This window comes from Haemorhous mexicanus, chromosome Z, assembly GCF_027477595.1.
Source record: "Haemorhous mexicanus isolate bHaeMex1 chromosome Z, bHaeMex1.pri, whole genome shotgun sequence".
NCBI lineage: Eukaryota > Metazoa > Chordata > Aves > Passeriformes > Fringillidae > Haemorhous > Haemorhous mexicanus.
In genome coordinates this window covers 20,040,660-20,112,748 of record NC_082381.1, presented here as the reverse complement: position 1 = coordinate 20,112,748, position 72,089 = coordinate 20,040,660, and the positions used below count along the sequence as shown (strand labels likewise).

At 40.2% G+C, this 72,089-nt stretch overlaps 1 protein-coding gene and 2 long non-coding RNA genes across 6 annotated transcripts; 1 reads left to right on the top strand and 2 right to left on the bottom strand.

The window, feature by feature from the left end:
- The first annotated feature begins 23,321 nt into the window (after nt 1-23,321).
- On the top strand, nt 23,322-43,381 carry NREP (neuronal regeneration related protein). 4 transcript variants are annotated; one of them, XM_059874024.1, is made up of 6 exons: nt 23,322-23,404; nt 23,509-23,556; nt 25,049-25,111; nt 29,136-29,251; nt 38,269-38,346; nt 41,700-43,381. In XM_059874024.1, the coding sequence occupies exons 4-6, from the start codon at nt 29,147-29,149 to the stop codon at nt 41,820-41,822; spliced, it is 306 nt and encodes a 101-aa protein (XP_059730007.1). In that variant the 5' UTR covers nt 23,322-23,404; nt 23,509-23,556; nt 25,049-25,111; nt 29,136-29,146; the 3' UTR covers nt 41,823-43,381. The 4 variants fall into 4 exon arrangements, with proteins under 4 accessions (XP_059730007.1, XP_059730009.1, XP_059730006.1 ...); XM_059874026.1 differs by lacking the exon at nt 29,136-29,251 and having other exon boundaries at nt 23,343-23,404; XM_059874023.1 differs by lacking the exon at nt 23,322-23,404 and having other exon boundaries at nt 23,411-23,556.
- A 425-nt stretch (nt 43,382-43,806) lies between these two features.
- LOC132322327 (uncharacterized) lies at nt 43,807-68,315 on the bottom strand. The gene is made up of 3 exons (XR_009485092.1): nt 68,004-68,315; nt 50,378-50,495; nt 43,807-47,354 (listed from the first exon to the last, which is right to left on the bottom strand). It is a non-coding gene; the product is annotated as an uncharacterized LOC132322327 (long non-coding RNA).
- LOC132322275 (uncharacterized) lies at nt 52,397-60,182 on the bottom strand. The gene is made up of 2 exons (XR_009485071.1): nt 59,935-60,182; nt 52,397-53,633 (listed from the first exon to the last, which is right to left on the bottom strand). It is a non-coding gene; the product is annotated as an uncharacterized LOC132322275 (long non-coding RNA).
- Nucleotides 68,316-72,089: the final 3,774 nt, after the last annotated feature.

Genomic DNA, 72,089 nt, shown 5'->3' with positions numbered 1-72,089 from the left:
TCATCTCCTCGTGGTTCTCTCAGGGTGTGCAGATCTGTCTGTGGAACTTCATTTCTTGCTGCAGAGGTGAAAGACGCTGCTGCTTCCAGGCCAGAGAGGGAGGTCTCCATCAAGCTGCTTCCTTATGCTAGTCTAGCCCTTTTTGTCCTTTTTTATGATTCAAGTTATGAATCCAGTTGTTTCTTTTGCACAAGCAAATCAGGTGTAAAAGCTTGGCAGCAAACACTGTTGTGTTGCATTCATTTCCATCTACTGTGACCCCCCTAACAAAAAGGTCAGTGAAATATGGCTTGTGTCCTTTCTGGAAATCAAATACACAGAAGTTTCCGTAGCAGAGGGAGAACAGACTGGAAAAGAAGAATGCTGCTTGACCAGCCTTTGATACCCTCCTTTCCTAGGCCGTCTGTTCTCTGCGTGTCCCTACACTCCCATATTCCAGATTCCCTACATGTTCAATCTCAGCTTTGATACCAGTGCCTTTCACTAATACTAGACAACATACAGTCAGACCTGAGTGCTGGTGAAATGCCATTATTGGGGTGCAGGGTACTGAGGGCACACTGCAGAACAGCACTTCTCTGAGTTACATTTCTCCCCTCTGCATCCAGCTCTGTGGTTTTTGCTACAAGGAAGAGACAGACCTGTGCAAGTGGCTCCAGAGGAGGGACACAGAGGTCATCAGAGGTCTGAAACAACTCTGCCATGAACACGGGCTGAGACAGTGGGTCGTTCAACCTGAGAAGGGAATGCTCTGGAAAGACATTAATGTGCCCTTTGGAAACATTGAGGGGCATGTAAGAAAGAGGGAAGATGTTTTACCAGGGTGTCTAGGGATAGGACAAGGGGTGATGGTTTTAATCAAAAAGAGGGTAGACTTATTTTAGATATAAGAAGTTCTTTACTGGGAGGTTGATGAGGCACTGGCAGAGGCTGCCCAGAGAAGCTGTGGATGGATGCCCCATTCCTGGAAAGTGTATAGCAAGGCTGAATTGGCTATTAAGCTTCCTGCTCTGGATGAAGGTGTCCCTGCCCATGAAAAGGGGATTAGACCAGATAAACTTTAGAGGTCTCTTCCAACACAAACTGTTCTGTTACTCTATGGCAGAAATACATGAAATAAACTAATGTATAAATGACATTCTTTGTGCCTTCAGAGCAGTTCAATAACAAAAAGTACATTTTAATTTCTTAGGATTCTCTTTGCATCATATTAGGGCAAAGAATTCACTGCACTATTTTTTTTTTTTTTAATGCAAATCTGAAGGTGGTTTCATTCTATTGATATTGTTCATTTTGGGAACACTAAGATCCTGTTGGTTTCATCTCTGGCTGATTCTGCTAACACAATAGAGAAAAAGGTCTCTATTATTTTAATTTCCTCCCATTAGAGTTATTTTAGATCTTGAAATTATAAATCTGTCTGAATTTTAATACACATCATTCTGTGGTCAATTGTTAAGGAGATTTAAATCTGACAGAGACACTCAAATCCCTTCCTAGAGAGAAAGGCTAGAAAATAAAATATTTCACTTTCTAAAGCAAAGCCAGTTTGTGGTTAATTACTTGGTCTATAATAACACAACTGATTAGATCTTGCTACTCAGGTACATGTTTTTATCATTTTTGGTTTTAAGGATACTTAATTTTCCCCCATGAAAAACTAGCTTAATGAACCATCTTTCTCAGGGAATGTTTTCAATTTCTCTGTGAACATTGAAAATAAAATGGTACCCCATAACAATCCACAACAGTAAACATAATTACCCAGGAAAAACTGGGAGTACTTATGATTCCCTTTCTGAAGCCCAGTCAGATCCACCAGCCATCACTTAATATTTTACTCTGTTTTAATGTTTTGCTCATGGTTCAGTGAATCTTTCCTTTGCCAGGTCTCCCTTCCTTCCATGAATACTGTGCTGAAAGGCCAAACTGCTACTAATGCTGCAGACACAAATCCATATAAACACAAAAAGACCTGTCACAGCAGATTTGAATAGCAATTTAAAAAAAAAAAAACCTACAAAAAGTTCATTATGTAAGGACCAAATTCCACATTTTAGATGCAACCTTCATGCTCCTAAGTCAGAGTGAGATAAATTATCAGATTCTGTGTAGCAGCATGATTTTGTCTCCCAGTCTGATAGCAGAGAGAGATTACTGTACATCAAAGTGCATTGTATAACAAGGCTGCCACTGATTTGGAATGAGGACAAACTGCCATGCTTTATTAATGAATGCTGCTGAAACTTAAATAGAAGTTTAAAAGCCAGATTCTACCCTGAGTGCTTAGTTTACCCTCACAAGCAACCAACCAGAAGGGTTTCTCAACCTATGGGTTCAAAGGAGGAACATTTAAAGTTCAGCTCAATATTTTTCTCCAAGGAATATTGCAGTGGAAGCATGAGGAGATAAAAGAATGAGAAGGCCTATTTTGGCTTTCCCAAAGACCATGGTGTTCCTGGGGGGGCTGGAGGCCTTTAGGCAGGCATTTTCTTGTGTATGTCTTTCATGTACTTTATTTAATACAATTAGGGCTGAGACAGAATTTGGCTAGCAGGTGAGAATGCCACACCCACCAGTTCCAGTGTGTGACATCTGTGGTGTTGCAGCACACTCTGGAACTCTGTTTGCCACAGCTCCTGGCAGCCCTCTGACTGGGTACAGGCACTACAGCTGCATTCATATAAACTTTACCATAAAAATTCAAACATGCTACAGGGGCAGCTGCAGCTAAACACTGAACGAAACTGGCTTCTGCTTTCAGCTGCACAGCCCTGTCTCTCTTTCCCAGGATTTGTCAGGCTGCTCCTGGAACCCAAGAATCTGACTCCAAGATTTGCTCTGTGGAAGTTTTGCAGGTCTCCACCTTAGGGCAGAAGCAGATACTATTTCTGTTACTAGCTAGTTACAACCTAGTGGCATCCACACCAAGCACGGTTGTGCTACTTCAGCTGGCAAAAGCAGGACATGTTGAGTTTTTACAGTTTTCACGGCTGAGTTTACAACTGAGAATTGTTTTGCCAGGCTAAGCACAACAGAGGCATAGATGAGAAACTGTAAAAAGCTGAATAAAGTAAGAAATCATTCTCCAAAAACTGCTTTAAATACTTAGTGTTCATGCTCAGGATTGTCAGTAAAAATACACAGGTGGGCCAAATCCTTATCCCACCAAAAAAAATTTCCTAGTATGCTAATAGAAAAGCACCTGTGACTTTTATCAAGACAACTTTATCAATATTTACTCGATAAAGCTGTACACCAGAGAAATTTTCAAGGCATGCAACACTCCTTTCTTCCTTCATGAAGTCACTCAGCATAGCAGCTATTTTAGTGATTCTTTCTAGACAGGGTCTGGCGAGATGAAAGCAGCAGTAAATGCATCAAGAAGAATAATAACAGCAAATGTACAACTGCATGCCAGAAAATCTGCACAGACAAACAAGATGCTAGCTTGAAAATTCTTTGCAAACATTACAAAGCTTTTTCCACTAAGGCAAGCAACATGAAAAAAAAAAAAAAAAAGGTTCTGCAGAAGGAAAAGTTAATGACCTTTTTATAAGCAGAAGCATTGAAGCAGAGTGGTTGTTCATTTTGGTGTTTTTTTAAAAAAAATTTCTAAAGCTTTGAAAACATTGAGGTTTTTTGGGAATTATGGCAGGGAACTGAAGAAAGATAAAAGTTCTACTGTGTTGCTGTAAGCCTCTGCAGTGTGTTTGACTTCCCTGATTTATAATAAAAAAATTTTAAAACGATCTTGTGTTTCCTTTTACAATATGCAAACTATTTGTCTTTTTGCGTCTGTTCAGCAAATGTAATTTCCTCATTAAGGAGTGCAGTGATTGCAATTCCTGCAACCTTACTGTGCAATCAAATGTATAATAGTGGTGGCTTTATTATTCATGGAGATCAGCAGTTATTACAATTCACATTTCATGTCATATGAAACAACAATATATTTATTACCTGATGTTTAACACAAATACTCTCTAGCACTCCTTCATCAGTCCAGTTGGGAATTATGTGCTCCCAGTATTCTGAAGCAAATGCTTCAATCCAGTTTGGATCCAGCAGTTCCAGTGCAGAGTGATACCAGGATTGGAGCACAGGCAGCATCAGCCATGGGCAGCTCTCCTGCTTGTCTCGCAGCCTCAAGAGAGAAGTGGCTGACAGTAGATTTTGGACATCTGGACATCATTTCTGTTTAGAAAAACAATAAACTTTCTGGAGCATCTCTCTGTGTAACAGACATCATTCTTCCGGTATTTGAATTGTGCCTCTTCATCTGCACTTTTCGCCAAAGAGTATCCTGAATAGTTGTCTGCCTCAGAAACAGAACTGATGCTAAGCATTAAACACAAAAATCATATTCAAGCAGTGAGTTTCATCCTTTATTGAACGCAGATGGTAATTTTCCTAGGGGCAATACTAACACTGAGATAAAATCCTCACTCATATACAATCTCTTCTACATTATATCTATTATTGGGATTCATCAGCAGTCTGGCCTCCTGATGGAAAATATTAAGCTCTTACAAGTAATGCTTCAGCTTAGGCACTTGATGTCTCAGGAAGATATTTTGTTCTCCCAAGAGCATTTAAACAAAGGAAACTCAAGGGGTTTAAGCAGGAGCCTAGCAACAGTACCCTCATGTATGCTACTGCTCTCATTAAGCTTGTCTTGGGCTTAATTGCTAACCCAAATAACACTGGGTTTTAGACAATTAAAGCATTCTCAAAGAGCTACAAGTAATTAATTTGGCTGCAGGAGAGTGACTTGTATCATGTGGACACTTTAAAGACTTTTGAAGAGCAGTAAGTATGTAAGAGATGTTCCTAAGACCAAACAGTTACAATTATTAGTACAGGACCATAAACAGAGGGTCAAAGTCCCACCCTCACTGACACCTAGGCTGGAATAGTCCTGATGTGGCATCCAAGTAATAGGGATGATCTGGGTAGGGCAGGTTGATATAAAATAAATATTCAGCTATGTGCTGGGCATTTTGTCCAGAGGGATCCTGTGAGAGACAGGAATAAAATCCTTACTGAAATCCAGAATGATGTCATCAACTGCCTTCTCTTCATCAGCTATATGGGTAACCTTGGTATGAAAAGAAATAAGGTTGGATAAGCAGGAATTTCCTGTCATGAAGCTGTGCTGGCTGTGACCAGTGACTGTGCTGTTCTTCAGGTGTTTTTTAATACCTCCCCAAATAATTCTCCATAATTTTGCAAGGCATTGAAGTGAGACTGACAGGCCTGTATTTTCCAGGGTCCTCCTTCTCGTCCTTCTTGAAAAGTGGGACATTGTTTGCCAGACTATAGTTGAGACTGTAGTTATACTTTTCCACTCTAAAATACAATATGTAGGTGTTTTGCTTACCATTTCCTCCCATTTATGGGATGAATGAAAGTGCTACAAGAATATCCCTTTTTGGAATGATCAGATGCTCCAATTTGAATTGCGCTGAGCCAAGAAAATGGAAGGGTATAATGTAACTCTGATGATGTTGGGCTGGGATACTGGAATGCAACATATGAACATCATATTATCTGTGACCATGAGTTTGAGATGGCTGCAAAATGGGCAGTGGACATATGATCACCAAATAATGTTTTTGTTAAAAACTGTCCCTTTCAATCTTTCCTCTCAACCGACTCAATCTGTTTCAGAAAGTGCAAACTGCATCCCCTTGTCCCGTACAGACAAAATACGGAGTCAACAGTGGGAGCTGCTGGTAATGTTTCCACATGGAGGGTATTTTCTCCTGGATTCAGCAACTCTCTGTCTAGACAAGGTGGTACTGAGAAAAAGCTGAATAAGTATCTCTACCAACAATGTCTAGCTGTCTTTTCTTCAACGAGAGATGCTCTCTTTCTGAGCAGTTCTGGCAACAAATCATCCCCACAACACAGAAGCAAGGTGTTGGCACCACAAACACCTGTAAAACTCATCTCTGGCTTTTCTCAAAGAGGCTAAGAGCCTGTTTGCCACCAGGCCTTGTCCTTGAATTGAGTCTGAACAGCTCTGTATTTCTTTGTCACTTAGTGCCAGCTGGAAGGTCGGTGCCTGTCTTCCAGAAGAACATCTAAGAGTTTTGTTGAAATGGTTTTGGGAGTATCTGCTTGCATCATGCACAGGAAAAAGGGAAGGATCCCTGTTTAGATGCTCTTCCGCTGTGAAATATGGATTTATCAGCGTGAATGAAAAATGCTGAAAATATGCATTCCTTTGATTGCATGAATGAAGTGGCTTCTCTCGGTCTCCCCAGGCTCAGTTGCTCCACTGTCCCTGTGGTGGAGCTTTCATTCAACTCTCCAAGGGGTCTCCCATGACAGGGAGGTGCACAGTGCTGGGGTGCTTTACTCTCTTTCCCCCAGGATCCAACCAGCAGATCTGAATCACAGCTAAGGCTTTCCTCAGGTCCTTTCTAAGACCTGCTGACCTGGCTCAGACTCAGACACATCACTCTTCTCTGCAGGAAATGTGAAATGGCTTTCTGCCCCCAAGAAATGCCTTCGTTCTGCAGTAGCCTGCGGGTGGTGCTGGCCCCTTACTCAGCTAAATCAGAAATCAGTCTGAAGTTCTTTCATGCAAGTCTATAAATGTGTGTGCCCTGAGTGAGGAACACATTTTAACACCCCATCCCAGGAAAGGCCTCCAGAACTAAGAATTCTCATGTAAAATGTGGTAATTTCTGAGGTGCTTTTACTCTTTTACTCGCTTCTTTCCTCTTGCCTCTCTTCCTTTCACCCCGCCTTCTGCACACCTGGCTGCTAAAACCAGACACACATAAGCACAGATATGTTTAATGCTGTCTAGACAAGCAGCCTATTAGGCTGGGCTGGGGCAGCTGTTGCCATAGCAATGAACAAATATGGTTTTGTAGCTGAAAATGAGGTGGCAGGAGATTCATACTTTCTTTGCAATATAGTGGCGATGTCACAGTGAAATTGCAGCGCGAGGAAACAACTCTGTGTTAACTCTTAGCAAAAGAGTAATAAATAGGAAGTGATATGCTGGTTATGGACTAGACTCTTCACTATGAAGGTGAAAAATTGAGTTTTGAAATAGCCTCAAAACTGCTCCTAAATGCAACGAAGGTCACTAAACATTTGCAGTATTCCAGTTTTTGTTTGGTATAAAGCATAACTTTCTATCTTACAGTGCTTTAACATTTGAAGTTCATGCTGAAGTTTTAGCTTAACAGGTGGAAGTTTTCCAGTGTTAGAGGGGCCCAGAAAATTCTTTGTAGTTTTTGCAACATTTCTCACTGAAGCAGTGTTGCCAGGGAATTGCTGAGGCAGGCTCAGGGAGAAACCACAAGATTATTTTCACTGCTACAAAGATTCAAAGGAAAAAACTTTTCTCTTTTTACCTGTATTGCATAATACAGAGTCAAAACCACCTCTCACTTCATTTACTGGGCATAGTAGCATTAGGTCAAAGGTTGGACATGGTGATCTTAGAGGTCTTTTCCAACCTTAATGGTTCTGTGATTACCTGATTAAGGTAATAAGAAGTTCATCAGAGCCAACCATTAACCCAGCACTCTAAGTCCACTGTTAAACCATATCTCTAATTACCACATCTACACATGTTCTTGAACACTTCCAGAGACTTTGCTCCTTTCCAGTTCCCTGGGGCCGCTCTGGTTGGCCAGGACTGCTGGAGAATAATGGAAAATGGCTCAAAGAGCACTTCCACGAGCTCCCTTAGTACATTTGGCATGTTGAAGTGGAGCAGCAGGTCACCGACAGTCTCCTCCTGGATCACGGGGCTCTCTTGTTTCCCAAGAGAACAAGGGCCAGCACTGACATGTACTCCTGAGCTGCTTGAACAGTCTTTCATCTGCCTCTTCATCCTGGTTGGGTGGTCTTTAACAGACTCCTGGGATATCTGCCTTGTTGGCCTTTTCCCTAATCCTCACCCATAAAAATTCAGCCTTAATCATTGCAATCATAAAGCTCTTGGCAGTCAAAACACTCAGGGCTTCCCCGCTGCCTCTCTTCCTTGCCTGTCCCCTCTGAAGGGTTTGCAGCCAGCCACTGCAGCCCTCTGGTCACCTGAGCTACCCCAACACAGATCTCCTTCTGCACAGCTTTCTCAGTTTCCATTTGAGGGCTGCCAGGAGGAAGGGGAGCTGTCCTTGGAGCAGCAGCACATCACGGCAGCTCTCACTGCCCAGCTGCACCTGCCGTGGTGGTGCCTGGGACACAGCTCTGCTGCAGCCCCCATGGCTCACACCCCGTCCTGCTCCACACATGGTGGCATGGGGCCCACCAAAAACCCTTTTTGGCTGTAGAGGAAGCCAAGAATTATGCCCACTTGGCCCGTTAAAAAAGTGGTTTTATTTTCTTCTGATGCTCCTGAAATATGTTTAATGGAAAAGTATTGCAACAGAATTGTGCTTGGAGGTAATAAAGCAAGGAAGAGGCATTTCAGATGGTATTATGGCATGATTATGAGTCCTTTTTGCCTTATCCCTTTTGCATAGTTTTTATATCAGACTATTAGATACAGCTAAGCTGTATCTAATATATATGTTATTGTACACATATATTACATTAACATATGTAATGTACATCTTAATGTATACATTAATATATGAGTTAATGTACACAAACCTGTGAGCTGTGAGATGTGGAGAAAGTATTTTCCTAATAGAATAACTTGAAACAAATATTAAATTACAACACTTATTCTTAGTCCCAAATTTTTCATCCATATAATGTAACTTTTCTCCATTTCAAAGATAGGTAGATGATGGCTCAAAGATTTCTGTGAGCAAAAATACTCACAGAAGCACAGATGTCTTAAACTTTTCTGCTTGGTCTATGCTTGACTTCAATGCTGTTTGTTTACTTCTAAAGGAAGTGAATAAGCTGACCATTTCTAGAAGGCTCACTTCAAAAGGGAATCACAGGAGTCATAAATCACCTGAAAATTCCAGGAAACAGACTGACAAATAGATTGGGCCAGACCATTTATTCATAATTTTCTTGAAAAATATTTTATAGCTAAAAGATTATAAATTAGTAAAAATAGTGAAGATGCTTTTTAGTACAAATTTATATAACCCCATTATTTTTCCAGTCACAAATCTAGTTTCATTAATGTTTGGTGACTGACTGGGGTTAACAGCATAGTAAATGAATGGCTTGACTTGATGGTCTTAGAGAGCTTCTCCAACCCGAATAATTGTATGATTCTGTGATTCCATTAGAGATTACTTTTTCTATCCATCAGCTGGCTTGTAGGAAGAGTGAGCTGTGTAGAAAGTAGGGTACCTGATGTTAGTAGAGACAGCATTTTTGCCAGCATTCCCTAAATCTGGTTCCTAAGGAGTACAACTCGTATCCCTGCAAGAGCTTTTGCAACAGGACAGCTGAATGTGTGAAGCCCTTCTGCTGCCACAGTGCTGCTGGTGAGGTGTGAATGTTTTCCTGGGCTCCTTACCAAGGAAATGACCTGGCTAAGGCTTGCTGCCTCGGCCCACATCTCAGAACTGGATATGCAGAAAGAACCAAGACTCAGCTGTCCTGCTCAGATACACTGCAGGACAGTTAGGCAAACCAGGAAGTTAAGGACATTTTTTTCAGGAGTATATAAATAAATTATTGTTGGTGCTTCCACTGAACTGCAAAAGCCCAGGTACATAACTTCATAATGTATGTCCCACTTGTAGCTACTAATTCTCTGGAGTAACAACACTGAGCTTTTGCAAAAACATATTCACTCTGTATAAACAACTCTGAAAATTTTCTTTCTATTCTTCCTTTTTGGAGGTGACCAACACTATCTCTTGTTCATTTAGCACAACCTGAGGTTTTATATTTCATCCAGGCAAGGTCCAGAGAGATCAGTTCTGTCTTCTGACATTAAAACCAGAGTCTGACTCTTTTGCAGTGTGCTGGTTTTGTCATTGAACTCCACAGTCTTAGAACAACACAAATAACTGAAAGTCCTCAAATTGACTAAAAATGCCTACAAATCACATAGCTTTCAGATAACATGAGTTAGAAAAATTTGAGTGATAAAATTCATGGCATGCTGTAATATTGCTTGAAAATTTTTTTCATTTTTCAGTTGACAGAAGTGTGAGTTCTGCTGCTGCTACCACACTGGAATGTGGATTCTGACACTGCTGGTTTCATTTGCCCATTATAAAATGTATAATGATGTCTTAGGGCTGAGTAAACAATCAAGTAAGAACATACACTTAGTGGTATGTGGGAAGAGGATCAAAGACAATGGACATGAGTTGAAATGTGTGGTTCAAATTGGATGAAAAAAAAAAAGGTTTCCCCATGAGGACAGTAAAGCAGTGGCAGAACTTATGCAGAGGCTAGGTAGTGTCTGTCCTTGCACAGTTTCAAGCCTTGAATAGAAAAAAACCCTTTGCAAACCTATCTGACCTCATATGTTGACCTGTCTTTGAGCAGAAGGATGGAATAGAGATCTCCTGATATCCTTTCCAGCCTGAATTATTTTGTATTTATGTGATCAGATACAAAAATAGTGACAGAGGTTGCCACAATTTCATAGATATGAAGGAGTCAGCTGCTGCCAGCAAATACATCCCTCCTCCCTGCCAGGCTGGCAAGATAAATATTTCGTTAGAGGAGCATCTCACTGTGCCCTGATGGACAGATTATGGAGGTTTCATCCAGATGTGAAGCAAAACACTTTGCAGGACTTGACCATTCTGTCACGAACAGACACACAATGTCCTTGTGAGTACAAGCATGCCTTGGCCATCATTCTAAGAAACACGGAAGCAAGGGAAAGTTTCTACAGAAATCAAAACTTGCAGAAAGTCAGACCTTGTTGAAACTTGGATTTGTGAATGGTAATTTGCAGGCGGAAATGCAGACCACCAAATCTAAGGAGTGGAGAAAGCCAGAAGTTCACTCCAGGTAAGAGGTTAACTGCTGTGGTAAACAGTGTCTGAAGCCTTCAGCTCTTTTCAAAACCAAATAAATGTTGAAACAGATTGGAGCTCAATGAGCCAGAGCTGAAGAAGTGCACCAAGGTGACCATTTCTGGATAAGGCAGTCACTTGGCTCATAAATACTGTGAAGTACCAAGAGCCACCATGATTGCCCTCAAATTCAAGGTATAGTTACTCTTCCAGTAAAATCCTTCAAACCACTCTGAGACAGGAGTAATGAGCCATTCATTAGTTGGGCACAGAGATACCACTCCACATTTCAGGTAGCAGGACTTCCACTGCACATAGTGTGAATTTGATCTTAGCAAATGTGTGAACAGTGTGAATTTGCAGCTGAGCTCCTGCCATTCTCAGGCAGCTGGAGGGGCAGACACCTTCAGTTGTCTTTTTGCTGGAGGCTTCCTTGCTAAAGGCTTCATTAAAAACCCCAGGTTTTAATTCAGCTGATGCTGAATCGGGCTGCATCATGGGTGTCACTATAATGAAAAGTACTGCAGGTCAAACCACCCAGTGCTTTTCTCACAGCCAAATATTTAAATCCAGATGAAATGAGGAATGTGAGGGATGCATTTGTGATAAATCAGTCTGTACAAGGTCAGTATAAGCTTTGATGTGTTTTGGTAAGAATATGCTCTTATGATGTGTTATCTTATATGGTTACAACCTGTAAGGAGAAAAATTAGATGGAAAAGCTGAGTTAATTTGTTTAAAAATAAAAGTATTAAGATATTCTTTACTGTTTCTTTTTTCAGATGTGCAATACCACAAATAAAAATTGACATTTGGGAGCTTGTTTATTTGGTTCGTGTTTTTAAATACAATTTTACAACTTTTAAATATATTACCCAGAACTTCTGAGCAATCCTAAAAAGAACATGTCTCTCATAAAAATGTAACTATACTGTTACTACTCTCAAGCTGAACTTAGGAAAAACACAGATTGCAACTCACTTTTAACTTGAGATCTAAACTAAATAATTGTAATTTTTATATTGCAATAGGTTTGAAGTTTTAGTGTACCTTATAAATATGTGACTTAACATGCTATTTCTCTTGGTCATCCTGAAGATGTTTAACATGGTTGTTAAACACACAAAATGAGATTTTAATTTATACAATCTATCTTTAAATTGCTGTTGTGTGGGAGTACAAATTCTGAACTTCACCATTAGCAATTTACAGGGCAACAGACTATGATATGAAAATTTAGAGTTCTGACTTTACTAAAGGACCAGGCAGCAGAATCTGAACAGCTATGGGAAGCGTTCATTTAAAAACAAATATTAGCCACAACGTGAAAAGAAAACATACAGCAGTATGTATTCTCTGCTTAACTTAAAGTTTGGAACCAATTCCTTTATTGTGATAATACAAAATTTCATGATATATAGTGGAGCAACAGAAAAGGACAAGAAGACAGTAAGGATACTCATTGAAAGACAATGGAAAAGCCAAAGGCACAGGCTTACACGTCCCTCCAAACAGCTGCTGTCCCAATGTCACAGCACTGACCTGAAGGGACTTTCTCAATTTATCTGCAGTGATTTTTAGTCCACCACCTTGTTACTGTGTCAGGAAATGAGAATGCCAGTTATCCCTGAGTGCAAGCACTGGGTGAAATAATATCAATTATGAACTAAGCTGATCAACCAAGTCTTTCACACACAGTGGTTAACCTTGTGTCAGATGATAGTCTGGACAGATTCAAGAAGAGTAATCTACTGAAGACCTCCATAACGTATAATTAAATATTGCACTTTGCTGCTTGGTTGATTTTTTCCCTCCCTTCTCTCTTTCTTTAAGTTCCTTGCCTTTCAAATGCCCTTTTTTTTTTTTTTTTTTTTTCTCTTTTTCCCCCCAGGAGCAAGGAATTTCCTTTAAAATATGTCTTTTTTTGCCTTAGGTAAAACATAACCAAATGCAGACCAGCAGTTAATTTCTCCTAGGCCAAGAAAAAGCACATGTGTATGCTCTTACCCACCTGTACTGAACTGCTCAGGAGCAGCCTCCTGTGTTTCTGCCCATGCCCATTCTCTGTGGTCCTGTCACTGGGTGCCACTGGAAAGATCCTTGCTGTGCTGTCCTTGCACCCTCCCTGCAGGTGTTTATATGCACTGGTGAGAGGACAAACTGAGGTCCCTTCCACAGGGAGCAGTTCTCTGCAGCGTCAGTCACCCTTCCTAAGGCACAGTCCTTCAGGCACAGCCTGCTCCAGAACAGGTCCCTCAGGGGGCCGCAGTTCCTACCAGGACACCTGCTCCAGCACGGAATCCTTCCCTCACAGGTCTGCAGCTCCCCACCAGGAGCCTGCTCTGGCACAGTTTTCCCACAGGTTGACAGCCCTGCTCCAGCATCTCTGGGCTGCCCCAGCGGCTGCAGGGCTTCTCCCAGCCCTGACCACGGGCTGCGGGGCAATCTCAGCCCTGCTCTCCTTCTCCACTGCCTGCAGAGCAGCTCCTCTCACATGCCCTCACCCCTCTCTTCTCTGGCTGCAACTACATCTGCACAATAACCTCTATTTTTCTTATTCTTCAATATGTTATCACAGAAGTGTCACCACTGCTGCCGATGGGTTTGGCCTTAGCTAGAGATGGATCCATCCTGGAGCCAGCTGGCACTGGCTCTGCCAGACATGGAAGAAACTTCCAGCATCTTCTCACAGAAACCACCTCTGTAGCACCCCTACTAGCAAAACCTGGCCGTGCAAACCCTCAGAGCTTGTCCTGCTCTGCACAATCCTTGAAGGAGAGGCTGGTGACAAGGCTGGTGGCCTCGGGCAGCTCTCTGCTGCTCCAGGTCCCTGAATGCTGCCTCTGTACTTCAGTGGCAGCACAGGGATCAGGAAGGAGCCTTTAGACAACCCAGGAAAATCCTCAACAAAGAGCTTCCATTCTTATTTGCCAGCTTGCATCTCTATGATTCTGCCTTTGTTTTTAAAATATCAATTATGATTAAAGCCAGACATTTACAAAACCAGAAGGAAAGCACGGCTTCATGGAGTCCACAGCTGCACTGAAAATTCCGCAGTCAACGTCTTGGAGGAGATTAGTAATTATTGTTCATGACAAGCCTGATGTTGACTTCACTACCCTTGTTCTTGATTCTCATGTGCAGTCTCTGACCCAAGATGCATTTCCCCAAGAAATGTTGGAAGTAAACTTGAAAATATGTTTTTGAGATTTAGTAGTTTGAAGGGAAATATGTTTTTCATTTGGGAGAAAGTAGAATATTTTTAAAGGTTTTTTTTTTTTAAGGGCTTAGTTTTCAAATCTGTTTCATATTAGTTGTTCATAAAAATAACACTCAGAAGAACTTTAAAATTCTGGAACTCTGCACTGTTGCTGCCAGAGAGAGTTCTCTGAGTACACATTTCTGCAAATGATGCAAACTCTGTAATGTGATCATAGAGTGTTCACAAGGACAGAACATTAGTCAGACATGCTTCGTGTGAATGATTGAGAGGGGCCAAAGGAGGAAATTTAACATCATTAATGTTGATCATATAACTTGAATCTTTCCTACTGCTTGTCAAATATTATTCCACAGTTCTGCATCTGCTCCTTTGCATTTCTGCCCCAAACTTTCTTATAAAGGTGTTTTGGGGTTTTTTTAAGGTGGAATTTCCCCTCAGCTGTGTAAGCTTTTTATAGTGGTGATCAATAAAGTGTGAGCACTCGTCAGAGCTCTAGATCTGCTTCTAGAACGGCCCTACAAAATGGTGAAGCATACTTGTGGGTTAAAAAGGCAACACCAAGAGGACAATCGTGAACAAAGCTCTTTTTTAATAGTGGCAGATACAAACCAAGAAAGCTTCCACTAAAAGCCACTTAAAATGCGTTACTGACTTCCTAACAGCAAGCAACCATTGCCATCTGCATAGGTGAGTGCTCTCTGGATGGTAACATGCAGCTGCTCAGTCTTCCATCTGCCCATGGTTTGAATACTTCAGTTGCAGCTGTTCAATGGAGGGAAGTTCTAGTTTTAAGAACTAACCACAATTTCCCTGGATAAAAAAAAAAAAAAAAAAAAAAAAAAGAAAAAAAACCCCAAGTGTCTTTAAAAACAAGGCAGTAAGTAGGAAGGAAGGAAGCAGACACTGTATGTTTATGGCTGTGCTATAACCTAGGAATGAAAGACTGATTGCGGCCTTTTGGTCCCAGAACAAAACTCCATGGAACCCAAGCTAGGTTGGGAGGACAAAGACTGTGCTAAAAAAGCATGTCTGGCATTTCACATGGAATATCTGGCAGGTATGAAGTGAAGTAACTACCCCTCCAGCCAAGAACTTGGATTTTCATTAATCAGTGTAAAATAAAGCATAACTAAACTAATCTGATAAATCTAGGAAGGAGTCTGTGATTTGGAACTTTCTAATTTATTTATTTTTAAATACCCAATTACTTTTTCATGCTGGAATTGCTGGATTGCAGGCTTCAGCATAAGTGGTAAAATACAAAGTGTTCTGTAAACACACACACAGACACACAGACACAGAGATGTACAGACACACAGACACACATGTGTCTATAAGAAAGAAGCTCTGCTCACCATTTAAAAGGGATCTTTTAACTTTTTCTTCTAACTTTAATCTTTTATTGCCTCTTCTTTGGCCGCTGTTATGATAAATACCAGGAAAAAGAGACAGTTACTGGATGAAGGACAATGGAGTGAAGCTTAGTCTCTTCCAAATGAATGGGAGATGTGTTGGTGAACAGTCATGACTGTTTTCAGATATACCCTGCAGGCAGAAAGAGGAAAAGTAAATGATGATAGAACTTGTGAGAGATACCACAGTGCAACGCTTTGAAAAAAACTGAAAAAAGGAGAATTTTGAGGCAAGAAGATTCTGACCATGTCTTTCTGTAGTGAGGAATTTATAAGTCATTTTGGTGAAAGTTTGATAGGGTTTTTTTGGTTTTAACCCTATGAAGCTAGCAAAAAATTTGCAATTAATTCTGTATGCATCACTTCCACAGCTTCCCATTCTTGTAGTGCTTTTCATGAAACACTCTAAAGGAATGCTATAACATATTATACAGCATTAAGGGGTCCCTGAGCTGTGATAATTTAACTTTTTCCCTATATATAGTTGGGTATATTAACTGATTCTTTTCCCCTTTAAATGTTCCCCAAATGCAAATATTTATGTTCCTGTCTGACCGAAACTCTGTCCTTTTTATGATTACTTTCAAGAACCCTGCTGGGTCCAGGTCTGGATGCAGAAATTTAAGGGATATTTGTTTTCTAATACAATCACAATTGTTGTAATATAGTGTACTCAGATCATCAACACTTTCAGCATCATTGACAGTGTGAACCTGAGTGGCTTTGTACCCAATCTAGAATGAATTTTCCTTGATTGAATTTATTTACTTACATTGCGGTGAAAAAAAATCATCAAAATCCAGACATTTGAAAATAAGCTGACAGAACTGATTTAAATCAAACTGCTATCTTCTATTCCTGCTTTTCCAAAAGTGGTGAACTAGTAGCAATTCATCCTCTGGTCTTGCATCCCAGAGAAATCAAATTTAACCTTAAACTCTGCTTTATGGCCAAACTTAAGTTTGACTTAAATTCATGAAATGTTGACTAAGGTAATGTTGCAGGTTTTCACTGGATTGCAGAGAATAATTGAATGCATGCCCTATAATAGAAAAACTGTAGAGTGCATTTTTAATTAAATGAATTCTCATTAATTTAAATTAAGCATACTGCATTTAGTAAAATGACTTGAATTGAAAGTCTCGTCTCTTGAACTATTGCTTGGAACAGCAATTAACACATTTGTGCAGTCACTAGCATGAGTAAATGCTACTTCAGAAGTGAAGGTTTAAGTGTTGCCTTCACACTCATGTCTCTTACACATCCCAAGCATGGCAGCATTGCAAGTATATATAAATATACATAAATGTGTGCGTGTGTGTGTGTGCGCACGCTCTTGCACACACACACTCTCTCCTATACATATAAACCAGAATGACATTCTCATAGTCTGTCAATATACTTAGGCGAGGTCTCATCCTAGTTTGAGCAAAGTACACACCTGCTTTGGGTGTAATTTTGGTTGTAGTTATCAACAACAAATCCTGTGATTTGTATTTTACCTTTTCTTCTGAAGTTTGATAACGCCTAAGGCCTTCTCCTCTGTCTGTTCTCTATCTCTCTCTCTCCAGACACCTGCCAATTCTTTATCCCAGTTGGGAGAACTAGTCTCTCTTCGTGAGAATGAAATGTTTTCCCGCTGTTTTCCACACTAAAGTACCTGAGTTTGCAAGGAGTCTAGCCCATACTGTACTTCCCCCCCTAAGTTTCTGAATCTTTCTCTCTTCTTCTTCAAGTAATTTATCATCATTTCCTTACAAGAAAATTAGGCATTGCTCCATGCTCCAGCAAACTTCAGCTAATAGTGTCTCTGTAACTCTCAGGCACCAAAGTGGCAATGTCATGCAACAAAGCAAGCCCTGTTCTTGAGACTGACCACCCTTTGGGGTCTTCAGGGAACTCAGGGCTCCAGGAGATTCCCTGTTCCCTACATGCAGATATTGCTTTAAATATTCTGGTAATCAGGCAGCAAAACTTGAAGCACTTATTTAGTTTATAGAAAAATACAAGGTCAAGGTCAAGCCAAGTCCTAAACATTGAGTTACACAATTATTAGTTAATATGCAAGGTTTCTTCAAAATATAAAACCATAAAGAGGCATTTTAATCTACTAGAGCCTAGTATTTTGGTACAAATATTTGTATTATTGGAACTGATACCAACTGTATCACTGTCCTGGAAGTAACACATGCTCTGAAAGGCTAAATCGGAGACACCAACAGGTTCTAGGTTTAGCTACATGAATCACTAATTCAGATTATTGTCCATTCCTGCTTTCTGGGTCTGACTCTACGAAAGAAACCCTAAATTCCTGTAAAACCCATGGGAACCCTGATTGGAGAATCATTGTTCTGTTTTACTCCAACATAAGAATTAGGAGATAATCAATTGGCTTGTCAGGGAGGCTATATAAAATGAGACAAAGCATTTTTCTCCATACAGTAAAAACTGAAAAAATTTTTAAGAGCCAGTGATCAATGGACCACAATTGAATTACGATCCAGGAAGAGCACATGCAGGGTGACAGTATCCAGAAAGCAAGACAATATAGCCACTCTTCTCTGCTTCTTGTTTTGCAAGTCCAGAGAAGGACTTCACCTGAACTCTTAGGCACTTAGTGGTACAGTGGCTGCCGTTTTCCAAGTGCACAACTGCAAAGGCAGGCATCATGAACTAGTATGGACTGGGACAAATAAAGACAGTCAGCACCAGTGTCCTTTCCTTCCCTTCAACAGCAGCTCTTTGAGCCATTTACTGTTACTTGAGGAGCTCTACTCACTTCACTGTGTCTCAGGACAGAAATTTTCTCAATTTTTTTCTCTCTAAAGAACCTGAATCATACAGCTTTTTCTCCTATAATGCTCTTAAAATATTTTTCTGTCTGGTCTAAGGGAAAAACTTACTTAATTTCAGTCCATAACAAAGTTCCCTTGAATTTTAGTAGATACAGAATTTCACTTTAATTTGTGTATGCTTAACTTTTGCAGGGTACTTAACTCTATGCCTGTAGGTAGCTTCAAAGCACTCAAGGAAACTAATCTAACTGTCCAGGCCTTGCCACGATTTCCTTTCCTTTGCTAATTATCTAAGTGCTCTGCATATTTCAGATCACATCTTGCTGTCAAGTGTCCAGGGTCAGTCACCACTGCAGAAGAACTTCAACAGGTTAAACCAAGAATTCACTCTGGAAATGTGAAGAACTTCAGGCTGTTAAATGTGAACCTGTTTGTATGGCAGCTGATGTGTGGTCTTTCCATTCCAAGCTGTCCTTATTTGGAAATTTTCCAGAAAACTTGGTTTCCTCTGTTTTTTTATGCACACCTCATTTTGTTTAATAACAAAAATTAATGAAAACAAAACTTTCATAACTTTGGAGGTTATGCATGAAAAACTAAACCACTGAACCCAGCTCCCAGAAAACAAAGCTGAAAATACAACCCACAGTTTTTGTCTTCTTCAAGCATCAGCTAACAGACAGTCTTCCACTCTAACTTCCATCTTGTTGCCACAAAAAGCCTCACACATCATTTCTCATACCTAGTTTATAATCCACATTGCCCCCTCTATGGCTTTTTAAATCTTTCCAAGTTTTTTTTTAATGCACTGTCTTCCTCAGATTTATATGTTGATGAATAAAACTTAAGAATAGGAATAGCAAAAGTGGCTGAAGAATTTGAAAGAAAGGAAAAAGGAAAACTGTCAGTGCATGTTTTCTCTTCTCACCCACGTGGTCAGTTTCTTTGTGGTGCCTTTAGGACTTATCCATGTAAGTAATGGAGCGATGCACATACCATTAATGGAAACTGTGTATTCACAAAAGCCACAAGCAAATATAACTGAGTTTTGGGGTTTGGATGGGTTTACAATTAGTTGTGTGCATGATCTGGCTCCAGTTGCCAAGATGTCACCCATACCCAGAATCTTGTGCACCTTCTAACCACCTTCCTTCTTCAGGTGCTCCAGGCAATTCCAAACCAATTCATCACAGGACCAGGCAGCTCACAACCACCTCTAGCAGGCTTGAGTCTGATGGATTTCCAGACCAGAATCTTGCCAGTGTTTTGTGCTGTGCCCAGTGATGGCATTGGATGGCTGAAGGACAGAGGTAAGAAGACTGGGAATTACAGCCCACAGTTTCTCTGTTTCCTGTCAGAATTGGAAAGGACAATTTCAGAGTGATTTTCTGGTGACTTTTTTAGGTCTATTCATTGCAAGCCATGGAGTTTCTCAGATGCTTTGTAACAGTAAATTTTTGTTCTGCTGCTTTCACCTTTTCCTCATCCACAACGGCCTGTTCTGCTCTGTCCACTTTACAGGCCCATTTTAGGTTATTTGTATAACAGCAATACTTTGTAGGTCAGGACTCTATCAATTTTAGGGATTATAAATCAGAACAAAGATAGAAATGAAGAGAAAAGGAATCAAAGGGAATTGTGAAAGATGAGAGACAGTAAAAGAAGCAAACTTTTTCTCCATATCTATAATTGACTGCAGAACAAAGTCAGACTGGTTTTGGTAACCACAGGCTGTAACAATCAGGCTTGAGGTTAAACCTCTTTTCCTGAGGACAATCTACCTGAGTGTATCTACATTTGTAATAATGAAGTTTTAGAGGAGCGATTAAAGACTACAAAAGCATTGAAATGTTGGTATTGGATTCCCAGCCAGGCTGACAGCCAGAACTGCAGGTGCAAAAAGATTTCCACTTCATTGCAACAGAGCATTTTAGAAAGGGCAACACCTTCCCCTAAGAGGCTGCTCACCTATTGGGTGTTTCTCAGCATCCTAATGCTCTTGCCACTTTGACAAAGACCTAATATAAAATTAGTCAAGTTCTTGACTAATAACTTTAGTAAAGTGTTTTTTTTCCCCCCAAAGATATTTTAGTTCAATATTAGCAGTTTGCCTGAATTGGTTCTTAACCTCTCTCGGTTTCTACCTCATGGTCTGGGGTCCATGTTAGGTTTCTGTGTCCCTAAATTTGGAAGTGTAATTGCATTTCCAAAACTCTTCCTGCCTCACAATGAGGCCAAACTGGCCCCCTTCTGTTCTCCCATGCAGGCTCTTGCCCTCTGACTCCTCTTAACAGCTAAACCTTTGCTTCCAGTTTCCATCACAGCTGCTGAGGGAAGCTGGCTAAGAAAAATGAAACTGCAGACACTAAAGCCAAACTAGAGAGTGCAGATTTGGAGCAGATCCTATCAACATAGCTTGTTACAGGCAGCAGACAGGGATAACTTTTCACATGCAGTCACATACACACAGCACAGCAAAGCAGGCTGCTTACCCGTGCTACAAAACCAGGTCATTGGAAAGGAGATTAAGGCTAAAAGGCTTCAGAAGGATGTTTGCACCTATCCACAGCCATTCTTGGTGGTTCCAGAAGGAACTTTAGGATGTGAATAGGTTCTCAAATGGGTTGCAGAGGATGGACTACAGACAGACTGTGGAAAGTGGGCACATGTGGTTTTGAGGGAGCAGGAAATGGAGAAAGACACAAGAGCTCTAGCTCGGAGTTTATATCTCTCTTCTCCATAGCTTTTCAGGAAATTATCTGCAGAGGGTCCACGGGAATAGAAATTGCAAGTTAAATTAGGATCTAGGTGATGAAAAATTTTAAGTTAAGCTGTATTAGAAATTGTGTGCTACATGACTTATAGATTGCAATAAATTTTCTGGTATGAAAGTCATAATATAGAATTCAATCTTTATTCTTCTGAGAATAAAACATTCAGCTGCAACTATGACTTATTATTCTGCCGTGGATCCCTAAAAGAATCTGTTCATCCCCTCCTCCGTGTTGTAGAACAGCATTGTCCACTTCAGCCTCTTGGGGGCTTCATCAGCACAAGTTTCCCACCTTCCACAGTCAGGTCTCTGGTGACTAGCTTCACTCCGCGGTGCCAAATCTCTACACGCGGTGAATCCCTGACATTTCACTAGCTAGGACACATCTTCTACAGGTCAGAAGATGCACCAAAGGCAAAGGGAACCCCTTACTCATACCTGGGCATGTGCTGTGAGGCCTGCCACCTGCACTGGACCCGTAGTTCAGTTTCCTGTTAATCAGGACTGCCCCCCACCCCACCCCACCCAATTAAATCATTCTCTCCAGATAAAATTTAAATATTCAAGCTCTGATGTGTTTCAGTCTTAACAGCTGATGGGTGAAATCTGTGGAGGAGGTAGGCAGCTGAACAGACATGAGCAGTAGTAACTGTATTTTTAAGGCAAATGATCTGATCCTAATGCACTAAACTTAGAATTATTATCACAGCTTACCAGGGGTTTAAATATCAGGGACTGTTTATGTCCCATATTTCTCCCTTCCAGCTGCTGAACTTTCCTGAAGCTGGCAGGCCTGCAAAGCATTCACAGAGAGGTAGTAGCTGTTCAGGAAGGGGCAAAGACATGCTGGCCAACTGCTTGCAGTCAACAAATGGAAATCCTGTACGGAGCACAGACTAACGCAGTTTTATAGGGAGTCAAATACTGGTAGGTTTGAAAAACAAGGATAATTGCTTATAACCTAGGCCTGACAGAGAAGGCTTAATCTTCTATTAGCCTGCATCATGAATGATTTCATACCATTTCAATCTCTCTTGCCGTGGACATTAACTCTGAGGAAGATACCTTCGCACGCTGCGGGCTGTCAGGGAATCTGCCTCTTTCCACGTGTTTCTCTGATTTTTTGGCCGTATTTTTTCTGAAATTTTGGCTTGTACAGCGTTTGGGGGAGAGACCCCGTGGAGCAGCGCACTGCTCTGTGTCCCTCCATCACCCGCTGTCCCTTTCGGCACCCTTTCCATGGTGCCTGCACAGCGGGAGACTTCGCAGGGTCTTTGTGTCGCGCTGTCGCACCCCGCTCGTCCGTCCCTGTCGCCCATCCCTGCGCAGCGCTGCGCTCGCTTTGCCACACGGCGCGACCCCGCTGCCGCAAACCCGGTGGGACCCTTCGGTCACAGCCCCGGTGACAGCCCCGGTGACAGCCCCGCCACGCCGCGCCTCCCCTCCCGTGCCGCACCCGCGATCCCGGCCCGCGCTGCCCGCCCGGCCACGGCGCTCCGCGGCCTCCCCGCCCACCTCCTTCTCCCCTCCCAGACGGGCACGGCCGAGGCAAAGCGGCGGGCGGGCGGCTGCCTCCGCCTCCCTCCCTTCTCCTCAGATGCCCTTTGCAGGGTTATTATTACAGTTCGTGGCTGCGCTCTGCCTGCCCCCCCCGCCGCCCGCCCCTCCGCGCTGCGCAGCGCGCTGGCCGCGCTCCCCGCCCGGGCTGGCCGCCGCCCAGGGGTGCGGGATCCCCGCGGCCCGGAGCCAGCGCGCCCCCAGCATCGCCCCCAGCATCCCCCCCAGCATCGCCCCCAGCATCCCCCCCAGCATCGCCCCGCAGCATCGCCCCCAGCACCGCCCCGCTCCCCGCAGCCGCTCGCCGCAGCCGGCGCTGCTCCGGCGGGGCTCGGACGGCGGCGGGGCGGGCGCTGCCCTGGGGCTCCCAGACAGCGGGGGGAACGCGGGGCTGCGGATTATTGCAGACTAAGCAGTCTGGCGCTGCAGAATCGTGCGGGGGGAGGCGGGCGGGCAGGGGGAGTGTGTGTGTGTGTGTGTGTGTGTGTGTGTGTGTGTGTGTGTGTGTAAAGGGGGGATGGAGCTGGCAGCTGGCCAGCTACCGTCAGAATTAGCTCATTGTTCAATATAACCAGCGCTGGCAAGCAAAACCCAGCCCGAGAGAGGGAACGGGCGGGGGGGGGGGGGGGGGGGGGCGGGGGGGAGAGAGAGAGACTTTCCCCCAGCCACCCCCACCCCTTTTTTCTTTTTTTTTTCTCCGAGGCTGCACTTTGGAAGAGGTGCAGTCATTCTTACCCACACCCCCTACCCTCTCTCCACTCCCCCAACTATAAATTCCCTTCTGTAGCATGCTGCCCTTTTGTAATCCACATTTGTGTTTCAGATCATGTAGAAAGGACAGAAAGTGAGCAGGGAGCGGGGGCTTTTGTCTGTAAGTATATACAATTCCAATCCACAGAATTTAATTTTTTTTTAGTTAATCCCCTTTCTCTCTCTCTCTCTGTCCCTCCCTTTCCTCCCTTTCTGCTTTCTTCTCTCTGTGTTTCTCTGTTTCTTTTCATTTCTTTTTGATTTCTTTCTGTCCTTAGCCGGACTTTGCTGCAGCTTGGCTTTCCCCTCTCGGTGCACATTTCCAAACAGGCTTTTTAAAGGAAAATGAGAAAACGTGCAGTGTATGTGTCTAACTCTTTGTCTTTGTGCTTTAAGGCTGGATTTCTAGGCTGAGGATTTTTCTGCACACATGCAAGGGGAGATGAGAAGTGATTTTCTAAAATGTTTTCCTTTTTCTGGATTTTGCACTACGCAAACACCAAAATGCATTTTTGAACCTAATGCACTTGGCTTTGTTAGCATGCGTGCAAGGCTCTAGGACAGGTTTATCATCTCCTTTCTTCTCCCTTGTAAAACGAATCTCCCTCTTCTCCGCCCTGACACTGGATTCATCTCAGGCTGCTGGGGTTTATTTTTAGAAAGCAGTCATTCTTGCAACAGCCTTCTGCATTTTTGCATGTGCAGCAGTTAAATTTTGGGTGGTTCTTTTGAGAAAAAAAAAAAAAAGGCAACAAAACAACAAAGCCAAAACAAACCATGTTTTGCAGAACATGTAGTGACATGCTACTTTTTTCAAACATTTCTGTGTATATTTATGGATATATGAATTTGCAGTTTTAAATCCTATATGTATGTGTGTGTTTGTGTAAACATATGACTCATACCTAATTATATTTCATGCATACATGCAATAGGTAAGAAATATGTAATCAATAGAAGAGAACTTTTAATTTTTGTTTCTATAAAGAAAGCTGATAAAGGAGATATGCTACAAATTCAGTCCATTAAGAGCGTGATAATTTAAGGTAAATGAGGTAGGACCTACTCTTCTTTTTTTTCTCTCCCTGTTTAAAATAGGGGGTGTGTGTGGAACAGAGAGAGAGAGGGAGAAAACTGGAGGTTATGTAATGCAGTGCCATTTCCAAAAATACCTACTCTCTGGGCTGCTACATTGTGTTATACTTGTTCCTTGATTGCAAAAACCCACACTTAGTAGTATGCCTGGGAACAATGGACCACAAATTACAGTAAACATAGACTGACAGGTTTTTGTCCTCTTGACTGATTTTTACCTGTGTTAACCATAACGTATGGGGCTCTTCAGAAATATACCCAGTGCTAAGAATAGCATAGGGTTCTGCAAATCCAGGTACCAGGGATTCCTTTGTCCTATATTTAAGCCTGTAGACCACTGAAGTGCATGATATATAAGCATATGTGTGGTTAGAATAATTTGCATGACTTTAATCTTAACCACTGAAGCTTATACTTGGTTCACCCACTGTTATGCTGGCAAAAAATACCTTTTAACTGCTGTGACAGTTGGAATTACTTCTTTTTTTCATTTTTAATTTTTTTAAAATTGTTTTCAGATTGTTCTCCTTGTGCTACTTGAGAGAAACTGCAATCCCAAGATTTAACAGAACCTAAAAATGGTAAGAATTAGTTGCTTTGGCAGAGTATCAATAATTTTTTTGTGTCACTACAAACCTTATTTCCCTCTTCCCAATACTCATTTATAGATAGGACCTTCATATGACATAGTTTTTGGGGCTACGGGGACTTGCCATACAATAACTGATGTACTCTGAAAAGTTCCTTATGTTGGATCTTTTATTTTCTTGCATTTTTTGAATAAAAATCTGAAATCCGTCTCTGTGCAGTAAGGCTTATTTAATTGAAACAAGAAATATTTAACTTATTGTGAAAAATACACATCATAACACATGTAGCAATACATGCAGACAAAACAGTATCCAGTAATGCCAACACTGACACCTTTCTCCCAAAATGAAGAAATAGGTCATTGCACTTTGTAAGTGAAAAAAAATTAATGTTCGTCTGTCAGGGAAGTACTTAAGGTGCAACCCAAATTTTCTTATTAGGTTAACCTTCTGAAAACACTACCATTCTTTGTGACACAGATCTGCTCTAGAAAAAAAATGTTTAGGCCTCAAACCGACTGAACTTACAGGCACTTGTTTGGAATGTGTTTAATAAACAACAACCACTTTCCTTCAGAGCTAATTGTGTTTCTATTTTTATTGATTAAAGCCATTTTTTATATTATGAGACACCACTGCTAACAAACTCCTGATTTTAAGGATGTGCATGTAGAAACAGTATTCTCTGAGAAGGACTGTCTCAGACTCAGGAGAACAAAGGTAACAGTATTTTTTTTTTAAAACTGCTCCAAGTAGGCAGATTTTGTTCAGACAGTTTTTATCCTGTGGCATTCTTAGCTGAGGATGCAGCTATCTCAGAATCATATCCAAATACATGTACTGTAAAAGTACACATAAAAAGTGATATATTTGGGATGCTGCAGGATAAAATCATGATCAAGATGTTAATGTTAATTAGTACTGAGCAATGCTTTAAGTAGCATGGCATAGGGTGTACATTAGCAGAGAGTATTTTCCCCAGTGTGAGGTTCTGAGGGACATACTCTTATGAAGATTGGGCTAATTGCATTAATATTATCCCTGTCTGGTTCCTTGGGGTTGTTTTGATATGGGGGAGGAGTGATGATCAAAGAATGATTAAAATAATCAAATACATACTCTGTTATAAAGGCTTTGTTTTTGGTTTTGGCTCCTTGTTTTATATCATTCCTATCTGCAAAAATAAACTTGCAAATTCTGGAGTTTTAGTCTATTCTGGAACCTACTTTCATCAAAGTGCTTTGCTCATCTGTGTAAATGAATAGATGGGGGTGGGGAATTAAAAGGGAAATGAATCACTTAAACTGTGAATAGAAATCATGCTAAAATATATGTTGTTCACACAACTGTGGAATATTGGATAAGGCAACTGTTTTCCTACCAACACCAAGGTGACAATCAGCCCATATTTTAGATGTTATGCAGGCTGCTCTGTGCAATGTATGCCTATTATGGAACAAAAGATTATTTTAAGTTTAGTTAGGCATAAAATAGCCACTGATTTCTACCAGCAGATGGTTCTATAAATCTAGCAAGGTTCTTGTAGTAGTCAATGAAATCAGTTTTATAAAGCCAGTCTCTGGGCCAGAACTCAAAATACAACTTAAAGCTATCCAAATGCAAAAAAATAAAATGTTGCTACCCACCTGTCTAGTCCCATTGTTTGCTTTGCAGTGTAACATAAATACAAACCTCATTTAGCTGTTTTTAAAAGTTTCCCTTCTCTTTTGTGATAAAAGTTAAAATGGACTGTTAGGTTTTACCCCAGCTTGCTAGGATGTTTAAGATGTGATGCTTGGCAGAATCTCTTCTTCTACCACCACCCTTTTCCCCCATTTTTTTCACTTCTGGCACACTAACACTGAATGTAATTCCAAGTCAGACCAGTGACATACTTTCCTTGCAGCAGTGGACATGCTTGTCTTTGGCATATTTCTTCTTGTAATAACTGCAAGTGTCTCTCTAACCATTCTAATTTACAGGAAATACTGTTCTTTGCATATCTACACTTTCTGCTCACTGAAATACATGACAATGAAAGGGCTTACTTTGTTTTAATAGCACAGTATATGCAAAGGCTCTGCCCTGCTCTCACTGGACAGTTAAAATTTAGCTATTGTGTTTCAGTAGACTGAGATAGATGTTAAAAAATGGGTAAAAATGGCCTTCTTATTCCTTTGCCAGTCTGAAAGTTCATTAATTATTTAGCTAAGCTTACAGTAAGATTTGAAATTGCTAGAATAAACTTGTTCGGTGAGAACAAATGAGTTCTTGGTTTAACTTCACTGTCTTACTTTCTTAGTTTCTTAATTTTCTTTTCTCATAAAATGTTTCTTAACATTTTAAACAATAAAAGCAAGTTATTTAACACATTAGTTTTCAATGCTTCTTCTCCTTTTCTTGGACTTGGAATTAGAATTAATTAATCAGTCTTTCTTGCACCCATTTAATAATAATATCCTCAATTTTAAGAGGAACAGAAAAGCAGAAGAGTGCACTTTCTATTATTCTTATAATTTTAACTCATGGACATTTTAAGCCATTTTACACAAGAACAGTTGCCATTTGAAGATCTATCCTTAGTTCTGCAAAATGCATTTCCTTTAAGTGTCTACCTGAAGGAGGAAAGAGCCTTTTTTATTTATGTGCAATGTATGAAATCCTGAGGTGACTTTAATGGTCTTTTAATTTGAAATGCTAGAACTTCTATATACTACCTTTGTGGCAAGTGCAGAGTGTTATGAAATGTAAACTAAAATTTTACTTAATATTAACTAAAATTTTGGCTAACAAGGGGGAAAAAATGGTTGCCACCAAAAAAGAATTTCAAAAAAAGAATTTGTTTTAAATTTTTTTCTGCCACCTCCAATCATTGAAAGTGATCCAATCATTTAAATAAAGGAACATGTTAGAAGAGTGGGAGTAAGGAAGTCTTAATTCCAGGTTTGTGTGATCTCAAAGAAGGCTCCCAGCAAAACAAGGAAAGGGTTGGGTTTTGTGTTGTTTTTTTTTTTTTTTGTTACGGTAAATATTAGTTTTTAAATAAAGAAATCAGATCATCACTTTAGACAGTTAGAGAAGTGGTCTGTTTATTTTTTTTCAAGGCACTCAGGGGTGTCCTTTTCTCCTTCTTGTGGATTTTAAGTTCTGGGTGCTAAGTTAACTTAAGCTCACAGTGATGCTGCTCAGAGAATTTAAACTAACAATGCCAACAAATGTGTATCTCAGTAAACAGATCCTTAAGAATTTAATTTTGACTTTTCTGAAAGTAAACAGAAGATAATGTAGAGCCAATCATTAATTTTCTCCTGACTTACCACAATGAGATGGCTTTCTTGTCAGCATTTCTTACTGGTGTGGAGTCTCTGGGCTGGCTGTTGTACAGTATAGCTGTGTCATCGCAGAGCAAGAGGGCTCTGAAAGTAGGTCATTTGGGCTGAATGCTTCCTGTCCTGCATCCTTGCCTGAACTGCATCACTTCTGCGGTTGTTCTGTCACATTTTGCCGTTTACATTCCCTGCATTTTATAGTCTTACTTGGAGGAAAAGAGAAATAGGGGATGATGACCTTCAGGGGTGAGAACAGTTTGGAGAAAAGCCCTTCTTTTTTAAGTCAGAGGGAAAGAAAAGACAGCCTGCATTGGGCTGAAAAGAATCACCATCCCACTTAGTCTTTTGTTTGTGTGTGGATTTTTCTTCTAGTTTGTAGAGAAATTTATAATATCATTTACATGAGGTGAAGATATTTCTGAAGAAAATTTTGTGTTTAAATTTTCATCCCAGTTTAACCATTAGTAACCTTTTTCCAGGGAGTTACATGCAGGTGTCTTTACACATTCTGTAATTTTCTGTGCCCCTGGGCTGGAACAGTTTTTCATAATTTTGGGATTATTTGTGGAGGATGGAGTCTAGAATTGGTCTGGCAGAGGCAGGCATTATTTGGAAGCTTTTATATGCAGGCAAAAAAAAGGCAAAAGAAAAAAAGGCAAGGTAATGAAATGAGACATTATGTCCAGCCTATTACTAGATGCACATCGGACAAAAGCAGCTCTTGGTCTGGCATGAGGAAACTCAGACCTGGTTGATTATTACCAAGCCTGATACTGGAACTGGGATTGGAGTCTCCTTTATGGTAAGTCAGAGCCACACAGAACCTGCAGGACTGTCAGACCCTCTTCTGTTCCTGTATAGCATGGGCAGAATTTGGTCAAGAGAAGTAGTTGTGAGGGTTGCAAGTTAAATAGTTTTGGCCATCTGAACATGTTTATTGTGCTTTTTCATTATGCTTATGCAATGTGCATGTTATACATTGTGTGTAGTTTGCACAGTGCTACTCGATTGCTGAAAACTCAGTGAGAATTAAAGCTTTTCCAGATTACAAAGTTTATAATCAGAAATACAAACCAGTTTTTGCAATAGTTCTGTCAAGCCACCTGTTCAGCTGAGCAGAAAGCAAACCTTTACTTGTTTATGGGTAGAAAAGCAGTTTTTTTAAAAAGTAATTTTTGCCCAAAGCTATAGATACTGTGGATATTTCAGTGGTAGAGCTCATATGCACATGAAAAGACAAAAGCTTTTTATATACTTGTTTCTACTCAGTCAGAAACATGTTCTGGATGCTAACATTTTGGTACTCTGCCCCAGCATATTCTATCTGAAATGAACTGTGTTGACACGTGGAATGGAAGGTTTATGTAATACTGAGTCCAGGAAAAATCTTTACTAATTTTTTTCTCAAAGGCTGAAATTTTGGAAAATCAGAAATAAGAATATACATCTAGTTACACTACAGATATAACATTTGTTTTTTTAAGGCTTGGGGTCTAATGCCATCACTAATAATATTTTTGCTTTTTTTCTGACTGTGCTATACTGCTGCTTCATAACTGAATTTTGATCCTTGTATATGCTGAAGAGATGGGGAAAGGAGGACACTTAATAGTTCTAGAACAACTTTATAGACATAATTCATAACTGGCATCATTGATCGGGCAGGATATTTTAATAAAAATAGTTTTATCTATTTGTATTTTGGTTTTATTTCAAATATTTATTCACCTCATTAAACCATATTAATTGAGGGCGCAATCTTCAAAGGTGAAAAAAAAATTCTTTCCAAATGTTTAATGTAGAATGATAGTATGAATCATTGTTTGAGTGTTACAGGCAATTCTATTTGGACTTCTGGTCTGGCAAATTCACAGTAGCAGTACTGAATGAATCCTTGTGTACCTGTTGCTGGGAGGATTCCTGATGTTTCCTTCTGTAAATACGGCAATAAAATAAACAAACAAACAAGTAAAAACAACCCACCCTCAGAATAAATAGGATTTTCTTATCCTGCAGGAAGAAGTGTCTCTGGAATAATTTTGTAAACAGTAACCTGATTATCTCTACTAGGTTGGCATACTTAGGTGGGAACAAGTTAAAAAAAGTTCTAAGAAATTTGTGCTGGAGGTGGTAACAGCCTTGGCTTAATAGGCAGAAAGAACCCCTGGCCTCTTCCAGCACTGATCTTTAGAAGGCACTCATTGACACCTCATAGCTACCTTAGGAAGGTCAAGTTAGAGAGGAAGAAATCTTCTTCTTTGCTTTAAAATGACTGTGTATCTGTGATAAATCTCCATCACAAAAGTGTATGAGTTTACACAGCTCCTTAGATGAGTCCCAGGACCCAGAGATATTTCCTTACTTTTAGCCTCCAGAACATCCACGATACATTTTGTGCTTCTGTGTCTGGAGTAGCACTTAGCTGCATTACTATCAGCCTAGTGGAGGCTGGTAATAGGGAGGCTTCAGGTAAATGTAGCACAGTGCTTTCAAGCACTTGTTAACAATCAGCTGCCCTCATTACACCTCTTTTAATGAGGTAAGTAAGGACTGGCTCTACAAGGTGGTTCTCTCTCCCATTTCCAAGAGTATGGCTGAGGCTTTTTAATACTTGCCTGCAAAACGCTGCTTGGGTGAGGGGCTGGCACCTCCTGGGGGGAAGGAAGGGCTCTGGCCTTGGGGAAATGTATCCTTGGCTGGATTTCTGCTCATCTCTTTGGTATGTGGGAGAAGAACTGTTGTGGTCCAAAGCAGTCGCTTGAGCCTTCAGTAAGTTACAGCATTCAGGCCATTATTTAGAAAATGTATAGGAAGTTTTAAGAAATAAACACTTATTTTGGGGGTCTGTTTGGTTTTGTGTACCCCAAGAGTGAAGGGCCAAGTCTGAAAGGGCACAAGGAGAGGTGTTATTCTGGTCTACCTCTGTTCCTATTCTTAACAATTCACTACTGGCCACTGTTCTTGCTGGATTTTCCCTTAAAGTCAAAACTTGATAAAATCAAGACACTGGGCTAAATAGACTTTTTGGTCAGCCACTGACCATGCTCCTTTTCTTCCTTCTCTGTAGCTCAAGTAATTTGTCCATGTTATGTAGGAAACTACTGAAAAACTACTCTGCATCCTTTGGTTCAGGATTTTTGTTGCCAATTTTTTTTATGTATCCACTTGAGTTTATAACAAGAGACTTGCTTATGCATTTTGTTCTGCAGTTACCATTAGATGTAGGTGCCAATAGTTACTAATTAAGCTCTACCTTATTGCACTTGAGGAGCAAATTACAAACTCCTATGTAATTAACTGAGAACTAGAGTATTATTTCAATTCTCAGCCTTGTTGATGTTGTTTTTCTGTGTGTTGCACGTTAAGTGAAACAAAAAAAAATACTGTGGTACAGAGGCAAACTAAATAAATATGTGGGGTTGTACTGGGTTCTGACTTAGGTTTTCTGGATGGCTGATTTGCTTATTTTGATTTCTCTGATGTTTTGCAGTTTTGGAGAACATAGAAATTTACTGGAGGAAAAAAGTAATTTGCAGCCATTTTATTGCTTGATGGAACTTTCCACAGAACATACATTTGTTTTTTATTTTTTTCTGAAATAAATGTATTCTTTCTCTTTCAAGGAGTGCATGCTCTGGTAATAGTTTACTCTCAGTAAAATTCATTAATTCAGTAAGAAGTTGGAGGAGCATTTATGACCGTGTTCACAATGTACTGCTTAATTTTTTTTCTCTTAGTCTTTGTATGCATGGTAAATATTAACAATGTTTTGTGTATTAATGAAGTAAAAGAGCAGCATGACTCTTGTAGCAGACAAGCAGGATTGATCCTAACTGGTGCAGAAAAGTGAAAATTGATCTCTCTTCCTAAAAAGTGCATCACATTCAGGTGGTGTGGAGTGGATTCCTCCCCAGGGAAAGTTAGAAAGGGTTTTCTAGAATTAACCTCATTCAATCACCTATGTTAGAATACAGCTACAGCTTCTGTAGAGGGTTTCTCACTGGATAAAGAATTGTGCAGAAGTCTTATTTGTAAATACACATATAAAACATGCAGCCTGTATATGGATGAGGGCAGGAATGAGTCCCTTGAAGAAGCTGATACAGATAAGCCAGGGTAGGAGACTGCATCGGAACAGATGCTTCTGTGTGACCTCAAGAATAGATGCTTTAAGAACAACAAGGGAAACAACAGATGACAGTGGGTTTATAGGAGAAGCTTTTCAAGGTTACTTCCTTATGCTGTGTAGGGAAAGAGCGAATGACACCCTGTTCTGTGAGATCTACATAAATTGCAGAAGAGATGCAAAAGGACTACAAAAATCACCAAACACCTAATAAATAAACTTTGTAATTCATTTGAAGTGTGGAGAAGGGGATGCAAGGAAAAGCATACTTGTCTCATTTAGGTCTTTTCATCTCTATGTGGTTGTGAGTTTGAGTCATCAGATGGGGAGGAATAAAAAGCAGCAGCAATAACTTCCCCATGAAAAGGCAAAGACATCAAAAGATGCTGATGCAGAGAAGTCAAAGGCAAATTCAGGTGTACAGCTGTCTTGCCATGTTCTGCTGATATACTGCCAAGTATTAATTATCATTGCAATGGCAGATAAAGTCTCACAAAGGTGTGCCATTTGGAGCAATCCCAGCTGCAGAATCATGATGTAACTCTTCATCAGTTCTCTCAAACCATTTATCTAACTTTACTTTGTGGAACTAACCAAGTGAAATAAATGTAAAGTGTTGGTTTTCCCCACTGTTTTTTTGATTTTCATAGCACTGATGTGAAAACCAGGGATGACAGAAAATCTGCTGCTCTGACAGTATACAGAAATCATGAGGTCAGGTTATTTGGGATGACTGTTGCTGCACCTCAGGCAGAGGCTCAGACTCGTGATGCAGCGACACTCAAAAATGCAAACAAGTTCACAAAATTGTTAAACCTCACATCTGCTAAATCACACATTCACAGCATTTTAAAATTATTAAGCTAAGGTAATGAAGTTGCACTTTAACTTGGGCAAGGTTGGTTTCTGCTGTTTCTGTTGGGAAATCTTCCTCAGTGAGCCTGTTCCAGAATCAGCCTATCACAACAGCAGCCTCCCATTTCATCATGAGTACAGCTTCTTAAATACAACAAAGGCTCATCAAAACTTCAAGGACTCACTGAAATAAGGAGTAATGATGAGTACTCTTGATGTAGCTTTGTCCTTGCCCTCTCCAGGAGATCTAGAAAATACTGTGACTGATAGAATTCTTCTGTCCAACTAAAGTCTCAGAAAGCAGCAATCGTTCAGCTGACAGTTGCTGTATGTAATTAATCTTGCGTGCTAGGTTAGGAACTCAGTGGATATTTGTATTTTGTACATTCATAATGCTCCCCTCATAGTCTTAAAGATAAATTACTGAGGATGGGAGCATTAGTTTACCCCTTGTACAGAAACAAAGGCTTTGATCCTAGCACAAGCTTTCCCTCCAGTTTTGTTGAAAAAGAATTAGTGAGGTTTTCATTCACAAAATTATTTATTTAGTGCTTGATCAGTGGTGCAGTAAGATGGTTTATGCATTTGGACTGTGATTGTGGGATGTTGGTTAGAAAGAAAATGTTTTACTGCAGTGGGAGGCATTTGGGGGAATTGAAAAGTACATGGTAGGATGTGCTGTGAAACACACATCTACAGCTCAAAGTAGCTGGCAGCTAAGAAATTTTAAAGAAATGTGGGTACAGAAATGAGAAGCAGTGTTCCTTTTTGCTTATACAGCCCACTCCCAGGAGGAGGGTGGCCTCTCTCCCTTTCTCTGTTCTGGATTGGGCACACAGGGCACTCAGTCCTCACAGCTGCACTGTCATTTTAGTGCTGCAGAGAGAACATGCACACCTCTTTCCTTCCTTCTTTTTCCCACACACCTCTTATCTTTCTACCCAAGTTCCTCAGCATGTGGCTATCTGTGTCTGCTATTACACTGCTAATCCATGCAGTAAATATTTTTCTTATAATTTTTTTCCTCTCATAGGTAAGTCACTGCAGAATTATTGGACATGGTCACCTTTTATTTGGAATTAGGATCTACAGCACTTGTCATCATTTCCGTTTTGTTTTCATTTCCCCCTGCCTCAAAATTGTTTTATAAGACAAAGAGGTTACCTGAAGCTTCTCTAAAAGGTGGTTGCTGATTTCCTCAGAGCAGTTGCTCTTCAATAAACTTTTAGTTAAGAAATCAAGAGTGCAGTTGAATACCACTGTACATCCTGAATAAGACTTGATTACAAGAATTCAGTTGTGGTTCACATGGGGTGAAAAAAAATAGAAAAAATAATTACAAGGGTTTTCTCAATTGTTTCTTAACTATAAAAACCTTGTGAATTCTTAAGAGGAGTATACTCATTTTAGTAAGTTTAGCCTGCCAGAAATCTGGGGTTTTTTTGCTTTTGATGGATTTATGTGAATGTTTGAAAGATGCTCTTGGTGAATAGGAATGAAGAGTGGGTACCAAATAAATTTTAGCATTTTGATGTGACTGTTAGGGTATGTTAAGTTCAGCTCTGTTAAAATTATTTTATGTATCTGTTTTAAGGCTTGGCAAAAGATTGCAGTCCCCTACGATTGTTCTTTAAGAAAGCATGGCTTAAAATGAAGAAAAATCCAGGAATTAGAATTTTGTAATGTTGGTAAAACAGAGCAAGAGCGAAAGAGTTTCTCAGTCAGTCTGTTGGCCAAAGGGGTAAAGTAGAATCTGCTGGTTTTTAAACCTCCTGGTTTGAGAAAACCCAATCTGAAACAACCTAAAAAACTACCAGTAGTTCTGGAATCTGAGAGATCGGGTAAACAGCCTAGGCATTTATTTTCCCCCACTTTTGCTCTTCTTTAATATTAAATAGAGTTATTTGTATCTTTTCAGGAGACTGGAGGCTACAAAATTGAAAATATGCTCATAGACAACCCATAATTCCCAGTTTTCAAGCTGGCCTCAATGTTTAAGGCAGAATTGCATGTTGTTGTGTCTCAGGTAGTTCTTCCCACATCTGATGGTTCATGGATGAAGCTTCCTGGCCTGCCTGTCTGGCTAATGAGGATCAAAGAGTGAGGCTATCAGTGTGAATCAGCATTATGCAGACTTGCAGAAACTGTACTTTTCAACCCACCCTAAAGCTCAGTAATTTCGTTCTGAATCCTGAGACTTTGGATATTTAAGCCAAGCCTGCACTTGCATAACAGTTACACAGGAAGTACTAAGAAAAAGGAAAGGAAAATTTGGTGTGTATCAATGGAAGCATTTATTTAGAAGTGTTTGCTTCATGGTAACAGCTGGAATGTTGTAAACCTTACATCCTACTCTGTAATGGAGCATTGCTTTCCTCTCTCATAGCTCATCTTGCAACATTTATGTCAGTACTTTTGAGCTGCTGAACTGAATTAATGTTCTATGTGTTTTTCTAATACCCTAGTTATCAGTATATTTGAACTTCTGAGTAGCTTCTGCATTCATAAAGCACAGCAAGATGTCATGGTTTGTTTTATATCCTTTTTTTCCCCTCCTTCTGTTGAATTACAGTAAATCTAAAGTGGACTTCTCTGCACCAGCCTCTTTTTTTCCATTCCAGAATCTTCCTCCCCTTGGCCAGATTCCAAGCCATGATTCTACAGCCTATCAGCATTGCTCCCAAGGCAGATACCTGAAGTCCTTTGTCCATTCAGGACTCTGGTACAGTCATAGCAGAGCAGTAACTTCCTGTGAAATAGGTCCACATGATTATTATCTACCAATATGGGCCACAGTATTTGTTTTTGAAGGAGACAAAAGGATATGATTGGTTTTTTTTTTTTTTTTTTAACGGAGAATTACTCTGTGAAAGATGGTTTGGGGATTATGTGGGGTGTTCTGCAGGTGGTGGTAGGTTTTGGGGTTTGTTTTTTTAAACCCTGGGGCATAGTTGTGAGCTCATCTTACACTTTACACCTTTTTCCTCCTGCCTTATTCCCAAAATCCACCAGCAAACTGCAATTCCTCCATGTTTTTATGAATTTAATTTGAGGAATCCTTTCTTTTTCATCCAACTTCAGGTGCTTATTTTATTCCTATTAGGTTGTTAATAGGGATAACACGGCCCATAGTCTAACCTAAATACATCTCAGACTCCATGGAAAATATAGAGGTTTGTGTCATGATAATGGCTAATTCAGTATTCTGATGCTTAGGTGATCCTCCCGTATACATTCTGTACACTTTGCTGGTGTGAACAGCATGTCCTGTGGTAGAGCTGTACTCCTACTGCTATTTCCCACCACGAGTTTTCACACAGAAAGTATGGCTACACAATAAAATCAAGACATAATTGCAGAATGAATAACAAGTGATTATAAATAGCGACAGAAAAGCTCAGAGGTTACTTGGTATCTTTCATGCAAGTGTTCAGATATTCAGAGTGAGCATTAACTGAATTCACAGAGTGCCCTGTGCTACACATTGGTTATTTTATGTCAAGCACGCCCAGAGAGCTGAACTGACTTGTCTGAGACCTCAGATATGAAAAAAATTTGTTGCTTTAATCCGTAGAAAGTACTGTTTGTACTGCAGAAAGCACAGGAGAATGTACAAAGCTGCCTTGAACTCTGTGTTTTAAATTTCTCTCCTCTGTGTTTTTCTCCTCTGCATTATAGAAGAGTTCAGTATTTTCTATTGGGAAGAGGATTTAAATACTCTTCCAATATCTTCTCCAGGATAGACCTAGCCCAGTTTTGACTGCTAGTAGTCAGCATGCACCTCCCCAGAAATGGAAACTTTTCTCATGTTTCACTATAAGCTCAGGAGCAAGAGAGTGAGTAAAACTGGCCCAGCACTTGCTTAACCGACTATGAAAGTTTTGATTTCCAAAGTGCAAACAAATCTGAATGGTGTAATTTGTAATGGCTAGCTCAAAACACTGACAGTTTGACATCCTGGCATCATACAGAAAGAGTTCAATTCACCCAAGACCAAGAGCCCAGGAGAAAGACCCAGCAAGAAAATAAATTTAAGAATTTCAGCATTGTATGTAACTTGTACCTGACCACTTCAGTATTTCTGAGACTGAGATGAAGAGATATTCTGATCTTCTTCTTGAACCTGAGAGGCATTATCTTGGTATTTATTCACTTTAACCTCTGCTGTAGTCAATGCCCAGCTTTGGATCTCACCCATTTTACACAAAAAAATTTTCATGTGGATGTCGCAGGACAGCACCTTAACTGTTAAATCCTGCTGCCAGCTACTTTATTGTATGTGTTTTATAATGTGTTGGAATTTCTTTTATGTGGAAAATGCAGGGAGCTAACATGGAATTCTAATTGTTTCAATGATCTTACAGAGTTATACATTCTAGTTCACCAGTCATTGTGAAAGGATATCAAAGGCGTGGTGCTCTTGTCACCTACAGTCATCAGCAAAGATAATGAACTTCATTAAGCAGCCCTTTGCCAGTGGCCCCTGGCAAAAGGGAATAGACAGGTTTTCTTACAATATCCTCTGCAAATTCATTAGTACAGACATTGTCTATAAAGAACTTATGAGAGATATTTAAAAAAAAAATACATCCTATACTCTTTTAATTATTTTTTAAGGACCTGTTGAATGTAGATAAACATAAAAAAATGTAGTTGGAATGCTCTGGAGACAGATGTTGTCATGGGTACAAAATATATGTACTAAACATTAAAGACCCTGGGCCAAGTTCTACTGACTTTAGGCTTGTTTTTGTGACATGGTCTGTCACATGAACACCACTGCTTTTAATGAATCTCTCTTTGTTAGTAAGATTCTGTATATATTTATGTCACTACAGGTTTATCAGCCAGGTTCAATGATTTGGATAAGCCAGAAGATCTTTCCAACAAGCTGTGGGGATGGGGGATTTCCAAAGGTAAAGTTATTTATGTAATTTTTTTTTTTTCATATAATAAATAGTTTGCTAAGATGAAAGTTTATGGGAAAAAGAAATTAAAATTGAAAGTTCAATGGATTTCATTTTACAACCACTTCAAGAAAGTAGCCAGCTCTCCTGATTTCATCACGAGTCTCATGTTGCTCTGTTTTTCTTAAAGCCTTGGCTCCTTGCACCATGCAGTTAACTGAAGAGCTCAGTTTTCATTTTATAATTATGTTTTTAGCCTTCAGTCTTGCAGAAAACATGGACTCTTGTTGGCTGCACACCAGAAGGAAAACATACTAATTTTCAAAGGCTCATATTTCTTAAGCCTGTCTCTTGATTTTACAAGCTTGACATCTGAGTTTTGAATGCTTAATTTTGGCAATGCTTTCCTAGCAATGCAGATGAAAAAGTCAATGGTAATGCAGCAGGAGGAACTGGGTGGTGTTGCTTATCTTTTATTAAGTATCTTGCTTGTGGGTTGCCTGGCTTGAGTAACAAGCATACAAAGCATGGCAATTTTCATCTGAGTTTGACAAGAAGTACCACATACAAAGGCAGAAGATGTGGCTTATCAGACAGCATTAATAAGATTTTATTCTGTTACCATTTCTGGTTTAAAAATGTGAAACTGGACATGAAATTTCAGTAGTGAAAGATAAAGATTATGCAGAACCACAGGATGTACATGTTTTATTTTCATATTCCCTCTCAATTACTGGCTCAAGCAGGTAAGTAAAGAAGAGCACACACGGAAAATTGTTTTGATAAGTTTCAGTTAATAACTAGGCTTCTGCTCATTGTGAACAAAACTCTGTTATTGTTCCAATGGATAGCACTATATTTTCCTCTACTCTTTGTCCTCTACAAGAGAACTTCTGAAGTTTATAGGTGGGGTATTTGCAGCCTCATGTGCCAGCCTGCCAGTCTTTAAACTAGCATATATGCAAGTACTGTGATTCTTAGCATTCACAGTATTCCAAAAGTTCAGCTGAGAAAGCTGGTAGCAGTGCCAGAGCCTGCTTAATGTGCTCTGTAGGGTCAATCTTATATCAAATGAATTTGCTAATTTTATGAATCAGCTGTGTGTTAACTAGATGATTTTTATTCAAAATGTTAAGTTAGAAGCTTTCAGTAAGTTGTCATTCATCATTAAACAAAGTTTCTCCCAAAGCACAGGAATGAACCTATGCACTATGTGCAGCATAGCAACAATGCTGCATTATATTGGATTCATGAATAGCTGTGGGTCTATGCTGTACACAGTTTAAAATAAAATGTTCTCAGGGATAATGGTTTCTCAACTAGCCGAAACATATTATAAATCTTTTACCCCTTTAAAGTTATTGGATTCCTGCTTTTAAAATACATTTTTTTCCCTAACCTTTATTTAATTCTTCAGAAGATATTTGGCATGTGCTAGTACAACAACCAGTTTGTAGAACTAACTAAACAAATTTTATTTCACAATTGACATTCAAAAGCAACTTCAATATTAATTGCACATAGTCCAGCTTCCAGCAGGGAATCATCTTTAACAGAAACTGTGCATCTTTGGAAATTTTTTCATTTGTACTATAAAATTAATCAGACTAAATTGGTGAAAAAACTGCAGAGAGGTTTCAGTCCTCCAGATGAGCACGTTTATCTACTCAATGCTAAATAGCTTGAACTTCTGAAAGAATAAAGTAAAATATATAGGTTTTTGAAAACTATTATTTGAGAGAAAAGTGTTGGTTTTTTTTTTTAATTTTTATTTTCATGCAACAAACAAATATAAAAGCTTCAGTTCTTAATGACAGTTTTTTTCCAGACATAGAAGGGTCACGTGGGACTTTATATCTCATGATTGTATGGCAGGATTTCAGGACTGAGATTGTTTTCACAGCTGAAAAGGAACTGCCCGACACAATGCTTTTGGAAATTTGCCCAGACCTTTGGTCTGTGTGGTGTGCCTGTTTGCATGTGTAAGTTTCTAGTTTTCCCTTTGTATCCTGTAATGATACACAAGTAGCAAATTTAGTAAAACAAAAATAAGTAAAAATATTATCATGAGGATGGAATTTTCTAGAGTACTGTGAGGAAACATGTTTGTGTAGTCACTAAAATTTAAATGTTATTTTCTCATTTTGAAAATCTTGCAGAATACTCACATTGGCTCTAGCAAATACACCTTACAACTCCTTACCCTTCTGCATATCTACTGACCAAATTCTGCTCCTTTCCTCCATTTCCTGATGCCCAAAAGGAACAGGTATCCAGCTATCTCCAGGAAGGGATTTTGCTCTCTGCTCAGCCTGGAAACTGCTCCTGTGTGCAGTGCAGAACCCCAAGGGGAATTCATCTACCTAAAAGCAGAATTTATCCTGCACACTGCCATAAAGACAGTGGGAGAGCTGTGGGATGGCTTCATTCCCAGCACAAGTAAACGTAGCAAGTATGAAGATCCCAGTGACAATTCTGGGTTTGAAGAAAGGAAAATTGCTGAAAATTGCACTCTATTGATGATTGGGAAAGTGCCATGTGTTTAATTCTTAACTCAGAAATTCACATCAGAAAAAAAATTAACTTGGAGAAGATAACTTTAATTTCTCAAACAAAGAGAGATATTGAGCTTATGTGACAAACACATCCTAAACAATATGGGCATTAAAACACCTTTACTATTCTTACCACTTAAACACAAAAACCGTAGATTTTATTTTTCCTTCTCTTAAGCTAAACAAATTATTTTTGTTTCAGATCCCATAGTGACATATAACCAGCAAAGTACTTTAGGCATGTTCTTAGCCTTTAGGCTTCATTTTGAGGCTTAAAAGGAAACACATATTTAAATGCTGTTTAAAAACTTTGCTGAATAGGCACAATTAAAATGCGTGGTTAACAAAGATCTATCTGAGGCAGCTAGCTCATATGGCAAACCACTTCCTTACCTGCTGAAAACAAGAAAACACTGCAGTGGTTTTAGTCTGCTCTTTTTGGTGAATTAATATAGGGAAGTGACTTAGTAGTGTATGTTGATTGCTTAATTAGTAAAGTTTTTTAAAAATGAGAGGTCAAACCTGGGAAAAGTTTGCATAATATTAAGATGATCTTTTGTAAATAAAGTGCACTTTTATGTTGGATCTTTTGCATTTTTTGCTGCAAGGACACATTTGTTCATGCCCACGTGAAATGTTTTTTCAGATGCTGCAAGAACTTCCAGGTTTTCAAACAACCCTTTGTTCTCTGTGGCATCAGGTGCTTCAGTCACAAACTAAAGCTGGTGAACGATGGAAACTTTAGGGTGAGAGAAGGGAGCAGCCCACCAAACAAAGCATAGCTCATACCACTTTTCCTCTCCACAGGGAAATCTCCCCATCTCCAAGGAAGTGAATCGCAAGAAAAGTGAGGCGGAGGGGGCGCGCCTGGCTCCAGCGAGTGGCTATGGACAACATTTCACCAAAATCAATTACCTCTACTCTTTTTAAACATAATTTCTCCATTCGTATTACATATGATGTATGGGTTTGATGAGGTCATGGTGTCATATATTGGAAATTGTTTCTGTGTAATCATCAAGTGTAAGAAGAAACTATGGGACTCTGAGCCTTGCTTTAGAGAATAACAGCGGACAAACGTGTACCATAAAAACTAGTTTTTAACATTCTAACTCAAGCGAAAGCTCTCAGAATTTCACACTGTGAATCCATGTTTACAAACATTACAGGTGGGCCCTCAGGCCTGGTTCTACCACAGCAATGTCTTTCACTACTCAAACTCCACAGCTCACACACAACCGGTAAACCACTCTCTCCATTTCCACCAACCCAAACTGCTTCTTGCAGAGGCTGAGAGTCCCCCTTTTTTTTCATTTAGATGTAACAAGCCTAGTAGTTTATTTTCATCGATTGTCTGTATATCTCTATATTTTATCCATGTACTCTTTTGATGTATAGAAGTAGTATGAAACTCATGGTTTCCTTGTGGTAAGTGATCGTGATGCTGCCACGGGATTTGAGACACTGATGAATGGTGCTATTTTGGACTTTAAATATGCTCCTTGGCAAGGTAGCTCTGATGGAGTTATTTTTTATTTCCATGTTCTGAGAGGGTGTTGGTACTTTGTTTTTCTGAATGTTGTTCTTTAGACTGGACTGACTTGTTTACTTGTGTCTTCAGTGTGGCTTTCTTATTCAGTGCTGTAGGTGAGTAACTACTTATAGTGTACAAGTGAGGAACTGATTCCCTATCAGTGTCCACTCACAAACATGCAGTTATAGTGGGAGCAATCACAAAACTGTAATTTTCGTAAAATCTCCCTTCTGACTCCTATCCACCTTATGGAGAAAGATGAGCAATAATTTTCCACCAACTTCTCAAAATCTCTTGATTTTTGTCTTTTTTTCTTACAAGCCTTTTTTAAAGAAGGGACAAGTTTTAATGTCCTCTTCAAATCCATAAACTAGGGGATATAGTAAGAAAAATACAGCAAATTTCTGGGAAGAGAAGTCCTAAAGGGGAAAGAGTACATTTCCACAGTACTGTCAACATGTGGAATTTACATTTTTGTTCTTGCTCCCAAACTACTATAAATACAAAATAACACAAACCACAAAACTAAGCAGTATCATCTACTCATGGAGTGTTGTTGTGTTAGACACAGTCTGAAAGCCCACCTTAATTTTTTATATAATTCTGTCTTTTAGCTATTCCTTTTACAGGGCAGGCCTTGTTCTGAACTGTCTTAGCTTCTGACTGTTAAATACCAATGCATGCACTGCACTTCTAGATTTCTTTCCTTTCCCTACCTTCTGTACCCCTTTCCTTGTACTCTCACTTTATTTTCCAATAGAATAGATACGTCTGCTGTGCTGTATATAGAGCAAGAAGTAATATTCAGCAGTTGTGGCATTTATGTATAGTTGCAGTTGTGTACTGCTGAAAATGCTGGCTTTTGTAACAATGTGATCTTTAATAATGCAAGTACCCAATGTATTTTAGCTATTTTAGTAGGATTTGTTCAATAAATATGCAAGCTCTAAGGGTAGCTGTGATGTGTCTCTTTCCTTATTACAATAAGGGCAGGGTCCCCGTTACCAATTGTTTTCACCTGTTCTTTTCCTGAATCCTGAGGTTTGTTTCAGGAATATCTGGTGAAGTAAAAGGTAATTCCTTTTGCTGCTTGCTAAACAATAGCTATCAAGATAACTTAAATGCCAGACCTGGATCTGGGAAATGATAGCTTGCTGGACAATGGCAGCCACATACGTGGCTTCCCACACTGCTGAGTGGCTGGGTCAGATGTGACACTCAATGCCATTTTTAGTAGCCCCAGGAGAACACTCTGGGGCTGTGCATGGCAAATACAATATGTTTCATCTTCTACTTCTGGTAAACTGAATTAAAAGGTAATTTCCCTTGTGTGGTAATTTGGTTTAAAATAGTGTTGATACAGTCCTCTCTTAAACACACTTCTTAATTTTATTTTTTTTTTATTGGTGGAAAAGTAACACACACATTGCTAAGTTTTAGAGCATATATCGTTTTCATAATAGTATAGATATAGTAGAGACAAAGATTATTTAATATACACTGTGATTAATAGAAGCTTCCAGAATAAGCAAAGACGGCATTCACTTTTGCATCTGCCATAGTGGCTGTGGCATACAGTATCAGCTTCATAAGTTTTAAAAAAAAAGGAAAAAAGTTATAGTTATTATGCATTAAAAAAGAAAAAAAGCATATGGCCATTTTAAAGAATGCCCCTCAGATTGAATACATGTATTTTCACATTTGGGATGAAGTACAAAATTATATAAATGGAATTATTGGGGAAAAAAGCACAGTGTATATGTCTCACAGTCAGTTGTTGCAGAACACCATGACCAGCTACTTTTTTACCTACCTCATTAAATAATCATTTCTGAAATAGACTAGTAAGAGTATTTGGAAAGCATTATGGTCAAATAAATTGATTCAGGAAACACTGGTTCCAACTTCAGACCTTTTTATAACATATCATGGAGAATCTAGCAAATCAATATTGGTCCCTCAGCAAATCAAGCAAAAAATAAAACCCTGAAGATGAATTCTGAAAAACAGAAATAGTTATGAATTCTTGCTTTCATAAAGCATTTTAAGCTACACAGACAAAATCACTGATTAGGAACTAACTGTTTTTACCACTGAGCATTGTATTTTAAATGAAGAGTATGGCATAATGGTATGTGTTATCAATTAAATTCCAATACTAAAAAACCTGCATCATTAATTACCAAATGCAGAATACATTAATCCTTACACTTAAGAGTTTGTGCCACTAACAGCATCCTGAGGACGTGTATTAAAAAAATCTCATTCTTATTAATAATTTTATTCATTGAAAGTTAGCTAAATTCTGTCTGCAAGGATATAAAACATATGGAAACAATCATAAAAATTTAAATCACTAGTACTTTAGTGCCAGACTCCAATTAAATTTCTACTATTAAAGCTGTACTACCATATTACAAAAGATAAAAAATAAAATCAATATTCTACATAAGAAGTTCAAACAGAAGAAGGAAATTTAAATGGAATGTTTAAATCTCAGATTTGTCTCATCAGCATTACATTCTTGCGAGTGTAAAAAAGAACATGAGTATAACCAGGAAGGCAAGTGAGGTAATGGCTTAAGATCAGCAATAGCCCATGATACCTGTGCTAAAGCACAAGACCCCTTTTTGTGGCCCTTCACATCTGTGTGTACTAAAGTTCATCTTGGGTTCTGGTGAAGTAAGAGGCAGAAATGCAGGAGCTTTGGGCTTTGCTGCTGCAGCCATGAAAACATGGGTAAGTTACATTCTAGTGCAGAGAAAAGAAAGACCAGGAGGAGGAAAAAGAGGGGGAAAAAAAAGAAAAAGAAGAAAGCAACATGGAGAGAAATACAGCAAGCACTTAAGGAAAAATAAGAAATTCAGAACCTGAGCCTGTCTGGTGCCTGTCTGAACTAGGGCTCCAGCAGTGCTCAAGGTTTGCAGAGAGAAAACACAAGTGTCACATTGCAGTTTGGAACAGCTATTTTCCTTCACAGATACAGACCTATGAAATGCCCTGTTGAAAGCATGCAGGAATAAACCCTGGCTTTATGAGACAGTTGTCAATGTTTTGGTTTTTTTCCCCATGAAATTTTGTGAGTGAGGAGCTGCCGGAGAGGGGGCAGGCTGGCATCCCCCCTGGAAAAGATGTGGCAGGACAAGAGTCTTGGCCAGTAGTGTCGGGAGTAGGGTGCAGGCTTATCCAGCTTGGATCTCGAGACTCCAGCACTTTTTCTGCCCAGGGACAGGCCTGGCAAATTTGAGACAGTGGCCTCCACACTTGCAGCCTGTGTCCTAGTCCTGGACTAAGTAGGGGAACATGGTGTAACAGAGCAGACACGCTGTAGCTTGTATCACCCTGAAGAAAGTGCCCAGTATTTGGATACTCAAATGCTACCTGCTTATGCTTCAGGGAAAAAAAAAAAATAAAGAAAGAGAAAGAAAGAAAGAAAGAAGAAAATATATCCTGCTTTTCAACTGGTATGTAAACATAACCTAGAATCTTCGGGTATCCTACTAGCACAGTGACAATCCTGCCGGCCTACACCTATCCATCTGAACTATTTTGTAAGTGCATCCAGATCTACCATCTGTCTATCAGGGTATGGTCAGAGCACAAAGTGCTGTGTAGGCTGGTGTAAATTATCTCAGGAAGCAGAGTAACTGCAAAATCAGCACTGCCTGGGGAAAAAAATAGTCAGAAAAGGATGCTCATGCTCTTTGTGTATTCATTTCTATCTTGCCATTCCTGATGCTGCCTGGGCTCCTAAGCTTGATCTCACCAATCAATTGGTAACATTTCAGAGAAGCTTAACTCTATTCCTGCTCTGGGGGCTCTGATTTGGTGTTTTAAGTTGTGGGTTTAGAGCTTTCACCCTGTATGTCACTTGGTGTGTGTGCTGCTTTTCAGAGCTCTCAGATTCTTGTGACTCATGTAATATTTTCCAGCTGGTGATTCCAGAGGAAGAGATGTGACCCAACAGCTGATGTTTTATACAAAGAAAGAGTATCCTGTTTGCAAAGCACTGTTTCAAATTCATATTGCACGTGTCCAAAGTTAAACCCATGAATCTGTCCAGACAGATAATCGTTTTACTGGGAATTTTATTTTGTGTAACTCAAAACAGATCCTGAAGGTTCCAAAAAGTCACAGCGCCTGTGACTTCTATTTTCCAGGACACAGCCTCAAGATGGATGGGCTGTACAGGTTTCTTGTGCATTTTTTCCTGTGTTCTCAGGTGGTTTTTGCAGTCTCAAGTCTCTAGTTATCTCAACAGACTTGTACTGAGAAATATAAGAGTGCAGAAAGATCTTTGTGGTATAATTTCTCCATTCAACATCTTCCCCAAAGCTGCTTTTCTCAGCTGCAAATTTTACTGTGTGTTCCTAACAAAACTCTCTGTACCCATCCATTCAAGACTTACCACAGACCATCCAGCTTTCTTCAACAATATTACTGGACAGCAAGCCCTAAAGGCTGCTATGTTCTTAACTCAGCTGCCACAGGTTTTACAGCTACCTCTAGATTTGCTTTCCCACCGGTTATGCAATCACTCTGCTCGCTGGCTGGAGTTAAGTGTGTCAGCAGGCTGCCAGGGCAGCCCTGCTCTGCAGCCTTTGCTCCCCTGTGAGTCATTTTGGCTTGCTCACTTTTTCCCCACTAGCGCCACTCGCTCGGAGGTGAGCTCCTGCCCACGACTCATCAGCGTGGCTGCAGAGCCCTGTCTGCAGAGGTCCCCCGGGAGGCTCAGGAGCCGGAATGTTTCCGGCTCAGACTCGGCCCAGCCGATCAAAACCACCTGCAGCCTGTAACAAATTCACAGTCCGTTTGCTTTCTTTTCAAGTCCGACAAATTCTCGGTGTTTCCTTGGTAGCCCACCCAAGCTGGCAGCGCTGTTCACAGGAAGGTTGCATGAGGACAGGACTGCATGTGGCAAAAACACCCTTTAAAAAAAGAAAAAGAAAAAAAAAAAAAAAGAGAATAGAAAGGGGAGGGAGGGTACAAAAAAGGATGTCTGAACACTGTGTTTGTAAATAAACAGCAGTAAGTTATCAGTAACTTAACTGTAGCAGCAGGAAACAGTTCTGTCATATTCTGGAAAGCTAGCCATGGAAGGAAATTGTTACGTAAAGTGCAATACTGCTACTATTTAAAAGTGTACTTTGATCAAAAAAGGGAGAAAAGATGCATTTCATGCTTTTCACTCTGAAATACATCAATATGAGCAATTTGAGGTAGCTCTTTTCAGTGGGGAATCTCAAGTTAGCAGACTTGCAATTTGCTGTAACTGTTAAAGCTCACAGCATTGGCAGATCACACATGAGAGCAGAGAGAAGAAAGTGGGCTTTGTTCCCCAGGTTTCATTTGCTGGGCATTATCCTGTCACTGAAGGACCTGAACCTCTGAAGCCAGAAGAGAGGAGCTGGACACTGGCAAGGGGGTGCAAAGCAGGGCACCTCACCTCCCACCTTGCCAGAGCCCCAGCGCTCTCTGCAGGTCTCTGCTCCATTTTCCTTTGCCCAAAGGGTCACAAAGAAGCAAATTTCAGCCAGAAAAGCCCAAGCCTATCTCCTGTGAGTTAAGAAACCTATCTACAGCCCCCAGGTATATTTGATAATCCATGATAATACAGCACACATGTCCAGAGGCTGGGGAGAGGCTTGCTGAAGGGAAACGAGAGGAAGGGGATGGATTACCCCAGTCCTGGAAAGCATGATGGTCAAATACCTGGAAAGTAAGGAATTACTCCCTGTGATAGAAAAGAGGTATCTTGATCAAAGCCTTTTCTATGATTAGTGGTATCTGTCCTAATTTCCAATAAATTCAGTAGAAGGAGAATCCAAGGACACTGTGTGCCTAAATCACATGCCAAACCCAGGGATTTTGAAATAGTAAACCATCCATCTGATCTCACACAGTGGTAAATGCTGAGCTATTCCACTGGAATTACCAGGCTGAATAAACAAGATCAAAACCAGGTTCATGGGGATGACCCAAAACCTTTGATGCACTTGGGAGGCACATGTTCCAGCTGGGTAAAGAGAATTGCAGACCTCAGCTCTTATAGCCCAGACAGTGTCACTGACATTGTCTTACAGACAGGAAGAGTTTGAGCAGAAGGGCATAACTCTGCTTGGGGTAGGCAAATCTCCCTCAGGTGGACTCTGCCCATGCACACCACCTCTGCCTTTCTACCCACCCAGGGGTGCTGAAAGGCAAACCTCAGGTTTTCTCTCCTTTCAGGGGTGCTTGGCTGCTACTAATCAGAAACTGAAGCTCTCCATGCATTGTAAGTCCACCACTCTAACTGTGGATGGGTTTCCTTTATTATCAAGGCAATTGTCTTGTGATGTTCCCTTCTGAGGGACTGAACTACTCTGATGTGGAGGAATGGCACAGGCCAGAGCTCACTTTCTACTGGGAAGTGTTAGGACCTGCCTAAACAACACTTAATCAGCTGTAAGGCATTTTTTGGGTAGTGAATAATATTGTAGTGGTTTGGGTATTACAGGCCTCAGAAAGGATTCAGAACACAGGTTCCCTGAAAACTCAGATTTCTCCAGATGCTCTAATGGGCTCTGCATTGCTCTAATGTGCTTGTAAGGTAAAGACAACCTGGGACTGGCATCAAGAACAGGTCCTGCTGGGCCATAAGAAAGGCACAAGTTGTACACAACTCTCTTCTCTTGCATTAATTCCTGTACTGCAAAGCCAATACACTTTTATTTTACACCCCCGCATTTTGGTTGTGTAAACACTCATATCAGAAATGTGAACAGCAATTCAAATTACAGATTGTAATGGAACAAACCTCTTGTTTGTGGGTAGTGCAGAAATGTTCTGTCCAACGGCAGGTAAGGGAAGGTTTGTTCCTACTTCTGAGAACCGTATGACTTTGTGCTTATTTCAGAGTGGTACAGGTGGACCCACTTCAGAAAGCTGGGCTTCTTGTGCTTCTTGGAATCACACATGAAGTACTGAACCTGTTCCCGCACAGCCCATCAGCAAACCATCCCCATAAGCATAAACTCTCTTTTGAGAGGATAGAGTGCTGTTAAGGAAATGGATTTTTGAAGGCTGAGAGAATAATTACCCATATCCTTTATTTTTTTTCCCTTTGGAGAAGAACATAATGTTTTCTGGTTAACCTTAAAGTCTTGAACTCTAGAAAACATCATGTAATGTGTTATATTAGGCATATCATGCAAAACCAAGAGAAATAGTTCCCCAGAGGCTTCACAGCAATAACAAACTATAAGGGATAGGCAGAAATTATAATTTCAGAGCATCTAATTTCAGTACTGTTAACCTACATAAGAGTTTCTGACTCTATAATGAACAAAACTATCTATACTCAGGGTGGTAGGTATATCAAAAAACAAAATAAATATTTAAATTAGGTCATATTGCTACTTTTTTTTGTAGATAATTTTTAGCACCAATATTTTTATAGCAAACTGCCAGAACTAGGCTGGTGAACATCACACCTGCATTTCAGGAAACCCCCTCTGGAGCAATGGAGAGAACAGGCCTGAGTTTTGCTGGATTATAAATAACCAGATTTGGCCTGGCTCTCTTGTGGATTATGCAAATTCAGCGTGGAAGAGGAAAACAGATTAGGGGCCTCGTGTTGCCTATTTCTGAGCCAGGAGGTTGCTTTTACAGTACAGGCAGGAAGCAAAGGAGTAGGACAGGAATAGTTGCTGTCCTCCTGGGAATGGGCAGATAAGTGCTTCCTCTGCATCACAAAGCAACTCCTGTACCATGGATCAGATGTATTTGGCAGGTTTAACATCCTAGAGGGCACAAACTAGCACGATGGACCCTCAGTATGTCAGTGTGCCAAAGTAACTCAAGGCCAGAATAGGTGTCTTTACTTTGAGCCTAAGAACTGGCTCTGGGCAGCAATCAGTTTACAGCACTTTGGAGGTGTGTGTTCGTGGCTAATTGGGACTGCACCACTCACCTTTGAGCTGGCAGGTCTCAACTAGTATTTCCTCAAAGTACACCGCTTCCATGCCAAGCCTGTGCCACTGACTGATTTTCTATTTCATTTGTGTTTCTGGAATGATATACTGGTGCTACTGAAAAGAAAGCAAATAAAAAGAAAGCAGTAGGTCAGGGAAACTACTTTATCCAATGCTCGTGACTTGCTTGCCTTCTACTAGCTGCTAAAAATATTTTTCTTTCCCCGCCAGGAAACAAAAATACATATATCAATGTCTTGGGCCACAGCATTTGCAGGAGTATGCACCTCACAATGCCAGTCTGAACAGTCATGGATGTCCTGTGCTGTGCTATTTTCTTGATTTACTGCTGATTCCCTGGCACTCATAAGAAAAAGCAAAGAGAAAATCTAGCAGTGAATGTGCTGTGTGTCCTAACTTGATACCAACCCACACAGCACTCTCTGAGCACTCACAAAACTTACTGGCTCTAATAAAAGCATGCAGTTGTAAAAGGAGAGCTGAAATCCCCAAGGCAGAAAGGTTAATGTCTGCACCAGGAAAGCCTGCTCCCCAGGGCCAGCACGCCTGTGCTGCTGGATGCAGGAGAGCCAGGAAGATGCATGGCAGAAAGCCCTGGAGCAGCAGGAGGCTCCCCTAGGAACAGCTGCAGTCCTTAAAAGAGGTGGTATCTCTAAGCCCTTCTAAGCCACAGGTCCTGATACACCAGCTGCTTTTGAAAAAGTGACTTTAAGTTATCCCTGGCTTCTTTTTAGTGGTGTAAGAGAAAATAATACTGATGACTAGGTTTTAGAATGTGTCGTGGTGCAGAAATCCCTGAGAGCAAGTTAAAAGTGTGCATTGAAAATAGCCCAAAGACGAGAGTGTGATCCTAAAAAAAATATGAGAAACTAGTCATGTTCACTGATTTCTTCTGCCAACTACTGCAAGTCACTCTGTGTCAGATCTAAAAAAATTCAAAACCAATCAACCATAACAACAATAAAATCAACAACAACAACAAGAACAAGGGGAAAACAAAAGAAACCAACTATGGGTTCCATGCTGGAGTGTACTTTTGGCACTCCAATTGTGTAACGTACCCCCACTTCCTCGCCCATTTTCATCAGGACTTCTCTATAAAACACATCCTTCTTCCTTCCCAGCAGTGCTGCAGGGACAGCCCAGTCACTTTGAAATACTAAAAGCATGGTGGTCTGTACACGGAAAGCTGCATGCAGTGGTTGTCATTATTTCTTACTACACTGGCTCAAATGACAGATTGCTGGCACCTCAGGACTCTACAAATAGAAAATACCTGCTATAGGTAACCTGCTTCAACACACAGGCTTTCCCTCAGGTATATTGCTGTACTGTAGAGCAACATTATTTGGGCTTCACAATAGTTGTTACTTCTCTCTGTATATTCAGACCAAATTTACTTGTGAGGCACATTTACATGTTTGCTGCATCTGTTTGAGGATGCAGCAAACATGTAAATGTTTGTTTAGTTGAGTCTACTCCTGATGTAAGCTGTTGAGTTTAAGTTACTTGTGGCTTCCCCAAAATCCTGTCATACCTTTTAATAACAATAGTCACTGTTGATATGCACAACTCAAATTACACTGACCAATGTAATCAAGTTTTTCTAAGCCCTTGTAATTCACCTTGGATGAGTTGCTTGCTAAGGCCATAAGGGTTCACTCATTGCTGATCATAAGGTATGGGATTTAGCTATTATTTTATCCTATGCCTAGGAATATATTCCTTAAAATCATTTGGATAGTCTCATTCTCGTCTAGAGTTAGCAATGCTTTGCAACAGAAATTTCCAAATCCTTTTCTACACTGTGGGGTATTATGCATAGGCCTGTACTTTCATCTGTTCAAGATAAGAGAAGCTGGCCTTAGCCAATTAAATTAATTGATTACAAAGGTTTTAAGACAAAATACCAAAGGTTTGAAAGTTTGAAACAAAACTAATATTATACAAACTGGTTTTTTAGCAGTCAGCAAAGATTTGATAAGAACAAAATTGCATCCAACCAATCCCATTTCCTTTATGGAAGGTTATAATGAGGTAAAAGGCTTGTGAATAAACAATAGAAGCCATAAATCTTGTCTTTCATTATGTTTCTGATATTGGCTGATGTGATCTTTTTATAAATAAATTAGGCAAACCAAGACTGGATGAAATACATTTGTGTGGGAACAAAACTGGAGAAACATGCCAGAAAAGTGCCCAGCCGTACTACAAATACACAGTTTGAATTAAGTCCGTATCTTTTTTCCAAATCAATATTTCCAGCAACTAGGATATTGAACTAGGAAGAAACCCAACTGAAATTCAGGGACTGAGGTAAAAGTACGGTCAGTGCCAGTGCTGAAAACCAGGAACACTTGACATTTTCATGACAAACTAATATTCTTTTCTTTTTAAGAGAGTATTACTCAAGAGGAAGGCAATGTCACCCAGTGCTTAGACAGACAAATTTTTGAGTAATACTTCTGTGGAAAACTATCTGGGAGTCACAATGAATCTGTAGGTAGGAGGAGTTAATCTGCTGCTCTTGCTAGAAAAGTTAACACTCTACCAGATTATACAAACAGCAGCATTAACTACAGGGCTCATGCAGAACTCATTCCACTCCTGTCAGCATTTGCTAAACCTCAGATGAACAGCTGTGTATCTGGTTTTGGGCAAGGCACTTCCTGCAAGATGGGGAGAAGCTGGAGGATGCCCAGGAGAGAGCAGTGAGAGTAGCCAATGGTCTGGAAAATGTGCTCAGCAAGGAAAGAGTGTGTGAAATCAGACTGTTTAATCTAACATGAGGGAAGCACAACAAAAAAGGCAGCTGCAAAGGGGAAGAGGAAAAATTTTGTTTCTTGGTCCATGAGAGTCAGAGGAGGATGCAAAGAGCCTAAATTCTGGTAGGAAGCATTAGGTTTAATGTTTGAAAGTGGTCTCCTAACAGCTTGGCCTCTGCTGCAGGGCATCTTAGAAAACTGCACAACTTTTTCCAAGCTGTGAAAAACTTCACAACCATGCAGGTAGTTCATACTGCTGAAGAAGGCTGAAGATCTTAGAGACATTTCCAGTCAAGCCTGGCCAGGGAGAGACATGTAAAGCTGTTCTGAGGATGGTGGTGCTGTTCCTCTGGATCTGGTGGAAATGTCCTGCCCCACAAAAGGTGCTGCTTTTGATGCCCACTCCCCCTTGCCTTTGTTGTCTCAAACCAGGTCTTGCAGGCTAGTTGCAATAGCAATCTCCCAATACCTAAATGACGAACAAAACATCATTTTAATAAACCAAAGACTTCAGTGCTTTATAGTTCCAGCATTTTTATCCTTTCCTTTCTCTCTTTCTGTACCCCACTTAAAACATTTAATATACGTTTAAGTGTGCTGGTTTCTGTGGGTGTAAGCAGACCAATACATAAAACTCTGAACCTTGACTGCCCTCTTGTCACACTCTGATGAGGCTGTGCTTAAACTACTGGTTTCATGGCTGCATGTAATCTAATAACCAGCAGAAGCAGCAGTTGCAGTCTGTAGCCCCTGGCCTAATGACCCTATGCTTTAATTGAATACATGATGCACCTACCACAGAAAATGGAAAACAAACAGTGAGCGAAACACAAGTTTCACTTCATGCAGTTTCTATTATTTCTACCACCTATTGCTATGTTGCTTCAAAAATTATTTTTAATTTTCACTTTATCTCACTGCCTTAAGTAAACTATTAAAAACAAGGAGATTGGTTTCTTTTAAGACACCCACTCAGATAATAAGCCAGTTTTCCCCCTCAAATCATCCATCCCACTGATGGGTTGCTAAGAAGAGCAGGCAGTTCCCCACCTTCACCCTTCAACCAGGACCATCAGGTGCTGCTTCCAAGAGAGATGAGCATGGACCCAACAGCAGCTCGTGGTGCTGGATTGAGCAGAACAAGGTCACCTGCTCCAGGTGCCCTCTCATCCACCCTGCTCCCCCCAGCTTACACTGGTGCCTAGAGAAAGCCAGATTTTAATATGTTTCTAATTATTTCTGCCTCATGAGGCAATGTGGTAACTTGGGCTACTGACCTGGGCAGGGGCTACCTGGTGTTTATGACCCCAGTGGATCTTATGATCACTGTGTAGAGTGATTTATCTGTAGATCACTGTGTAGAGTTTTCTGCTGTGAGGCTGCTGAGGGGTCCCACGGACAACTAAGGTTGTCCCCACCAGCTGCCAAAACCTGTACTAGACCAACCTTTAGACACTGAAAATCCAGACACATGCAATTTATGCACAAAAACTATTGCTTCTGTTGAAGCCAGAGGTCTAATCTACTTGACTCCTGGAAATAACCTTCACCTTTTTGAACTCTACAAGGTGGCACAGGCTGGACATAAACTGCTGAACAAGCTGCCTGTTGCAGCATTCTTCTTGAGGAAGATATTCAGGAGCTGATTTGTATCTGCAAACCTTCTCCTGACACACAACATGACACTTCACAGGTTAAGGCCTCTTTCTCTGGGCTCATCTGGTAACATCCAATCTGCCTCAAGCTTTGTCAAGGCACACATAACCACCAGGATAATTATCTGTCCAAAAGCAAGTTTTGATTTCATGTTAGCATTAGGTCTGCCCTCAGAAGTGTGTCTGTAACACCTGTATTCTGCCCATTAACTCTGACACATCATCTGCTTAACATCATTATCCTCGGGAGGATTATCATGTACTTCATGTACCTTCAAAAGGCAAAAATTCATTTTGCATTGTACTGAATATAGAAGTGAAAAGTTGTTTCTGAGACTGACTCTTGCTTAATCCTAAGGACTGATACTATAGTAAGTTTATGGGGTTTGTCAGAACTAGACAGTCAATAGCTGTGAAATTGTACACTCAAATGTACACTTGTACAATGAAATTAAATAAAAGATGTTCTTTATACTAGTTAAGAAATAAAGAGAATTTTTTTTGGGAAACTACCTCTAAGGAAAATTTGACATGAAGAATTATTTGTGTTTTCTATATTACATGACAGCAATTTATGTCAATTACTTCACTTTTTGCTATTTTGCAAACTTTGAAGTGCTTTGATTACTTTGTGTATTTTTTCTCATTTTTGAAGGAACACAGCTGTTACTAAAGTTCATTAAAGAAAGCTCTGTACCGACTCTTTTTCAGAGGTGAAGCCAAAACTTTAGGAAGGTTTACAGAGATGACCTTCATGCAGATAACAGGACCACCATCATAAAGTGTCTCTTTAAATTTTAACTTCATGAGTTCAGCTACTTTGCTGTTGGAGATAAAAGGAAAGACCTAATGTAGCACAAAAGATTTCGTCCTACCAGCTGGCTTTTCAGCTACCAAACGCTTCTGGATCTGGGCACTCTAAGAGATGGGGAACTCAACTGGTTAGGCCACAGATCTGATTTAGTACCTGCACATTAACATCAAACTAAACTTACTGGCTACTGCAGCAACGTGAATGAATTGCTAAGAAAAGCAATGTGTAATTATGAAGAGAATTCTCTAAATTCTCATACAGTTCATTTTCATGAATGCTCCATCAAATAGCCTGAAGGTATTTGATCCCAACAGTCTGGAATACATAATAAGGTTATAAGAGAAACTTTCCACCCAGTATTTCCTTTGCAATAGATAGTAATAATATACTGGGGTTTAGTACAATTATTTGAATTAAATCTGAACTGACAAGACCTGAAAGAATGTCTAACTGGTTTCCTTCACCTGCAACTTAGATCACTTTGTACGCTGTTGTAGCCAACCTCTCAACTTCATGTTTTCCCAGCAATTACACCCAGGTGACAGCAAAGGACAAAATGAATATTATTTTCATTTCTGCAATTAATAGATTATTTACCTCACTTTGTTCAATGCCAGTGTGTTTACAGAGAATAGTGTAAAGATTGAAAGAGTCTGCAAGAGAGACATTTGAGAGAGAAAGGGAGCAAGGCACGGAGGAAGTAAATTTGTCTTGAATTTCTAACAGACTTTTCTTTAACTTCTGCATGCTGCTCATCCTAGGAATATAATTAGCCCAGTGTTTAAAGCTATCTCAGACTAAATGGGCAATTGTTCAGCAACATGGCAAAGGCAAAGGTCAATTATAACTCGTGTAATTTATTGCATAATAGGTTCTTGCTCCCTAGTAGTGTTTGTGGAACTGCTTTTATTCTGAGGCCACTACCAAATTTGACCCTCTTCTGCAAATAATTATGAGTCTGCTGAGAACTCATGAAGAACTGGAAAGAGGGAGATTCATCCAGTCCTGTAATGGCCTGTCTCACATAACTTGCCTCTGGGGAGCTTCTGAAGCAAGGCTATAACATATGGCATGTGTGACAATTTATCAGATTGTGTCATTCACAGGGCCTGGCCTGCATACTTCAAAAAGCAATAATTTTCCCAGGGGGTGATTTGCACAAATTAATTATTTTCTGTTTTTAACTGAATGTCTGTGCTACACATTGCCTCCATATTTAAGCTGTCTCCCATCTTCCCTACACCATTGTTAGCAATGACAATTTTAGTAGGATGAGGGAAGCCACCTTCAGCTGAGAAGCACAAATCTGATGATACTGTTCCACTAGATTGAAGATCATGTTTATAGTCTGCCAGGGAGATAATTTGGAGTTAGTGTGGCAACCTGGGCTTTTGCCCACAAACTTTAGGCAGTTTATTGACTGCCTTTCCAGTCTGAGTTCAGAGAAAGGCAAAGCCAGCTCTAAAATTCTACCATAGGTAAACATGAAGTGAAATTATTGGGACAGGCTCAGAACAGCAGCACTGTAATTCTGCAGCACTGTGGTGATGTGGGAGAGCAGTTAGTGTGCAAGCACAGAGTACCTTCTCAAAGCCATAAAGTGACCTAAAGAGGGTTTTTTGGTTTTGGGTTTTTTGGTTTTTGTTTGGTTTTGGGTTTTTTTTTTTCCCCAGAATACTCAAAAATTCAAGTTGGTACTTTTCTAATTATTATCTCTCTGTTTTCAATCCAAATCTCAGCATCTCTTAAACTAACATTTCAAATAATTTTGCCAAAACCTAAGAACACCACAGTATCCAGACACTGCTTACACTGTTGTGTAAGCAGTTTCTCCTCCACCCAGAAATCTAAGTCTATGCTGAACAAAACAAGAACAACCCTAACATTTAAAAGAGAAAACTTAAAAAAAAATACCGACACCTACCCTAGAACTTTTTATTCCTTAATTTATTTTGTTCTTTTTATGTACAACAGTGCCACTGCTCTTTGAATCACACACTTTTCTTGCAATTCAATTAATTATAATTAACTGGGTTGTTACTGCACTCTTCTATGCAATGCACAAATGCGTGGGACAGAAAGCAGACAGGAAAGAACAAATCCAGTGGTCAGGTAAGGCAAGAATATAAGTGCAGAGGAAAGGAGAGGTTTGTCTTCCATCAAATGTGCTAATGGGAGAGTAGGCAGAACCCTGTTCCCTTGCCTTTGCTGGGACTATTCATGTGCATAAATGCATACATGCATTCATGTTTTGACAGTCTGAGATTTTTAAAGGAGATCAAAGAAGCTGTGGGAGGGAGTGGAGAGGAGGTTTAAAATTCTCAAGTTCATTCAAGTGAGTTTTTGCCTCTGAGCTGAAATTTGGCTCAGTGCTGCTGATCAATCACTTGGCTGTATGGGCAGGCTGGGGTGGGAAACACACACACACACACATACAGGAACTTAGGGCTCTGTAGAGGCCAAACTTATATTATACAGTGAGAAGTATAGAGACACTTCACAGGCAAAATATACTGACTAGCAAGGCAAAAACAAGCCCTTCTTATCTTTTTAGGTTGATGGGAACTTGATGTGATTAAAGAGAGGTGGTGTCTTCCTCAGTGGAGGAAGACAAAAGTGGAGCAATTCCTCTCTTTTTTTTTTGTTCCCATTAGTTTCCCCTTTCTCCATGTTTCTCTTCTTCTAGGGTTTGTGAGAATTCTTGACACTTCCCTGTTTTCTGCTGTGTTATTACCACATACATCTGGTATACATCTGGTATATTTATTTCCTTGTTTCTTATTTTCTTTTTACATCTGGTATACTTATTTCCTATTCTTTGTTGCGTCTGCTGACCAGTTATGATTTGTGATTTCACCCTCAGCCTCCTGTTGCTCCCTCTGCCTATATCATCACAGCCTCCACCATAATTTTCTGCCACCTTTTGAGGGCCTCTGAGGTGTCTCAAAAGGAGAGACCTCTTGAGGATCTCTGCCACAGAGTAGGACGACTCCAAAGCTGTGTTATCAGAAACTTCATTTTGAGCCCCAAAATTTGTGCAGTGCATAAATATTTGGAAGATTTAAAAGACAATTCTAGAGTGCCTATTTCCTAAATGTAAATATGGGTGTGTAGCAGGTAGAGGGACATGTACATATTACTGCCTTTCACTGTCTTCAGCTGGGTCTCTATTGTGTCAGGAAGCTTGACTCCATCATCTCTGTAGTCCTTAGCCAGATCTCTATGAGAAGTAGGACACAGCCTTCTTATGTAATAATAAATACTGTAAAACACAGAAAAACCCTTCTGCCTGACCTTCAAACACTTTCCAAGAAATAGTTTAAGCATTTTCCAAATAAGGCAGCAGTCATGTAGGAAGCTGTCCAGCTTGGCAAGCATGTGAGAAAGAAATGCCAAAAGTCCAATCTCATTTGCCAACCTCAAGAGTATAGTATCTATCTGCAAGTTTCTACTTGGTAAATCAGAGACAAGTATTAGCTCCTCCTCTACCAGTATTCATTAACAAGTCCTGAAATGAAAGCTAAGCAAAAGTCAGAGGTTTTGAATAATAGAATTGGAAGAATTGCTCCAGCATTTGGTCTCACTTCTAGCATATTTTCCTAGGCACAGGGATGTTTTTTTCCTAGATTTTTTTTCAAATCTTGATTTAGGATGGGAAAATAAAAGTAGATGATGCAAAAATACGTAGTTTGAGGACTTACAATCCTCCTTGCTCTCTTGATGTTCCAAAACAAGTATGCATGGCTCATTTCAAATTTCATTTGTTTTCATGTTTTCCTACCTACCTACCTACATGCAATATGATTTAGAGGTGGCTGCATTCCAAGAACTGTCCTAGCAAAGGACCCCAATACTTCAGGGCATTCCGGTTGATAGTATTTTTCCAAATAAAAAATACCACAGACAGTTATGTTAGCATATATTTTTTAAAATAGGAGAGTAGCTTTTGCTATCAGAAAGAAAGACTTTTTTAATCCACTTCTAAAAACAAACTAATCATAATATGTTTAAGATGACCACAAATGGTCAAAAGAACATGGAAATTTTTTTTGTTTAACATCTTATTTGAAATTTAGGCATGTTTCTACTCTAAGATCTCAATCAGTTCTCAAAAAACTCTCATGAAGATAGATACAAGACAGCTATTGGTTGCTTCTTATGTAGCAACTTGATTGTACTACAAACCTGCTGCACAGCTGACATGTTTTTGAATTTGAAAAAATATCAAACCAAAGAGAACAGGGGCTGAGTTCTGTAATGCTTCAATGTCCCAGTCACAGTCCAATGAAGCACTGGCTCACCATTTAAAATAACCAGTTCCGCTGCAGACTGCTTGCTTGCAGAAAGTCAGGTAGCTCAACTTTGCTGCTGTAGTGTTTGCCAGATAAAGGTCCCACCTATGGAAAAATTGGCTTCAGGTACCTTTCCCTGTAGCAAACAGACCTTAGGTCAAAGAGAAAATAAAAGGGGAAAAGTCATGTTGCAACCTGAAGCTTTGATATCTACCTAAATAACTAGTAATCCAAAAAGTGCATCTAGGTCTGCCACATTTTCAACATGTCTTTGCATATGTGATTTTTCAAGCTTGGAAGTCATGCCTAGGGACAAGAGTGGATTTTGTTCTTCTGGGTGGGAGATCAGACTGTCCAGTTGGAGCAAAAGCTACAGATTCACAGAACACCTGGGCAAATATCTTGCATGCATATTATGCAGCTCCTAGCAGACAAACTGTAATGATGATGTGAGAGAAGACACTAAAACTACAAATTAACCATATTCTGTGGAGTGTTCACTGCTGCAACTTGTTTTATCTACTCTGGCTGCAACAGCTCAAGGCTAAGAAAACCAAACTACACAAAATCACATTAAACACACAAAATGTAAAACCAATCAGAAGTGCCATCATTAGAAACAGTAACTTAATTTAACATGTACAGGACAGACAATGTAAGAAGCAACATCTCCCTCTGCCACACAGCCCACACTTGGTGTTGAGGTGTAAGGGCGGAAAATAAAATTAATGGTCAATTAATTTTCCGGTCAGTACAGGCAGCCTAATAAACAACACACAAAATAGGAACAGACTTGAGTCTCACCCATCCTGCTGACATCACTTTTACTGAATGTTTTACTAGTTCAAAGGGCTTCTGTATAAACTTTTTGTGTTCTGGTTTAAGGCAGACATAAATCAGAAGTGTTAAGCTAGAGCAATTATGACACTTACTGGCCATATGTTAAGATAATCTGTTACTTAACCTGAAATTTTTACCAGTTGAAAAGCATTCTCTACTATTATTATAATATATTTTATACCATTGCAGAAAGTCAGGTGTTTATACACCAGTGCAGATGAGAAGGTGCTGAAATTTATACATAGCATTAATCACCCATTCTGTTTTTTAAAGTGTTTATTTAAACAGACAATTTCTGTTGGTATTGTAACAATTGTATGGAGTTTATAAAGACAAATACACAATATTATGGCTGAAAGAAACTTCTCCAGGTAGACAATTTTAAACATTTCAGGTTGTGTCCATAGCTGAGGGCCACATTCTTTCTTGTGATACACAGTGTGAATAAAGCTGAAAGAACCCCACTTTGCAGGAAAATAAGGCTTCTAAGAGGCATTATTCAAATCTTAAAATCTGCCTGAAGTTCTATTTAGGACAAATACTCTGCTGGTGAAAAATACAAAAGATCAAATAAGTAAATATGGAAAATATTTCAAGGTCAGTTCTGTATCAGTTAAGTTGTGCTGAAATATAATTTATTATCTTTAGTTTTTGGGAAAAAAAAAGAATGCAGCACCTGTTTGCAGATAAACAACAAAAATCTGCTTTTCATGTCAATACAATATTGCAAAATCTTAAGTGTTATCTGAGTAGTATCTTGCTTAGAATGCACCAGAGGGTGAAGAGAATATTTCTGCTTACTAACAAGGTAATGTTTGAACTGATTATCCAGTAACTACTGCTGATAAACCTCGGCCAAATATAGGCTGATTTATTTCTTATCTGATTCTAGCATTAAGAAATATCCCCAGTTTTAACCCTGAGGTATTGCTTAAGTTGGAGCAAAACATTTGCCCCATTTTTGTGTTTTCTATAAATTAGTATATTGCAATCTTTTCTTGTTTTGTTTTGTTTTTTGTGGGGGGGGTGTTGGTGTTTTGTTTTTTTTTTTTTAGTACTTGTAGTTAACAAATATTTTTATCTCTGAGACCTATGAGGCCTCTAGGATTTCAGCTTCTGTAAGGCACCTCCAAAACAGACACTGTAAAGCCTTTAACCAGCAAGGCAATTCAAGGGGTTGGGGTCACACTCCCTTCAAGTCAGTGGTGAGACCATGAAGGGCAATCCACAAAGCTGATTTGTATGACAAGACAGATCAAGAGCTGCACAAGCAGACACACTGCAGTGTTTAGTCTGCCTAAATTGGTAGTGTAAGTGCTAAAGCCTCAGAAAAAAACCTGTCACTTCCAAAGGCACCTGAAAATTCATTTGTTTCAGTTCCTTGATGACTAAACCCATTCTCTTGTGCTTTGCTTTGGTATCCTTTAACCTTCATATGGACTTGGAAAGTACTCAGCTGCTGGGTCAATTAAAGGATAAGACATTGCTCCAGATCATGAGATACAAGCTGTAGGACCTAAGGTCTCAGTTCCCAACAAGAATCCTCTCACATCTACACAAAGATCTTGTTAAAACTCCCCTCCTTCCCTCCTCTGCCACAGGCTAATAATCCCATAGAAAGACCAAGTAGAAAGTGAGAGCAGCCTAGTGATAGAAACAATTTAGCAGGGTTGAGGAGGTTCTGGGATCTCCCAGGACTGCTTGCACTTTTTGTACTGGACAAGAGCAGCCCAAAGAGCAGCACAGATTGACCTGAGGAAGGTCAAGAAAGCAAGCCAGGTTTGAGAGCAGCACAGTCTCCGCAGCATAGTTACAGCACCATGGCACTGACTGGTACTGACCACCTTCTTCTGAACCAAACAAAATTATCCCAGATAAACAGCTCTTTTGCAACCAGACTGTTTGTGTCTTCTCTTTTGTAGTGCCACAGTAGAATGGAGAGGACAGGAGGGGGCCGAGGCTGAAAATCTTTGTATTTCAACTTCTCCCCAAAAGAGGAGAGAAAAATATTTGTATTTCAAATTCTCCCCGTGCATAGGGAGTGTGCAGCCATCAGCTCTGGCAGCTTTACTACAGGGGCAGTGGTGGCATATTCACTGTCCTGTCACTGTCCAACATGTCCAACCTGTGCTGCCTGAGGACACTCCATGTGGTCCTATCTGCACCCAGCTTTGAGATCTTCACTGTGCACTTAGACAGGACGTCCTCTGACTGGCATCCAGGAGCAGACAGATGTGTGTAGCTGTCACTTGCTGAGCCAAGCAACAAGTTTTAGCTAAGCCAAACACGAAGCAAAAGACACAAATGGACTTGAGCAGCAAGGCCTCATGTGCAGAAGACAGGGTCCTACACATGGAAGAGAGTAATTCTCCTTTGTACACTGGTGAATTTCACTGCAATGGTGGAACTCAAAGCTTGTTCACCCATGGGAGATGTCCCAGAACTGTAAATAAAATATGAGGTTGGATCTGGAATCCCATGTCAGTAGGCTGCAACACCTAATCTCATTAGCTCTTGGAGCAAGGCTTCTTAGCTCAAGATCAGACCAAGGCTGACAGGGACATAATTGTTTGGCAGCATCTAACAGCTTCTTGCAATGCTTTTTTCTTTGGCCACAGACATGTCCTAACTCAAAAACGGCAGAGCAAATAGAAAAACCCTATAACAATCAGTGTCAGAGGGTCAGCCAAGTGTCACCCGTTCAGTTTCCATATGACAAGAAGAAAAGGACCTTCCACTGAACAGAAGTAAACAATTTAGAATCAGGAGGAGAAATTTAATTACATGCTGAACTAAATAATAAACAGAGTACCTTCTATCTCATTCTATCAGAAAAACAAGGAAAAGAGGTTAAATGGATAAAAAGTAATTAAAAATATCTAACATATTCTTCATAAATGAGATGTTATTTGCTGTTAAATTAACCAGAATTAGAGTTAATACAGAATAGATTTATGGTTCATGTCAGGATTCATGACTGCAAGGGTTGTGCTGGGAACAAATTTTTCCTCTTGGCATAAACTGTATAATTGGATTTGTGAAGGTCCTACATGTGTTCTTGAAGCTCATAATCTGATCAAAGTCAAAGTCACTGCTTAGCATTGTAAGGTTTGTGCTTTTCTGTACCTATCTGTTTTCTACTAATTAGAACATTAAATTTGAGGGTGAAGACAAAGGAGAAGTGTTACAAGGTTACACACAGCAAATTTGTTGTACAATTTCTGCCTTTATCATGGAGAATACATCACATAACAGTACTCTGCAGCAAGTGACTTGGTCAGATGAAATAATTTTTCCACCATGTGTGAGTGGTTACACACTACAACAGCTAATTAGTCTCTGCACTAATTCTTTCAGAAAAGGCTCTGGATAATTCTTTTCCACAGTGAGTAGATTAGTGGGAAGACTAATGTGCATATCATGTATTCCACTTATGATCTGATGGCTTTCTGGCTAACATTTGCGTTGTTGTTATAATTGCCTTCTTATTTGCCATCTTGACCTCCCTGTTAGATAAATCCTGACTTAGAACTGCCCTCAGTGAAACACAAGTCTTTGAAGGGGGCTAAAAGGAAAAATAAAAGCTTTGACTCAAGGAAGTATCTCCTACCCCTGCTCTCCACGAGAAGCTATTTGAGCACATTGCCACCATGCCACCTGCAGACCTGCAGGAGCAGTACAGATGGTTACAGTGTCTTTACGGCCACGGCGCTGGCTTACGGTGGCGCGCTCGCATTCTTGCTGGCATTGGCAGAAGCATTTCATCATGTATGGTAAAGGCCTTCCACCATCTCTACCAAGGGAAATTAAGAAAGAATCTGGTGTAGGAACAGCCAAGGAAGAAAGCCAAATAACAAACTCAAAGTGTTGCTCACATACATCATGCCAGAAAAGGTTTCACTCTTTATCTATAGAACAGTCTCATTAAGAAGACCTACAATAGCAGAGGAAAAATAGTGTGGTTGGGACTGAAGTTCTCAGCTGCTCCAATGCCATTTCTGATAGTGACTCCTGAGAGTAAGATGTGTGAACAACTAGTTTTGTTATTTAATATAGTGTCTGCATTTTGCTGTGCCTCAAACATTTATCATCAAACATCCAGTTGCAAAGGTGTCGACAGCTCTGAGGCCAGTGGGAAGCCAAGGCCCATTCCAGAAATAAAACCCTCCTCTAAAAAGGACCGAAGGAACCATGGTCTCAGCTATTGTATAGTACACTCTAACCAACAAACTTTCCTCTGAAGAGCAGTCTCCATTCCTACTGTGCTGGCACAGGCAGAGCTGGGCCTGGAGGCTCAGCTGTGTGCAAAGTGATCACAGGCTCCTTTTGCCCAGCAATAGAGAGCAGTCTTTGGAGCACAGAGAGAAAAAAGAGGTTCCCTCTCATCTGAACTCTCACTGAAATGTCATAATCACAAGTGCAGATTGAATTTTCATTCAGCTTAATTTTTTTCCTGGCTTTTTCAATTTTTGCTCCAAAGGAGTAAAAATTGAAAAAGCAAGGAAAATGCTCTCTCTGTAGAATCTCATGGCCTAGAAGTTTAGTCAATCTCATGGTGATAAGGATGACAAACCTATTCATTCAGGAAATAGCAAAAGGATGTACTATCACCCCCACCTCAGTTAGCCTGTGTCCTGAGTAGATGTGGGAGGACTTCTTTCTGGATTTCTGTACCCACAGTGAAATAGACATGCTGAAGTGGGTGGCAATCATTTTGTGTTATAGTTCTAGTCCCCTGAAAAATATCAGTGTGGAAGGAAGATTCTACCTTGGGTGGATCTGATACTGTTACCATGTTGCAGAGCTCCAGTCCACCTGGCATTGCTTGTCCCCAAGTTCCCCAGGGCACAATTTCCTTGGAGATCAGTGCTCCAGCAGGAGCAACCTTGCTGCCTGCACATCTGCCTTCCTCCCCTAGGGCTCTAGTTCTATTGCTACAATGGTGACCTCATTTTCTTTCTATCAGGAATTTTAGTGCTTATCTCCTTTCCTCATCGTTCCTGGCTTTCTTATTCTATTGAATACAGGAAACTTCATCTGTAACCCATGAATAGTTTTAGTCTTTTGATTTCCCGTTTGCCCATCAGTTCAATCCAGAACATTCTGCCTACTTTCAGGATTTTCCCCTTTACACCAGTTAATAAGTAAATGATCATTTTAAAATTTATTTAAGACGTCTGCATAAGAAACTTTAAATTTAGTTAAGAGAACCACCACCAGCTTGCATAATGATCTGCAAAAAATTCTGAAATTAGCAAGAATAGATAAGTAACTATTTAAAGACACAGTATAATGAAACAGTAATCAAAATTACCATAAATCCTGCCAGCATTTTCAGTGCTGCAGTTATTATAACATTACCAAATTAATGACAGTCAACGTGGCAGTGGGGATCCTGGAAGTGACACTGGAGTCATGCATGCATTTGTACACACACATGCAGTGCATTGAATATGCCCACAATCTAAAGCAGAAGTGTAAAACCACAGAGAACAGGAAAATTTTTGCCAACTTTAATCTACTTAAAGCCTGCATCACCAGCATTGCCAATGCTTTGGCCTGGGCTGGCTATTCTTGCCCTGTGCAAGCTTTATGCACCCAAACCTGACTAATCATTCTTATCTCTTACTGGCATCAAAAAACCTGGGCCTCTGCTATTTCAGTAGAGCATATCTCCATATGCTGCAGTCACACATGACTGCCATGCAGACACTCTGTAGGCACCAAAGAGCCTTTGAACACCAGGCTTGTGTACTGCTGCCACCACACGTGAGCTGCATATGATGTTTTCCAGTACCTTGTTATATCCTCATGCTCATGGCAAAGGAATCTTTCCATTGTGGTAAAAAAGCAATGTAGAAAAAAAACCAGACAAAATGTTGGGATGATACTACTATTTCAAAGCGGTAGTTAATTTGGCTATTGAGGAATAAGAATTTGATTGGTAAAGAATGTATTGCAAGTACCACATCTTTGTCTTTCTCCCATAAATTCTGTGCAGGGCCTCACTTCAAGAATGAAAGTTACCTAGATAGTAATTAGCAAATTAGGTTTTTCAATGCAGTAAGTTTTTCTGGGGGTTTTTGTTTGCCTTTTTTTTTGTTTTGGGATTTTTTTTCAGATGTAGAATCATATTTTTTCTGGGTTTTGCAACCCTTCTTTGGCATAGCTATGAGAACCCAAATAAATCCAAAGGTTTTTACTAGGGGCTACAAGACTCACTATGCAAAGTTCAAGCTTGTGAATGTTAATATCAAACTGCTTTACAAAGAAATACACACATTCAGTCTCATTTATGCCACCTTTAAAATATGAGGATGGGAGTGAAAACTAAGCATTTGGTAAAAAGGGAGCCACATTTTAACTGTATGAAAGAGATAAAATAGCATCCTATTCTGAGGGTATGAACACACACACACACAGAGCCCTTACAAACCTCTACAAAATACCAAGACTTGCTGTTCTTCTTACAAAAACTGCAAGAAAAAAAGAAAATAATTAGGATTTTGTGATGTTCTGCCCTTTCTTGGACAGTGTGTTTTGATGGTCTGAAAGACCAACCTTCACTGATAGTATGTAGAAAACAAAATAGTCATGTGTTATTTCCTGTTAAACCAGTTAGGCATACTCAGTATATAAGTGGACTCAAATCACCAACAGTCAAAATCAGGCATGAGAAAATTACTCAATGAATGTCAGTGCTTTTAAAAGCTATTAGGTAGCATCAAGATGAGCCAAGTGTTTTCTAAACTACAATGAGGAGCTCTTCACATTGGAGGAGTTCAACCTAGAAAACAGCAAACATTTAGGCTAGGAAGAAACATTATAAAGTACATATCAACATAATTACTGCTGCTTGTCAGAGTCACAATCACATGTGAAAAAACCCCAAACCTCTTAAATGAATGGGAACATAAATAAAAGGTAGTGAAAGAAGGGTAAGGTTTCTAGTGGTCCTTTTACCACATTTCTGGGAAAATGCATGAAAGATTTCACTATCTTAGCATGTAATTGAGTAGGCAAGTAAATTGTTTATTACCTGGAAAAGGGTCAGGTCAATAAACAAGTGAATTGGGGAGAAGAAGACAGAGAAGCAGAAAATGTTTTGAAGAGCATGTGTTTACCATCCCTGAATATTTCAGAATAACCATTCCATGTGCTCTCTGTTTAATTAATTATCCAGCTTATTAAAGATATTGCAGTAAATTGGATTCTGTCCCAGTGAAAATTGCTCTTACCATGAAAATTTTCTTTTTTTCTTTACAAGCTGTAATCCCTCCTGGTGCAACTTGTACTCATTGTCCCTTGTCTTGTCCTTGTGAAGAGACAAGCTCTGTCCTCTCTGTAGCTAGCCTTTAAATATTGAAAAACTGTAGTCACTTGGCTCCTAAGCCTTCTCTTCTCTAGGGTGAAAAGACTGAACTCCTTCAGTTGTTCCTCACAGAGCAGGTTCTCTGTCCCTTTCACAATCTGGGAACTTTCTGCTACTGTCTGCAGAAAGCTGTTGTTGAAGTAACTCAGAGCAAGTACACCTTCAAGATGAATGAATCTTCAGCACTTACTGACAACTAAACCAAGACATTAGCATGTTATGTAAATGTGATTGTCCAGCTGTGCCCTGCACTAGTGCAGCCACCTTAGATATTGTGTGCAGTTTGGGGCACCACAACAAAAGAAACATATTAAACTATTAGAGAGTGTCCAAAGGAGGGAAGTGAAAACTATGAAGGGCCTTGAGGGGAAGTCATGTGAGAAACAGCTGAGGGTAGTTCATCTGTTCAGCCTGGAGAAGAGGCAATTGAGGGGAGACCTCATTGAGGGCTGCAACTTCCTTCTGAGGGGAAGAGGAGGGACAGACACTGATCTCTTCTCTGGGTGACCAGTGACAGACTGGAGGGAATGGCCTAAATTTGTGTCCAGGGAGCTTTAGCTTGGATATCAGGAAAATGTTCTTTCCTCTGAGGGTGTTTGGGCACTGAACAGGCTCCCTGGGGCAGCCATGGCAGCACCCAGCCTGGCAGAGCTCAAGAATCCTTTGGACATTACTCTCATGGTGTGACTCTTGGGAATGGTGCTGTACAGGGCTGGGAGTTGGACCTGATGATCCTTGTGTGTCCCTTCCAGCTCAGCTTACTCTGTGATTCTGTAATTTCCATCCACAGTAATAAGAAATTCTTTCTTGTATTTACAGTATTTACATGGATACCCTGTGTATACAGATCCAGTGATTTGTGCAAGTTAACAACTGTTATTTGTAAACTCCAAAGATGATAAGGTGTTTTGGTTCAATCCCAGCCAGCAACTAAATACACACAGCTGCTGGCTCACTCCCACCCCTGGTGAGACTGGGAAGCGAATCACAAAAAACACATGGCCTGAGATAAGAACAGATTAATAGCTGAAATAAAGAAAATCAATAGTAATACAATAGTAGTGAGAGGTGAGAAAGAGAACTAAAACACAAGGGAGACAAGTGATGCACAACAGAGTTGCTCATCACACATTGACTGATGCCCAGGCAGCAACTGTTTCCTGCCAGCTAACTCCCCCAGTTTACCTTCTGGGCATGACCTTCCATGGTATGGAATATCCCATTGGCCACACTGGGCTACCCATCTCAATGATCCCTCCCAGTTTCTTGCAACAGCACCTCACTGGCAGACCATGAGGCACTGCAAAGTCCTCGATTTAAGATAAGCACTGCTCAGCAACAACAAAAACATCAGTGTGTTATCAGTATTATTCCTACACTGAATCCAAATTACAGCACTAACAGCTGCTGGGAAGAAAATTCTCTCTACTCCAGTTGAAACTAAGAGAGTAGGCACTCCATATACTATATAATTTCTATAACGTCAGATCCCTCTTCCCAAAACCCCATCAGTTTCCTCTCTCTTGTTACCTACACACACACACATAAAATGCCCTTAAATTATGGACCATCCCTGTAAAAGCCCATTGAGATCACAGAGTGCATGACCCTGGGCTCCATCTGTCAGAACCAGTTTTCAGGCAGGAGAGGTGTGTGGTGTGGACTGTTGTATGTGGAAAGCAGTTCTGAATCCATCACTGCTGTGCTCATGGCTCCATCAAAATTCATTCTTCATTAATGTGTGATCAAAAGGGAGTTGGGATCAGAGCCCCAAGTGAAAGCAAACTGTGGCCTGCACCCTTCTTTCGAAAGGATTGACAAAAATACATCAGTGATACCCACTGTGGTACCACTGGACTGCCTCAGACTCTAGCTCATACTGAAGTTCCAGCATGTCCAGCACAGCAGCACTCTGTGATGGTGTGACTTCACTCAGCCAATAGCCTCCCTTCATTCAGCCAGTCTCCCTTATCCTCAAACTTTCACACTGGCCATAGGGGACTGATAAAGGATGAACAGGTCCTGCTGATCACTCCTTGTTTCGGCAGGCGATAAATAACCTAATGGATGGGTACCAGGGAATCTTCCCCATCAGTTGTGGAAGTGATTGGCAGCTGTTGTTCTTTGACCTTCTGCAGCTCCACAGCAGAAGGGTCCTCTGAAAGACCAGGCTAAGTAGAAAGCTACTTCATTTCCTCTGTCCCCCAGGGAGAGCTGAAAGCCCACTGCCTTTGGGTCTTTGAAATACCTTCTCCACAAGGGTAGCTTGTTATCTTCTGACCTTCCACATGAGATGAAGGGCAGTGTAGCGGAGCATGTACACCACTGACACAAAAAAAAACCAAAACCAAAACCAAAACCAAAAACAAAAACAAAAAAACCAAACTGCATTTTTTTGGTAAAAAGTGGGAAGTCTTCTAGAATTAAGCTGGAGGACAGGAATGGATGTCCTGAATAACCAGAAAGAATTACATTAATTAAACACTGAATTCCAGACAATCTGTGTGTGAAGCAGTAACAAAAATTTCAAAAGGGGAAAGTGGTCACTGATTAGGGAAGAATTTGATTTTAGAGTGATTCATAAGGAAAATTTATAGGTCTGTGATGCAGTGCCAGTGCTAAAACAAAAGTACCTAGTAGAAACATTAGCGTATTGTCCAGTTTAAGAATGAAAACCCATACTCTGCACTTATTGCGAAGAATTAAAATACACTGGGTGAGTTTTTACTCTGAATTGAGCACTCACGGCTCGAAGGTCTCACATCATCTTTCCTCTCCATTTTTTTGTCCTCTGAGAGTTTTTCACTGTCTTTTATTATCATTTCAATTTATAATGATAACTGCAAATCAGTCTCCCCACATCCCCCTAGCAAAGGACTCTTGGGCTCCCTCCCCAGAGGCAGTACTGCTGCCTCCTGCACTAAGGCACTGCAGGGTATATTTGTATGAACGGTCAAGATTCCTGGGAGGTCTTGCATCAATAGCAGCATTTCCTCCATCTCTAAAAGAGGGCTGACAACATGAAGAAATCTAAAGAACTTGGTGGCAAGTTTTACACTGTGGGGAGTAAAAGCTCCAAGTGGCACTAGCCACAGACAAAGTGGCATGCCATGAAAAAGCTGAGAGGATCATTAGCATCCTCAGTGAAGAATGCCTAGTCTTGAGTTATGAAGGATGCCCCAGTATAGTAATTTTCAGACTGTCAATGTTGTCCACAACTCTCAGTGACCACAGCAAGAGCTCCTGTCACAATAGAATTATTTAATCTTCAGAGTAAAAGCTAAATAAATAGTCAGGGTTAAACCAGGACATCATATTTAACCTCAAGCATAATGCTATTATTGTCATTACCTTAGGCAGGAGGGAAAAAAAGGAGACCAAAAATTCTGCAGGAATTTACTGAAATGGCTGCAGTATGACCGAGCAAGAAGATTTTAATGGAGAGCAGTGAAACTCACAAAGCACCCTTTTTTTTTCTGTTCTCACTCAAAACCACACAAAATCATTGAGAAGTAATGAAATATCATTTATCCTATGCCAGCACAAACAACTCCTCCATGTTAGGCAAAGAAAACACCATCTGTCATCTTTTCTCTTTAAGTTATAGAATAAAGAACTGACTAAAATATTTTGGGGCATAATTTCAAGAGAAACTTTACCATGGTCTATGAGCAATCAATGGCACAAAAAAACAGTACCCCTAGCTCTGGAAAGGGTCTCTGAGCAGCTCCTGGCTGAACAGAACTGGTCAACAAGCAAACCCTACTCTCTGTAAATCAGCAATCAAAGCCTAGCAAGATCTAATACTCACAGATGTTGGCCTGGTTTCACCTAATGTACAAATATTAAGACACCTGAAACATGTAGCAAGATATGTGATCTATTTATCTAGCAGATGTAACTTAAATAAATTACTTTTTTTTCACCCAACAGTCAGAAGCATTACTCCAAG

Excerpts from the sequence above, each read along its gene's own strand:
- NREP (XM_059874024.1), top strand. The coding sequence starts at position 29,147 with ATGCACATCGGACAAAAGCAGCTCTTGGTCTGGCATGAGGAAACTCAG. Across the intron at positions 29,252-38,268 it reads GGATTGGAGTCTCCTTTATG|GTTTATCAGCCAGGTTCAAT; the intron begins GTAAGTCAGAGC and ends ATGTCACTACAG. Across the intron at positions 38,347-41,699 it reads GGGATGGGGGATTTCCAAAG|GGAAATCTCCCCATCTCCAA; the intron begins GTAAAGTTATTT and ends TCCTCTCCACAG.